Source organism: Lepidochelys kempii, chromosome 12, assembly GCF_965140265.1.
Source record: "Lepidochelys kempii isolate rLepKem1 chromosome 12, rLepKem1.hap2, whole genome shotgun sequence".
Classification (NCBI taxonomy): Eukaryota; Metazoa; Chordata; order Testudines; family Cheloniidae; genus Lepidochelys; species Lepidochelys kempii.
The window spans coordinates 39,242,102-39,309,441 of record NC_133267.1 but is presented as its reverse complement, the minus strand read 5'-3'; the positions used below and the strand labels follow the sequence as shown (position 1 = coordinate 39,309,441).

General features: G+C 56.5%; 1 long non-coding RNA gene across 1 annotated transcript; it reads left to right on the top strand.

Annotated features, from left to right (window-relative positions):
* The first annotated feature begins 19,882 nt into the window (after window positions 1-19,882).
* Window positions 19,883-38,830, top strand: LOC140896424 (uncharacterized). The gene is made up of 3 exons (XR_012154549.1): window positions 19,883-20,723; window positions 31,092-31,525; window positions 32,999-38,830. It is a non-coding gene; the product is annotated as an uncharacterized lncRNA (long non-coding RNA).
* The last annotated feature ends 28,510 nt before the right edge of the window (window positions 38,831-67,340 follow it).

Below are 67,340 nucleotides of genomic sequence, written 5' to 3'. Positions count from 1 at the left end.
CGCCGGCGTCCGATGGTAAAATGCACCAGTCACAATGGCAGCATTTTGCACCCATTTGGCACTGGCCCAAACGGTCCGAGTGACAGAGCATCGCTGAGCCCATTTCATCCGGAACCAGCAGAGGTGAAGAACCGCTGCGCTGACCCAGAGCGTCACCAGTGCCCCCCACCCTGCACTGCCCCTGAGCCTTCCGCTGAGCCCGGGGAGCACCTGCAACCTGGGCTCTGGAGGGGTGGGGCTGGTGGAGGGCTGGTGAGAGGGACCCTTAGGCTGCAGGGTCCAGCTGTGGCCCTCGCTTGCCATGCAGCCCCTGTCCGCAGCCTCCACCGCTTTGCCCTGATTCAGTGGGACAGCCCTGGCGATCGGTGCCGACAGACATGGCCTCCGAGGCGGCGTCCCCCTGCCGGAGCCATGCCTTTGTTCCTCTTCTCTGGGCTGGCTGGGAAGGAAGCTGCCTCTCCAGATGGTGCGAAGCCGCTTCCACCCAGGAACAGTCATTACCAGCCTGCAAAGTTGCTCGGGGAGAGGGGGGTTTATCATTTATTCAGCAGCCTCAGTGCAGGCTTCTTCTGCGTCAGCATTTCGCTGCTGGGGGGGCTGCCTGGAGCTGGCCTCATGCCAAGACCCCGATCACTGTTTCAGCCTGGGTCAGCTCCCCAGCAGGGGCCGGCGCCCCCCACCCACCGCAAAGCACCAGCCTCCCCGCAGGGGGCCGCGCAGAGAAGGCTGGGAACAAAGTGCTCGGAGGGAGTGAGGCGGGCGCACGACGTATGGTGCCGCTCGCCTGCCCGCCCAGCGCGCTGGAAAAGGCACCTTGAACAGGGAGGTGTTAACCCCGGGGTGTCGGGTCAGGGGCTGCGCGAGCAACGCGCCAGGAAGCCAAGCAGATCACAGCCGTCCCCGGGAGGCCGCAGGCTGCCAGGCAGCAGTGTACAGCTGGGGTGCGTGGAGAGGGCCGGGCCCAGGGGCCAAGCTGTTCTCTACTAGCAGGGCGCAGCTCGGCCAGGAGGCGGAAGGGGGCCCTGGCATGCGGGGGTCGAATGTCTCCCCAAAAGGCGACGGAGCCAGGTTGTGCCGGCAGTCTCAGCGGTGTCCCCGCTGCACGGAACCACGGTCCTGCCGCGCTGCACGGAGACGGGTGTTTTCGGCACAGAGGACGTGTCACGCCAATGCAGTGGGGAATCTCAGCCCCAGTGTCCCCCTGCTGTGCCCCCCAAGGCCCTGTCTAGATGGGGCCATGCCACGTGGGAAGTGCCCAGGAGCTGGTTAAGCCTCGCCCTGCGGAGCTGAGTGTGTGAGGACGCTATCCAGCCGTGCCCGCACTGTCTGGCAGCAGGGCGATGGTGTTGCCACCTTGCATGTCTCTGAGCAGGCCAGCTCCCCAGATCTCCCCTTGGCCCCTGGCTGCGGCTCAGCCCGCGCCCACCCCTTCCCCGTCACCCCAGGCCATCCGGTGCTCGCTCGGGGGCAAAAGCCAGGGGAGGAGAATCTCCCTGCGCCTTGCTCTGGGCCTCGCTCCCGGGGCCGAACCCCTCCTGCTTGGGGGTGTGAGCGGACGCATGGTGGGAGGGGTGGGAGGAAGCTCCCCCCAGGGCAGGTGATGCCACATCTGCCCACTAGGGTGCTCTTGCCCCTTCCTCTGAAACCGCCGGAGCGGGTGGCTGTCGGAGGGCCCATGGCATGGCAACGCCTGTGATCAGGGCGATCCGGAGAGGGAGGGATGGGCACCGCGCAGCCGAAAGCCCAGAACAGCCCCTCCCCGGACGTCATGGTCCAAAGGCCCCCACTCCCCCCGGGTGGCTCCCAGCTAAATCCAAGTCCCCTTCCAAGCTGACACAGGACAGAGCCTCCCGCACCTCCCTCGGATCCCAGCCCCCTGCAGCCGGCGCGTGGGCCGCTCTCTCTCCCGCAGGAAGCAGTTTGCTGATTAATTATAGATTGAGCAAAAAGCTTTTATGACATTAGCGTTTACTCGTGGCAACGTCAGTATTTATTAAAAAACCGTCCTTACTAATGTGGTGTAAATGCTGCTATTTTACAGGGGAGCTTAAAGGTCTGCAGCTTCCAGCTGCGGCTCAGCCCCACAGCACCGTGGGAGGGCCTGGTGCCATCCCCCTGGGCCTCCACAGAGCCCCCCACGCACTGCCCAGGGCCACTGCGAGCACCGGGCAAAGGGGGCACCGTGCTGCACCCCCTGGGCACACCCAGCCTGTCGCATGGGCCCAGGGGCAGAGGCAGGGACGCGGCGTGGAAAAGGAGACTGTCCGGTGGGGTACGCTGGCTGGCAGACAGGACAGGACTGTGCGTGGGGCTGCCCCTTGCCGCTGTGTGTGTGAGCGTGCAGGAGTGCACTGTAGGAAGGTGTGCAGGTGTGTGCGTGCATGAGCGTGCATAGTACGCGGGTGTGTAGGATTGTGCAGGCGCATGCTGGTGAGTGTGTGTCGGAGTGAGTGTATCTATGAGTGTGCATGCGTGTGCAGGTCTGTGTCCGTGCACGTGTGTGTGCAGGCTGGTGGGTGGGTGTGTCTGAGTTTGCGAATGGCTGAGGGTGAGAGTGCATGTGAATGCTGGGGGGGGGTGTGTGTGAATGCAGATTGACCAGTGATTTCTTACCAAGCAGGTGGAAAGAAAAAGGCCTTGCAGCTCACATGGCTTGTTAGCTCTCTCCCGGACCCCCCATCCTGCAACTCCTCTGACCACGTGAGATTCAGGGCCTGGTGGGGGTGGAGCCCACGGCTGTTGGGAATGCCATGGCAGGTGTGGGGGTTTACTGGGAAGGATCCTCCTGTCACGGAGTCCCTGGGCGATGCTCTGGAACTGTTCCCCATGAAGCCAGGCAGGACTCTGGGGAAGTCTCCTTTCTGGGAGCAGCCTGTCTGCAGGACACACAGCTCACACGGCTTCCACCTTCCTGGGTCTGACCTCGGAGCATTCAGCAGCCTCTATCCCTCCGTGCGCTTCCCATAGCAAGTCCGCTCAGGCGGGGCTCCTGGGGAAGCCAGAGGGTCCTGCCCCCCAACTCCGCAGTCAGACGTGACTCTCAGCCAGCCAGTAAAACAGAAGGTTTATTAGACGACAGGAACATGGTCTAAAACGGAGCTTGTAGGTGCAGAGAACAAGACCCCTCAGCTGGGTCTGTTTTGGGGGGCAGTGAGCCAGACAACCACGTTTGCACTTCACTCCATGTCCCAGCCAGCCCCAAACTGACTCCCCCTCCAGCCCCTCCTCCTCTGGGCTTTGTCCCTTTTTCAGGCCAGGAGGTCACCGAATTCCTTTGTTCTCCAACCCTTTACCTCTCACCTTGCAGGGAGGAAGGGCCAGGCCATCAGGTGCCAGGAAACAGGGTGTCAGCCATTCTCTGTGTCCAGACCTCTGCACACACCTGCCCTCTAGGGCTCTGCAATGATCATTCACCCTTATCCCACCACCTACATACTTAAAAAGAAAAGGAGGACTTGTGGCACCTTAGAGACTAACCAATTTATTTGAGCATAAGCTTTCATGTTTTTTCGTGTTGCATCCGATGAAGTGAGCTGTAGCTCACGAAAGCTTATGCTCAAATAAATTGGTTAGTTTCTAAGGTGCCACAAGTCCTCCTTTTCTTTTTGCGGTTATAGACTAACACGGCTGCTACTCTGAAACCTAGATACTTAAGAACTGCATAGGGGAAACTGAGGCACCCCCACAATATTCAGAGGAAACATTAAGAACAGTCCCGCTTCATCACACCTCCAGGAACCACTAACCCCCATCCCCTGCCTTCCCCTGACACCACCTTTCAGCCCCACAATCTGCAGCGTGCTGGAGACGCCGGGGGACGGGGCAGCGGGGACTAGGGGAATTCGCTACATGAACCAGCAACCTAGGAGTGCTGAATTGATTGGGCTGGAGAGCCAGGCCAGCCGTGCCATGGGATGCCAGGCCAGCTGTGCCACAGGATGCCAGGGCCCCAGACGCAGCGGGCAGGCCTGATGTGGGGTCTCGTTCAGAATGTATGTCAATGAGCAGGATCCCCTGGGGGGTCTATACTGGACTCTGCTCCCTCCTCCCCTCCCCTCCCCTCCCTCTTCATCTTGCAGTGATGTCATAAGGCTGCATTTGTGATATCACAATCATTTCCGTGGCAACAGGTGGGCATCATTAGCATGTAATTATGAGTTTACGGCGGCATCAGAATGACAAACGCAACATCGCCCTGCTCTAGACTTGCCAGCTGGGGATCTCAGAGCACCCGACCAACATGGGGAGCAACGGCACAGGGCCCCAGCATTATCCTCCCATTACAGATAAGGAACTGCCCCAGCCAGGGGGGATGGCGCAGGAAGCCCTGGGCAGAGCTGGGATTAGAACCCAGATCTCCTGAGTCCCACGACTCCCTGCGTTAGCGGGGAGACCACACGCTCCCCCACAGTCTGGAGCAGAACTCAGGAGTCCTGACTCCCAGCCTGGCACAGGAGCAGCAAGCCGTGCAGGAAGTCACCATCTCGGGGCACCCCTGTCTGAGCCGTTAAAATCTTGGGGGCACCAAGCCCAAGCTCTGCCCCCCTGTGGCACCTGCTCTCGTGGTTTCCATGCTGTGTGATGGTTTCCTTGGAGCCCAGCTCCTGGAGTCCCGTGAGACTGGGCCAGGCGTTGAAAAGTCATTGTCTGGCCCACCCAGCAGCAGCAGATCGCTGGGAAACCCAACCCAGGAGGCCAGGCAAAGATCCCGATGTTTAGTATTGCATTACAAGTCTCATGACTTTAAGCCACTCTCACAATTTTGCAGGGCCTGCAGCTGAGTGCTTGGCGCTGCCAGGGCTGCCTCTGTGCTATCAGTGGGATGGCCCGCGGGCACCGGACCTTTGCTGTGTTCCACTCTGAGCTGGGCCAAAATGCTCTGAGTCTGGGCCCATACATTCCCCGCCAGCGCCCTTTCCATCCGCATGCCTCCCCCCATCAGCGCTTGCCCTGCCGCAGAGCACCCCATGCCATGGGCAGCCCCGTCTGCAGCGAGGCCCCCGGCTGCGGCTCTCCTCGCCAGTCGCAGCGTCAGGCAGGTGCCTCTCTGTTTCCAACAGATAAGGAGGGGCTCCCCCTCACTGGCGGGGCAGGAAGGCCCGGGGGAAGAGGCTCCCCACACCGTGCAGGGAAAGCCCACGTGCCCTGCTGGGTGCGCCTGGGGGCGAAGGGGAGACAGGGGCTGTGTGACACCAGGCCCAATGAGGAAGAGGCTGGGGCCCCCACAGGAGAAGGCTCGCCTACTTCCGGCTGCCACAGTCCCAGCCTGCCAAGCAGCCTTTCCCGGGAGCTGGGAGGAGGAGGCATGAAACACAGACGTGCTCCGTAGCAGCCAATCCCTCCTCTGGGTTAAGACGCCCGGCACCCAAGGACATGCCAGGGCCGCACTGCCACTCATACCCCCACTCAGCCAGGACACTGTTCGGGGCAGGGCCTGTATCTCTGTTCTGTCCAGCGCCAAGCACACTGGCTAGACTGGGGGCACAGATCTGCCAACAAGCAGGGACGATTTGGGGGGGCACCCCCAGCCCCGATGTTCTGGGGATAACCCGGCCTGCCCTTGTTCCTGCCTCCAAGCCGGCCCAGGGGGGGCAGCTGCACTGGGTGTGAACCGGGGCTCAGGTACAAGCGGGCCCCGACCTGCTCTCCTGGCATCCAGCAATCGCAGCCAGGAGTTAGGGGCCGGTTGGGGGGGCCTCCTGGGATCCTGGCAGGAGCTTGCAGGTGTCGAACGGGAGCAGAGCCCAAGCACCCTCCCAGCCAGCTGAGACAGGGCGTGAGGACCCGCGGGAAAAGCCCCTGGCCCCTCAGGAGGGCTGGGGAAGGTGTAGCTCTGACCTCATCCCCGTTCCACTGGTGGCCAGCCCAGTCACCCTGCCTTTCCTGCAGCCAGCGCGGGGGCACCTGGAACTGACCCGTCACCCAGCCATCACGCTCTGCCCCAGGCTCAGGGGCCTTGTGCAAGGGGAGGGTGCTAGGGGCCAGAGCCCCATGGAGCCGCACCCACAAGACTGGGTGACTCGCCCCCTCTCACACTGCAAACCTCCCGGCCCCAGTCCTCAGCCCTGCTTGCTGGCCCGCATGGCCTGCCTCTGGGTGGCGTGTGGGCAGAGCCCTGCAGCCCCTGGGTGAGCCCTCTGCCGTCCTCTGGGAGGGATATGGGCTGAGGAGGGGGGGCATGCTGCCGGCTAGAGGTGGCTGTGATGGGGAATGTGCTGTCGGGGGAGTGGGGAACCTCCAAAGTGCGACCAGCCCAGCTCCCCGCCCCCCACCATTTCCTACTAGCACCCCGTGACAGCCACTTGCCCGCAAACCTAGCACAAGGGAGCTGCCTGGCAGGGGCAGGGGCACGGCCTGCCCCCACTGCCCGTAGCCCCCAGTGCCGGGCCAGCGGGGAGCAGACCCAACGAGGGGACATTCGCAATAAACAAGGTGAAGCGAAACATTTGATCTTTCTGTCCATCTGCCGGGGGGCTAATCTCTCCCCCTCTGCCCTGAAGCCATGGGTCTTTATCTACCCTCCCCCCAGCCCTAATCGTCTTCCAGTCTGTTCCAGTGAGGGGGCCCGCGCCAGCATATGGGGCTCGGGATGGTGCTCCTGCCTCTCGTGAGCAGCAGTTGCCACGGTGCAGAGGACTGATTTAATCAGAATAAATTGGAGCCCGCGGTCGAGCAGGCGAGGCCAGGAGTAAATGAAATGCGGGAGCTGGCGGGGCCGGCCATATGGTGTGAGTCAGGAGAAACCCCATTAATTGATCACTTCAGGCTGAACGGGCCATCCGCCTGCCTCCCAGCCATGTTTCATATTCCTCTCGCGGGTGGGATTTAACCCGTTAGCCACTGATAGGCCATGCTCCTGGCTCCGTTTGCCAAGGGATGGAGCGGGAAGGGGCTCACCTGTCAGACGCAGGGGCATATTTCGCCAGTGTCTGCCAGGAGGGTCTCTCTCCAGAATGCAGAAGGGTGAAGGAAATCCACACTTCCAGGAGGGAAAACAACCTTTCCTGCCCTGGGAATAAGAGGGTTCCCTGCGTCCCACAGGATGGAGCGCGGATGTATTTGTGCCGGGTACGCAGCAGCCGTGTTACTCTGAATTCCTCGCCTGAGGCAAATGCTGGAGCGCTGGGAGTCGTCCCAGGGGCCACGGTTTCACTGGGGTTTTTAAAGCCGTGTTTGCTGGTGACATTTTGACCTTTGTCTGGTTGTGCTAGGAATCATTCCTTACACGTGGGAGCCAGGACAGCAAAAGCCGATCGGCTCTCCCAGGGCTAGTGTGCACCAGGCGTTGCTGTCACCGTGGGACGGAGGACACGTAGCTGGGTCTCTGGTTCCTTCTGAGAGTCCTTGTTAAAGCAGAGATAACGTGCCTTGTATAGCACCCAACACCCGCCAAGACAGTCCCTGCATCGAAGAGCTTGAACTCTGAACAGCATGCCTGCCAACGTAGGTATCTACATGCACCTAGAGCTGCTGTGTTGACGTAGCAACATGTCTGCTCCGTGCATTGATTCAACACCTGCTGCGGGTGCGTCTGCCTGGCCAAGTCCCGAGCTCCGTACTCGGCCTTGAAACAATCTAATGAGCACGTGGCTGGAGGCCGGGCTCCGGAGGGACTTCAGGAGAGAACCTCCCTCAAGCCCAGCGTTGTGCTGGGGAAGGAACCTGGAGAGCTGGGTTGGGGCCAGGCAGCACGGGGTAATTCAGCCCAGTGATCCCAGCTCCAGCACTTTACCCGGGTTTCCTCCCGTGCCCAGGCGGTGTGTTATTTATTTCTCATTTCGGTCCCGCGATAAAGCTCTGAGGTGCACACAGTGCCTGATTCCTCGGAAAGCAGGTCACGTTAAAACCCATCCAAGTATCGAGACGGGGAATGCAGCCAGTTCTGCTCCGGGCTGGCCTGGTAACGAGGGTGGGTTGGAAACTGAAAGGGTTTTCCATAGAAAATGTTGTCTTTTTTGTCCAAAAAAACCCCCAAACCAAACCGAACCCCAGCGGTTTTGGTTGACATTTTTTGTTTTTGGAGGAAAAACTCAAACCTTTCTGAGGGAAGGAGATGCTGTGTGAGAAAATTTGAGTTTAGTTCAATCCCCTGTTTTCCATCAAAAAAGAAGTTTGGATTGCAAACATTTGACCGGCCCGAATGGAGACAGACAACTCCCGCTGCAGAGGGCGACACATGGAACTGTTTGGCTGGGTCTGTCCCACCCACCTTCCCTCCAAATACCATGAGGGGGGTCTGCTGTACCCAAAGGGTCAGCCGTGACCGCAGGGAAGGCTGATTGACCATGTTGTGACATCGCTCCTTCTGCCCTACTCCCACCCAGCATGCAGCATGCTGGGGATCATTCCTGGGGGCTCGGGTGGATCAATGCCTTCCATCCCCAGTAATTCCATCCCCAAGGTGTTTCAGGGAGAGCAGACCGCCAGCCGAGAGAACACCCACTAGATGGGCAAGGGTCTCCCGCGTGGTCATCCTGCACTGACGCCTGTGGGTAGCTGTGGAGGCGGGGAGCCTGGCCCTGCAGATGTCTCGCCCTCCCGGGGACTGGAAACCCAGGGATGTTAACAAGACTCCCCAGGGACCAGAGCAAACGTAGAGACACTTGGTTTGAAGTGTCGTGGCAAGTGCCTCCTGCATCACATGAAGAGGGATAAGTGCAAAATGGCCCTATTATGATAATTGTGTAAAATTATGATTGATGGAGATTGCTGCTTATTCAAGTAAATGACACACACATCTGAAATGCCCAGCTCCTGGCAGCGGAGCCGTGCCAGATAGGAGAAACCAGGGGGCCAGAGGCTAGGCTCTATGGCTCTAAGGCCATTGGAGAGGGAGGATGTTGGGGAGGGGGCTGCTTTGGGTTCTGCCCCCCGATGTGCTGCTGAGGGTTCCCGGGGAAGCGATCTGCTACCCCGTAGCCCCCAGATGTAAGGTGTTATCAGAATAGCTGCCAGATTAAATGCCTGGAGGAGTGTGCGTGCTGGTGAAGCAGAGAATAATGACACAGGACCAAATATATCCCAAGTGTGAGCCCATCACAATCCAGGAAGTTACACCAGGGAGGAATTTGGCCATCTGGTGCTGTAGGAATCCAATACGACTCCCTGAGCCTGAGCCTGGCATTTGCTTTGGAACCGGATATTTTTAACTTGACAAAGGCCCTGTAAAATGACGAGCGAAGGTTCCTTGAAGTGACTGGGTCAGGTTGACGGTCATAGCGAGGGACCTGCTTTTACCCGTCCCACAAACACCAGCTGCCATCATTAAGACGGCGCGGCTCTGGGCTCCAGTTCCCCTCTCCCTGTGGGGGGGCCGCTGAATGGCTTTTTGCACATCTCTCACCTCAGTTGGGGAGAGCTGTGGACCGTACGCAATGCTGCACCACTGGCTGCAAACACGGCATGGGGGGTGCGGGGGGGCGGTCTTATGTTGGGTTAAAACTGGTGTCACTCACCTTTTTTTTGAGATGGAGACGAGGTTTTCAAAAAGCTGTTTTTTAACAACACCTACAATTTTTGGCCATTAACTCTCTGTGCCCCAGTTTCCCCATCCACAAAGCTATGCAGGGCAGGGAGTGTGATTTCACGTGGGTGTGTACAGCACCTAGCACCGTGGAGGCCCTGCTCCGGATGGGGCCCTTTGAGCAGCACGGATGATACCTATCAATGAGACTGAGGATGAATGCCAGAGCGGGATCTCAGGGCATGGCCGTCCAGGGAGCGGAGACACTTGTAAGGCACTTTGAGATTCTCACTGGCAAGGTCAGTTTTGGTGACTATTCTCTGCCTCCCTCCTGCCTGCATGGGGCCTGTGTTTAGCAAGAACTCCACAAAATGAAAACCCGATTAAGGGGTAAACCTATTAGAAGGCTGTGTCGGCTGGTGCCCCAGCACACAGGGGCTGGAACGGGGAGGGCTGCCGCGCCCCCGGCTTGAAGTGGTTTCCATCCTATCCAGGACTGACAGTTTGGTTCAACGGCTCTCAGCACCCCCACTGTACAAATTGTTCGAGCACCCCTGGGGCGCTTTAAGACAATCCGTCTGCAGCTGGAAGCCCGGGTTTCCTACAGCCTGCACTGCTTCCTCCCTTCCGCAGGGGAGGTATTGGCAGTTCAGAGCCAGCCCCCCCGAAGGTATGTGCCGGTGGGGCTCTGGGGGAGCAGCTGGCCGACTTTGTCTCGGGGCCCTGCAGTGATGTACGAGGCATGCATCCCCCTAAGGTAGCAGGGAGGTGACCCAGGGCAGGTTTTCCCTTGGCTCAGTCTATTTGTCAGTCATGGCAGGGGATGCTGGAGCAGGGCTGGGGGGGAACAGAGATGCCCCAGAGATACTCAGATTAGCCCCAGCTGCTCTCTATTTTCTCCTGTTTCATTGGAATTGTTCTAAAGTGATGGCCAAACACCAAGCACACATTTGAAGCGGGCAGCGAGAGCCTCTTGCCCATTCTCACTGGCCCCAACCCACACAGGGATCAGGCCACTGAGGGGCTGGGCGTATGGACCTGAAGCGAGCATAGTTGGCTGACTTCAATGAGTCCACTCACTTCTACCCCACACTTTGTAGGGGTGGTGCCAGCAATATTGCCTCCCTGCACCCGGGAGCCCTGGGGCCAGTCCATGGGGAGATACTGACACTTGTTTCAGGGACAAGGACATCACAGGAAGGTACCCAGCTCAACCAAGGAAGTTCCTGTCTGAACAGAAGCCAGCCCGGGGACCCAGGAAGAGAACTGGCGCGGGAGGGGTATGCTCGTGACCTTTCCAGAAATGCCCCTGGTGTCAGACCTGAGTGGAGATTGATCCCAGAGGATCTCTCTACACTCAGAGGAAACAAGCCCGAGGCACTCATCCAGGTGTGCTGATGATGCAGAGAGAAGGGTCTGGGGTTGGTGGATTATTGGAATAGCTCCTGCAAGTAGGGCTCTCCATGTAAGCAGAACGGGGTCCCAGTCTCATTATCTAAATCTGCCAGGGTTTGTAAGGCAGGAATGGGAGAGAACGGGAGCTTTTGCTTAACTTAGATAGTGAGGCAGGCCCAGTTACTCCAGCATCCTAAGCATGACAGCAGGCGGAGGTGCTTGGGAAGACAAGGGGATGAATAAGAAGAGCATTGCCATGCTGAGATGTCTGTAAGGCGGCAGGTAGCATGGGGACCCAGCAAGGAGAAAGAAGACAGTGAAGAACAATTAGACAATGACAAGGGAGGTGATGAAATACTTGAGGCATGAAGAACAAAGGAGAAATGACAGTGGGCATCTGCTAAAAGCCACCCTGCCTGGAGAGGAGGGGAGGGAGAACATCCTCCAACCCACAGGAGTCCATATTCATGGAAGAGCTTAGCTGCCCGGACACATGTCTGGTAGCAAACACAGCCATCCTCTCCTGATCAAAGAGCTCCCCAACTTCCAGAGAACACGCCTTGGTGAGCTAGAGGGTGGGGGCTTCCCACAGAGCACAACCACCCTGGATCTGCTTTTACTGAGCAGGAGGTGATTGAGAATAACAGGGAAGGTTGAATTTAGCAGTGTAAGGAATGGGATCTCAGCAGCCCAGGGGCATGGGGAATTTAAAACATCTAGTGAATAACATCTGATTAGAGGAAATGTTGAAATCCAACAGTGTAGAAGGCAACTGGGAAATTCTAAGAGACAATATATTTTAGGCACAAAAGACTGTAAGGAACAGGAACAGCATAAGGAGCTAGAAGTGGCAAATATGGCTTGATGAGAGAGAAGAGGATAAAAAAACCGCACTCTTTTGCAATAAGTGGAAAATGTGCAGGAGATAACCCAGCAGGAATGCACAGTCAGGGACAGCTTGCAGGGGACAGGGAAGGCCAGCAGAAAAGCTGCAGGAGTGAATGTGCCTGAAGGGACTGTGGTGAGTATGAAGGTATTTATTATAAATATGTCAATAGAAAGGAACCACCAGGGAGACAGTAGGTCTCTTAATGAAATGACAAGGGGATGGAATTAATATGCACTCCGAAAGGGCTGGGATGCCGAGCTTCTTTTCAGATCTGTTCCCACACAGAAAATGAAACAAAAGACATCTGGAAAAAGGGAGAAAACTTTATACAAATGTCTGTTGATAAACAGCAGGTTAGGGAATACCCGGAAAAACGGAAATGTGTGCAAATCAGCTGGTCTGGCCAAGATGCATGCTAGGCAATAAGGGAATTAGTGAAAAAACTTACTGTATGTCACGGAGTGTGGGGGAGTCCAGGCCCTGCACCCCTCTTCCTGGGATTCACTGAGACTCTCAGCCAGCCAGTAAAACAGAAGGTTTATTGGACAACAGGGACACAGTCCAAAACAGAGCTTGTGGGTACAACCAGGACCACTCAGTCAAGTCCTTCTGGGGGAGCAGGGAGCTTAGACCCCAGCCCTGGGGTTCCCTGTGTTCCTCCACCCAGCCCCAAACTGAAACTAAACCCCCCCAGCAGGCTCTCTCCTGCAGCCTGTCTTCACATTCCTGGGCAGAGGTGTTACCTCCCCCTCCTCCTCCTGGCTCAGGTGACAGGCTCTCAGGTCTCCCATCCCTAGGGCACATTCCCAGGTCAACACTCCCCCCTCCCTGCTGCGTCACATCGTCACACTGTACCAATGACAATTTTTGAAAAGACATGGAAACCGGGGGACGTATCAAGAGATCAGAGACAAGCAAATCTAGCTTTGATCTTCAAAAACACAAAGAGGGGTGATTCTGGCAATGACCACAATAATCGGCGATGCGAGCAACTGTTCTTTGTAGAGCAACAGAACAAATATTAATAGGGGAAAAACCTCCTGTTAAACTTGGAGAAGACAATGGACCCACGAGCAATTAGCAGTATGAGCTGATAAAGGACAGAACTTGCCAGAAAAAGCTGGCTCTCTTTTTGTGAGCACAGCAGAGCTCCCGGATGAAGGGAATGAGGTGAATGTAATTGACACAGCAGCGCTGGGTCTGGAGCAGCTCTGTACAATGGGATGAATACTGAACAGCGATCTGGTTTTTGGGATGTTACTGGATGAATATCCGGGGTGGGGGGTTGTCAGGAGAAACGAGCAGGAAGGGAAAAGAATGGCAAAAGATATGCCACTTCTCAGCAAACGTTAGAGTGGCTAAGAGAGGATGCCAGGGCTGGAAAAGGCCCACAAACAGAGGATATTAGAAGAACTCTGTCTGGTCTAAACATGGAGCACTGTCCAAAGAGAGGGGAGCGAGGCTGAGACACTGGGACCTGCTGGGGTGTCTGAAGAACTAGGCCTGCCTCAGTCACCATCCAGGGATGTCAGCAGTCAGGGCCTACAGACTGACATGGAGACAGTCTGTTGTTTTAAAATCCTCTCTCTAAATGCTTTGTTCCTACTGTTAAAATCAGCCATGCTTTGGTTTCAGCATCCTGGCTGGTGACTGATATACCACTGGCCACAGACTCCCCAAGTCCTGAACCTAATCAGACCTGCTGGGTAAGCATGGGAGATATGCAGGGGGCTGCACCCTAGGGCCCCTCTAAGGGTGGGAGGGTGTCAGCACCATGGGACAGGTAGAGGCACAAGGCCTGGCACTTGACAGGGTGCGCGCAGAGACCAGGATGGGGACACGCCACTACCCCTGTGACTGCGACTGCAGGGTCTTACCAAAGCTTTCAGTGCTGGTTCAGGGTGGCAAGGGCCTGACTCCTGTTCTGTGAACTGAACTAGCCGACAGAGTGTAAATAAAGGGTATTAGTCTGGGTCCATCCCTAGTCATAGATTCACAGACTACAAAGCCAGACAGGACCATTGTGATCATCTAGTCTGAACTCCTGTATAGCAGAGGCCAGAGACCTGCCCCACGATAATTCCCAGAGCAGAGCTTTCAGAAAAACAGCCCATCTTGATTGTAAAAATTGTCAGTGATGGGGAATCCACCGTGACCCTAGGTAAGTTGTTCCAGTGGTTAATTACCCTCATGGTTAAAAATGTACCCCTTATTTCCAATCTGAATTGGTCTGGCTTCAACTTCCAGCCATTGGATCATGTTAGACCTTTCTCTGCTAGACTGAAGAGCCCATTGTTAAATATTTGTTCCGCAAGTAGGTGCTTACAGACTGTTATCAAGTCACCCCTTCACCTTCTCTGTCATGTGAAATAGGTAGAGCTTCCTGAGTTCATCACTCGAAGGCAGGTTTTCTAACCCTTTAATCATTCTCAAGGCTCTTCTCTGACCCCTCTCCAATTTATCAACATCCTTCTTGAATTGTGGGCCCCAGAACTGGACACAGGGTTCCAGCAGCGCTTGCACCAGTGCCAAATACAGAGGGAAAATAACCTCTCCACCCCTACCTGAGATTCCCCTGTTTGTACATCCCAGGATCCCATTAGCTCTTCTGCCCACACTGTTGATTTGAGAGCTCATGTTCAGCTGATTATCCACCACGACCCCTAAGTCTTTTTCACAGACACTGCTTACCCAGAGTAGAGGTCCCTCCCCGCCACATGGTGTAAGTATGGCCGACGTTCTTTGTTCCTAGATGTGTACCTTTCCATTTATCGGTATTAAACGCATGCGGTTTGCTTTGTCCCAGTTTACCAAGCGATCCAAATTACACTGAAGCAGTGACCTTTATCATTTATCATGTGTCATTATCCACCATTCCCCAATGCTGGTGTAATTTGCAGACTGCATCAGTGGTGATTTTATGTTTTATTCAAATATGAATAGTTTGCAAATAATGGATTTTCCAGTTTGCTGGCAATTCTGAAAAGGGAATGGGTTCCGGGCACCCTGAAACAGGTTTTGTTTCAAAATTTTCAGTGAATCAAACTGTCCAAAAATATTGTTTGGGATTGAAGGAAATGTTTCATTTTGATTCTAAGCAAGTTTTTTAAATAAAATTGATGGAAACTTAGAAACAAAATAGTTTTGAGCTGCAAAATCTAAACGGTTCAGAATTTTGTTTCTTTTTCAACTGAAACAATTCGGTGAATTCAATACAAATTTGCCAAACATTTTAGTGTCGCCAAATCTACATTTTTTGTTTCAGCTGAAAAATGTCACCCAGCCCTATCGCTTAGTTACAGGTGGCAAAGCATGCGGGCCCAGACGGAGCCTTCGGGAAGCGCTAAGCCATATTACAATTCCAATCGCTCTGTATTTACAGCTCGCGTCCAGGCCATTGCTCTGCCATATGGAACATCTGCAGTGCACTAAAGAGCAAGGCGAGGTCCCCCAGCGGGTCTGCTGCGCCATCTCTCCCCCTTTGGTAACAGGTTCTGAATGCACTGTGCTGGCTTGTTCTCTGGCTGTACTGGTTTCTGCTTGCCCTGCACTGGGGACGGGGCTGCTGGAGAGGAGCCTGGAGGCCTGAGCAACTCCACTGTGGCATTAGTCAGCGTCTCCGTTTCTCCCACTCAGGGGAAGGGCCCTCCAACCGTGAGCACCTGGACTATAGGGATGTGCCCCTTGTGGGGTGGGAGCTGGAGGCTGGCTTAGGGGGCTGAACAGGCTGCTCTGTGCTCATGTCTCTGCCCAGCGACAGGCTCAGAAAGCTCAGCTGAGCACAACAGCCTGATGGTGTTTTGGAGCCACCAAGCTTTTTCCTGCCCAACTGGGAGTCCCCAAGAAAGGCTGCCCCTACTCTAGGAGCACCTAGGCCTTGGCCATGTGGAAGGAGAACACAGCAACGGCCATACTGCGCCAGTCTAATGGTCTGCACTTGCTGAGCCCCTCAAAGGATTCTAATTGATTGGCGAGGCGTGATTTCCCTTTACAAAAGCCATGTTGTCTCTTCCCCAACATGATGTGTTCGTCTCTGTTTCTGACACTTCTGTTCTTTACTCTAGTTGCACCCAGTTTTCCGGGTACTGAAGTTAGGCGCGCCAGCCTGTAATTGCCGGGATCACCTCTGGAGCCTTTCATGAGGGAGGGAAACCCTCAGGGTGGCGGGGCCTGGCTGAAGGAGCGTGGATAAAGTCTCTCCTGGGTGGCACTGTGTTTTTCTGAGTGGGGTGGGCACTGGAATTCGGGAGGCTCCTGGTCTCATTTACTCTTAGCCCACCCTGCTGCCCACCCTCATACCCCACCAGCATGCACACAGCTACGAGACCCACGCTGTCCCTGGGCCCGGCCCGCCTCACACCCCTCAGCTAGCTCCAGCGCCTAGATGAGCTAAATCTGTCTAGCTTAGAGGTGGAACGTGCCTTGGGCCTTGAGCTGGCTGATAGGTGTGAACTCCAAGGAGGGGAGGGGGCTGTGTGGGGAGAGCCCTGGTGGGGTGACGGGGTGACCCGAAAAAAGGGACACTTGAGAATGAATGTGAGGAACACCTTCCTGTTAGTGAGACGTGTGAGGCTGTGGGACCAGAGAGTGGGTGGGACCCTACTCTAAACTAGACCAGACAAAACACTTGACAGGTTGCACCATGAACCACTCCTGCCCCGGGCCCCGGGGACAGGGGGAGGAGCTAAGAGGGCTTGTCCGTCTGCACCTTCACTGAGAACGGCCGCCAGCAGCAGAGCAGCAAAATGTCTGAAGAACCAAGCGATAGTGGGCCAGATGCCCCTCAGTTACACCAGTGTCACCCCAAAGGAGCTGTGTGCACAGAGGCTCGCGGGAGTGGGCATTACAACTGTAACAGTCACTGCGGCTTCAGAGGGAACTCAGGGGTGAGAATCTAAACGAGGAGGATTAGATAGACGGATGGATGCAGCCCAGAGGACACTTAACTTCAAGTTGTCTGCCTACAATGTGAGTGAATAAGACCCACTGTAAATAATAAAATGCGTGAGGAGTGCCTATCATTTATTATTATTATTTATTTGCATTACTGTAGCACTAGGAACCCGCAGTCATGGGCCCGAGGGTGCTAGGTTCTGTGTTTGAACAGCGCAAGAAGGTGGTCCCTGCCCCAAGGATCTGACAGTCCACGAGAAGGGACAACAGCGGAACAGAGACAGACCAATGGGGGAACACCGCATGACAGGCTGTGGTCTCCGCACTCCAGCAGCCTAACGCTTGTCAAGTTTTTCACAGGCATCACAGCAGAGGAGAGATTTGAGGAGAGATCTGAACATAAGAACGGCCAAATTGGGTCAGACCAAAGGTCCATCTAGCCCAGTGTCCTGTCTTCTGACAATGGCCAATGTTAGGTGCCCCCGAGGGAAGCCAGAGAAGTTAGATTTGTGGATGTTTAGCGGAGCTCCTCCCAAGTCTGCAGGGCGGCGCAGAAGAAAACAAGAAGGGGTTGGTTTGAAAATGTAACAAGTGGGTGATGTAGGCTGGTATCATGGGCCAATCGGAGGTAGGGGATCAACGTTTTGAAACCGAATGAGAAATGATTGGTAGGATGGGGATAGGTCATGAAGGGCCTTGACAAGGAAGACCAGCAGCTTAGGTTTGATATGATCGAGCAGAGGGAGCCGGTAAAGGGGTGCAAAGCAAGGAGTGACATGGTCAAAATAACGGGCTAAGACTATAACCTTTGCAAGCAGCATTGTGAAAGGATACAATGGGGGAGGCCTGCATTTGTCAAGGCCAGAGAGAAGAATGTTTGCCATAATAAGATGTAAGATGGTGAGAGCCTGGACAAGAATTTTAGCTGTGTGGCTGGATAGGAAAGGCCACAGTTTAGAGATGTTATGCAAGACTTAGACCCAGCCTGGATGTAAGGTCCTAGTTGAAGATGATGCCCAGGCTTGAGTGACAGGTAGGATGGTGGTTTTGTCCACAGTGATCACGACAGGAGCTAGAGGGGAAGACGTGGAAGAGGAGGTGACTGGAAGCTCTGTTTTAGCCATGTGAAATGTGAGCTGATGCTAGACATCCATGAGGAGATATCAGAGAGACAGGATGAGATTCTCTTTGGGATGGAAGGAGACGGGTCTGGAGTAGAGAGGTATAGCTGTGTCAGCAAAGGGGTGGTAGTTGAATTTGTATTTGCAGATGAGATTATCCAGAGATAAGGTGCAGAGGGAGAAGAGAAGAGGACCAAAGACAGAGCCTTGTGGAAATTTGGAAGAGGGATGAGGTGGATCTTCTGAAGGATACACTGCAGGAGCAATTAGAGAGGCAGGCGGAGAACCAGGAGAGGACAGAGTTGCAGAAGCCAAGGGAGGACAGGATTTCCAGAAGAAGCACCTGCCTAACTGTGTTGAAGGCCACTGACAGGTGAAGAAGGATGAGGATGGAGTACGGGTTCTGAGCTTTGGCTATGAAGAGGTCCTTAGAGACTTTGGCAAGAGCAGTTTCAAGTGGTGTGTCAGGGGTGGAAGCTGGATTGGAGAGGGGCTAGGATGGAGTTGGAGGAGAGGAACCCCAAACAGCAATTGTGAACAGCGTGTTCAATGGGTGTAGAGATAAAAGGAAGATGGGGCAGCAGCTGGAGAGGCCAATGGCGTCGTCCCATGCGATAACTGCCCAGGAACTCAGCAGTGGGATTTCACTCTGATTCACAATTCAGCTTGTCAGGGTCTCTCGGCCTGCAAGGCCCCAACTCAGGTTTGCCTTGCCCAGGTGGAGACAACCTCTACTGACTTGGGGCCCTGCTTGCTAGCCTTGCTGTGAAGCATTCACTCGTGCACTTCACGGAAAGCCTGATGAAAAGGCTGGATTTGTCCTCAGATAATCACCGGAACATGGGAACTGTCACACTGGGTCAAGTCTTCAGTATCCTGCCCCCATGGCAGCCACAGCTCAATGCCTTAGGAGAGCAAACCCATCCCTATGCAGAGTGCACCCCTCGTTAAGTGCACTCCCACAGAAATGGGGCCCAGGCTCTGCCACCAGCACCTAGATACCACGGTGATGGGCACTGTGGGTAAAATGGCCAAGTGCACCTAGTGACTTAGGAGGCTAAGCTCCATTTCCAAAAGTGACTTAGATGCTCAGAGGCCTACAAATGTTACCCTGTGTAAATACAGCACAGTAGTGGATGTGGAGGCAGGATGCCCGGCCAGAACGCTGGTCTGCCTTAGACAGTCAGAACCCCTGGATAGATGGGACATAAGCAAAGAGAATTCTGCAGTTTGGACCTTCTTCTCTGCCTTCTCCAACCTCTTCCCACGGACCCCTCAGTGCCCTTCTCCACAGCCCTCCTGGCTCCCTCCTATCATTTCACTGGCTATTTCCTTTTGGGGCATGAACCCTGCCTAGCTCTCGGTGCGTACCCTGATCGTACTCTGGGTACTGCTGTGGCAGAAATGCTACACCATGACAGTGGCAAAGAGTAGTCCGTGATCTCTTCCTGCCGGGACCCTGCTGCCAGGGGCGAAACTCCTTCAGTCCAACCAGCCAGCCACCTCTGGAGCACTCGAGACCTGATGTCACACACCTCGATGTTCCCCTAGGGTGCCTTTGCTGAGTTCTGAGCAGTTCCTCTGGATTTATGAGATTGGAGTCAGGGGTTTCGGTTCAGAGCTGGGGGATGTGTTTGCACCAAGTGTAGAAGAGATTTTGGCAGATGGACGAGCGCTCATTAGACCTCTCGGGACATCCCCTCTCATACTGTTCACCACTTTCAACTCCTCCCCCAGGGCTCGGCGACATTACGAGCTAAACCTCACGCCTCCGGTAGCAAGCTGACCCCTCCTCCAAGGGCTAAGGGGAGAATCTCCATCCCAGGGGCAGCGCCACACAACTGACAGGTGCATAACGGGTGCTTTTCATTTTTCTTTGAAGCAACAGTTATTGGCCTGAGGGCACAAAGGTCTGTTCCAGCAGGACTCATCCCGTGTTCCCAGAGGCCCTTCGAGGGCTGGGCTGGTGAAACAATTGTGAGCCACCCAAACCCTTCAATGGGATGTCCCTCCTCCTTCCCAATTTGCCAAGGTCCTTCTAAACCTGAGGCAGAGGGGGATGCTGGGTAAGGGGGTGGGTCTTGGAGAGTTCCTGTTGAAATGCATCAAGACCGAGGCTTGTTTGTGCAAAGAGCCTGGGATCAGGCTGTGATTCCTGGAGCATTTTTTTCCTTGCGGAGGTGGGGGGGACGAGAGTGAAGAGCAAACTCTGTGACATCTCGGGGATGCAGCAGGTTCCCGTGGCCCCTGTGCCGGGGGGAAGGACCGAGAGGCAGCGGGGCAAGGATGTGAGGCAGGACCTGGCGAAGAAAGGGGGGGCCCTACCGATCTCCCCACTCAGGAGGCTCAGATGTGTGAAACAAATCCCAAACCCTCGCTTATGAATTTTTTTTTTTTTTGGCATGCGCAGGAGGAAGTGATGGAGTTGCTCCTTTCTGGAGAGCGGCTGCCAACCCCGACGCAGCCCCCTGCGGCCCCCCAGCCCCTTTGCCAGCGTTTGTTCCTAGCAGAAGGGCTGTTTGTGTGTTGTTCGGGCTCCTTTTTTTTGTTTTAAGTGTGGCTACAATCAGCTGCTGAGAGGCTCACTACTCCGGTTCATTCCCTGCCAATTTCACTGAGAGCTGGCACGACGGGCAGCTCCGGAGGCAACGAAGAGAGGCTGGGGAGGGTAGATTGGGAAGGGGAAAAATGGACACATGCCATCGACGGAGCGGCGAGGCTGCCAGAATGCCAGCAGGCAGCATGGGGCCAAAAAAAAAAAAAACCAACAAAAAAACAAACCCCACACTGAGCGGAAAAGAAGCTGGCAGCCCATCTTGAAGCAGGCGGTGGCTGAGTTGGCAGAGGTGCCATGGAGGACGGGCTGCAGAGAGCAGGGAATGCGGGAGAGAGAGAGAAAAACAGACAGACAAATTGGCAGAGGCAGGACAGGTAGCAGACGGCGAATCGGGAGAGGAAAAAGGTACTTGTCTTCATTTTAAAGCAACGAAATCTCCGGGTGTGTCTGTGTGCTGCATGAATATTTGTGTCCGGGCACACATGAGTTGGTGTAGCGTGTCTCTGAGCGTGCAACGGTGCGGCAGCCTGCCTCTGTGTGCACGTGTGGGGGGGAGCATGTCGGGGTGTGTGCTCACGCAGCTGTGTGTCTCATCTCACTAGATTGGTCTCTAGCCCCGGGGTGCCCCTCACCCCACACTGGCATTTGCTGCCCTGCTTTGGCAAGCTTTGCTGAAGCCTGGGTAGGGGGATGAGTCCTCGGATAACTCACTGGTTTGGGGCCTGCTTCTCCGGCAGGGGTTTCTCGGGGAGATGCATTTCACAGCCGCTTTGCGCTGAGCGGGCGGGGGGTCTAGAAAGAGGCAGCGTCTGTGTGAGGGGCTGGCAAGCCCGGTGCCTCACTCCAGAGGCCTGCCCGGTACTGGGGGGCCGAGGGGTTTGTTTTAAACTACAGCATGGGGTGGAGTTCTCGCCTGGCTTTGCAGCAGGTCGGGGGGGGGGGGCGGTTACAGATACAGTGGTGCCCCTATTCACGCTAAGGAGAGCTGTTCCCTATGCAGCACCACACGCTGGCCTGGAAGTGCCAGCTCAGCTGATCACTGTGCGAACAGCTCCAACCGGGGTTTTCTTCCTCTGCTTTTTGTGCAGCTCGGAAAAACTCCCAAGTTTTTGTGGGGAGGAGAGTTTCTTTTTCCTTTCCTCAGCACGTGACGGCTCTAACTGGCGGGGCAGGCAGAGTGCGGGGTGCTAGGGAGCAAGAGGAAAACCGCCCCCTCTTGGTTATGAGACCTTCCCTGCATTCTTCAGATCAGAACCGCAGCCAAGTGCAGTGGGCATGGAAACAGGACTCTTGTCACTAAAATTCCTGGACCTATTTAACAGAGGTCGGCTTTACACACCGCGTGAGACTGAGGCAAGAGCCAGGTGCCAAATCCCACACAGCTAACGCTGGATGTAGGGAGGGCATGCAGCCCACGGCCTGGCCTGGGTTTGCTGTAGTGATTCCGCTCCGCAGGAAGAGCGCAGTGTCCCAAAAGTTGGCAGGGGACTGGGCTCTGTGCTGTTCACAAGTGCGGAGTCGGACAGAAGAGAAACCCATTCGGCCCATCTGAGCACTTGGGTTTTCAGATGACAGGGAAAAATTGGAGCTGAATTTCAGGGAAATCTGTTAAACCAGGGGAGGCTCCGAGCCAAGTTCTGCTGCTAGCAGTGTCCCTGTATGTCCAGAGCCACATCACCGGACGTACTCCAGATTTACACCTGCCCATCCACTCTGCTCCCTTGAGCCTTCGACCCAGCGACAGCACATGACTTCTCTGGCCAAAGACGCATTTCTGGTGTTGCTGAGCAGGGCCTAAAACCGCTCCCCAGTGGGTTGCTGACTTGTTTTTTGTAAAGGAAATTGGTTCACATGCCAGGTGATTAGTTTCGACCAATTCTCTAGCTCTGCTCTGGCCAATCGGACTCGCAGGAAGCAGAGAGGGGATTACGGAGGCATTGAAAACAACTAACCAGGGTGTCCAATTGATGTTCTCCCCACCACTGAACGTACCAGGAGTGGGTTTATTTCTTGACGTGGAATCTGAGTGTGGGGTGGGGGCAACCAGTCGTCCTAGGAGCTCCCATTGTTCTCAGTGGGAGGAGAGTCCCCGGGATCCTTAATGGTGCACATTGTTTAGTGGGTTTGCAGCAGTGCTGGGACTCTCCTTCAGACTCTCCTTGCGGGCCAGTAACAAGCCAAAGGATACTGTAGAATCAAATGGCGGATACAGAAATAGCCCTCTGTCCAAAGCTCAGTCATGGCAATGGAAAAGACGCAGTTTGACTTACAGGGACTTGGGATCTGGTCCTGTAAGAATAAGCTTCAAGGGCAACTAACGGGAGAACCGAAGAGAGAACGGGAGACCTGCTCACCGAAGAGATTTCAAGGACTCTGTTCCCCCCGGTGCCTCAGCAAACGCCTGTCTGGTGTGGCACGCACTGGAGACCTGCTAGGAGAGCAGTGATCGTGTCCTGCCGGGGTGTGCATGGCCCACACTTTTGTCTTTCTTTGTGTCTCAGGATTCATTCACGTTTCCTACACGACCAGTCTCCAGAGCCAACCGTCTTCGGGCTCCACCCCCAACAGCCAGAATGGTCCAGGACCAGCCAGGGACTCTGAGCTTTGCAGAGAGACCAGTTTGAAACACAGACCCAGGATGCTAAGTGCTTATTCTGGGGGAAGAGAGATGCAGCCCCAGTGGGCATCGCCAGCTCTGCAGGAAAGGGAGAGGGACACACTGCTAAGCACAGCCTCTCCCCAGGCCCAGCGAGTGTTGATACATCATACAACTCTATTCCTCTTATTTAATCCTGGGGTTGTGGTAGCATCTAAGGCCCAGCTCCTTAACCTCCCATTGCTTTCAAGCAGCAGGCCAGGTCCCATTGATTTCTATGGGTGGTTGGTGCCTAAACACGGTGGCTTAAATGCCCCCCATCAGATGCGAGGCCTCGTTGTGCCGGACGTTGTACGTCTGGTAGGAGAAAGCTGCATGGCAGTTGCTGCCCTCCCCGCGCTGCCCTGGGCAGAGTTCAGTGCTCGGGCGAGCTCCGGAGGGAGGCAGCGGAGCGGGAAGAGGTTCCCTGGGGTGCACCCAGGGGGCTCTCCCAGCCAGGCTGTGGGGAGACAGGCACGTCGGCATCCCCCGCATGCAGCGGGGACAGAGCCTTCCAGTGCTCAGGGCCGGAGGTGACACAGCTCCTACCCTCAGCCACTGGGTCATCCCAGCGCAAAGAGCCAGGTAACCACGCTCCAACCTGCGCTCAGATCCAGGCGGGGCCACTTACAGAGCGCGCCCGGCACGCTGCAGAGCAGGAATGCATCCCCTCCCTCTTCTCTGCCCTACCCGGTCCCCCAGCAATCTCCCAGAGACGAGTCTCCGGTGCGGGCCAGTCCCATCAGACTCTGTCCCCCTGGCCAGCCAGGATCCCATTATACTCCCCCCGACACACACTTTTCCTCTCCTCACTTGCCCCCCCAAACACTGCTGGCCCCCAGGACTCCCATAAGTGTCGGCTGTCCCACCCAGGGCAGTGCCTGACCCTCATGCACACACACGGCTGGTGTCTCTCCAGTGCCCCCATTCAGGCACTTCTTAGATGAGCAATGAGCCCCTCAGAGCAGGGACCCCTGCCCTGGACCCAGTCCCCTGCAGCTGGCTGAGAAAAGTCTTCACTCAAGCCTACGACACCTCAAACACAGAGAGCTTCCACCTCTCCCTCCTGCCCTCTCCTTGCCCCCCCCCCCCCGCACTGGACTAATGACCTGATCCCTTGGGGGAGGCCGCACCCCACACAGTCTGAGCCCCGCTGCAGAGGTGTCGGACACCCGTTGGCCTGATGCAGATATCACCTGGGTGGCTTCCAGTCATCCATTTTTCAGGGAAAACCACAACAAGCAGCAGATCTCCATGGGAAATACCTGGGAAGCAGAGCCCCACTAGGTAAAAGGGAACGGAAGGGGATCCCGGCAGCAGTGCCGAGGGTGCTCCAGGGTCTTTCCCCCTCCTCCCTCTCGCTCCTTTTTCCTTCCATATTTCACAGTTCCTGCTTCCTGCACAAAGCGGGAGGTCTCCAGAGACTCCAGCCAGATGTTCTCTGCAGCACACCACATTGCTCTGCTAATGGAATATTCAGAGCGTCTCTCTGCCTTTTGACATGAAAACCTTCTGCAGCTTCCCACCCCGTGGGCATCGCATTCCCACAAAGCCACCAGCCCCACGGTGCGAGTCGGCCCCCAAACCAGCAGGGAGCTGTCGCCTTTCTCCTGGGCTCAGGCAAACTGGCAGCATGCTGCTGCCCTTTGCCAATGCTCCCGCCCCCTGTGCTGTGGCGCAGAGGGTCATCCCCGACAGCCCTCCTCTTCCTTTTCTGCCACCCGAGTGAGCATTCGAACCAACACACCAGACATCCAATGGCCTCCTTAGCAGAGACGGGCCAGAGGGAAAGTGGCCGCTCACTGAGTGTGGCAGGGAATGTCTGTGCCAGCCTGCCAGGCAGCTTGCCAAGGCTGGCAATACGTGGTACTTGCCTCATGGCCCCGGACACGCTGTAGCTATGCAGGATCTGCCAGGGGTCATCACACCATTGGTCCATGTGGTGCGGTTTCTGTCTCCAGCAACGGCAGCACCCGTACCGAATGCTTCGGAGGCAGGGAGAGGCTGTTCCTGGGCCCAGCGCTTCGCAGTTGGGGGGGCGCCGAATGAGTGTAGCTGGCGCTCAGTGTGGGTACTACACGGCAAGGTTCCTGCAGCAGTGCCCCCGTTACCTCAGCCCCTGCTGTCGCAAGCATCGGATGCACCTACAAGGCCTGGGAGGACCAAGGTTCCCAGCTGGAAGCTGGGTTTTGAGGGAAGACGCCTGTTTCTGTCTGTATCCAATGTTTGGACAATCTGAAACTAAACTGGAATATCGGTGTCCGCATGTAACCGTGGCACCTGGGCAAGGCCTGACGGTCAGACTCGGGCTGTTACACCCCCCTTCCCGTCTGCTCAAGAGCTGCAGCTTTTCCTCTGCAACCTGGGGATGCTACAACATCTGTCCGTGGACACTGACCATCCAAAATTAGCAGGAAGGAGGGCTGGGAAGCTCTGCCCTCCTCCCACGAGCTGGTCAAGCAAATGTCAGAGCTACCTCCATCAGCAACTCCACTTGCAGGGTAACCAAGGCTTTCACCCCGGTCAGCAGGGGACCTGGTCAGAACCACCCACTGGGTCAGACAAAACGGCAGCCAGAACTGGGGCAGCGGGGAAGATCGTTCCTTGTGGCCCATCTCTTTCACTGGAGGAGAGCAACAACTTGGCCCACCACATGGTCAGAACCTGCCGCACTTCACTGGCCTGAGCTGATTTGAAGGACATTGGAGAAAAGTTCTCCTAAAGCGAAATTCTGCCTACTCTCCTGGTTCCCCCCTTTCTCTGGGAGTACCAGCCCCAACTCCCTCTTCCCAGGGCGTGGCTGCCCTGTCCCACCGCAGCAGCCCCAGCCGTTGCCAGCTCCCTGGCTTTATTGGCCCTGCCTGTTCCTGCCCAGCTGAACCTGCTTGCAGTCAATTCCCTGCTCCCTGACTCTCCCTCCAGGTGCAGCCTGTGGCGTTAATGGGCCTAGCTGCCACCTCAATCCCTTCCAGTCCTGGGTGGGGTAGACACCCCAGCGCAGTCTCAGTTGGGCACCTCAGAAATGTAGGTTCCAGCATCACAAGTTGCTTTGGAGCATCGTGGCTTTTCTGTGGCCCAGGGCGGCAGGCAGAGCAGGGCGCCGCGGGCCCCTTGTGCTGCGGCCGGCCTGCTCTGTGCTCCTGACTGAGTAGCAGGCCGGCCGGCCAAGGCTTGGTGCCTCTCCCGCTCTCCTTGCTTGGAGATAGTTAACTTCAATTCAGAAGGCATTAATCAGCCCCTGATCAGGAGACGGCAGCACCGGGGCTCAGCTCTGAAGCTCTCTCTCATACCTGTCACCATGGAGAGATGGCTGTTAATGGCCCTGTAATTGCTGCGCCAATCTCCCAGTTTTATAGGCCAGGAATAATAATTAGATCAGGGGAAGGAAAGGACTTGGGGGCAGCGAGGGAGTCAGGCATGGCAGAGGCGGTAGGGAGCTGGGCTTCCCGTGTGCCCAGCTGATCTAGAGCTCCTCACCCACTAGAGCTCCACCCTGCCCACAATGGGCCTGAGCCCGAGGTGCTGAGCACCCTCCTCTCCCACTGCAGCCAACTGCAGCCGAGGGCATACAGCACGTCGCAGGATCAGGCCCCCGGGGAGCGATCTGGAGAGGAAGTAGCCCCCAACTTGGTGCTTTGGCAGGTGCAGGAGCGAGGGGGAGCGAGAAGCCTAAATGGGGGCTAGATACTATGGTGATGGGCACATTAAAAACACATGCAATTACATCGATTAGCTAGATAATGACTGGGCACTCATTATGCTGCAGCCACTGCAGCACCATGCAGGGCCGCTTCGTTAGTGACCCCTTTGAGACAAGACCCTTTGTCTCCCCAGGCTCTTCATTCCAGTCCAGCTATGTCCTTCCCACACCCCTGAGCCCTGCTTCCGCCCATCCCCCCCCATCCCCCCCACACCGGGGAGTCAGCCCCCATCACTGGGGCTTATCTTCCCACCACAGAGGTAGGGCAGTGGGCGGTCTCCTCTGCCAATCCCAGCGGGCACAAGGCAGTTCTGTGGTGGAGCCCCAGCATCCTGCCCCCGCCCCACCAGGAACACTGTGCTTAGTTCTGGACACCTGCCTTCCCCTGGAAAGATACTGGCATCCAGGAGGGGCAAGGAGAACGGGCTGGCTGAAGAGTGAGCTCTGTCCCTCTCCCTGCGTGCTGGCCAAGCGGGCAATGGGATCAGAATCTACACAGAGATGCATCACCAACCCAATCCAATGGGGTGGGGAGTGCCCAGGAGTCATGGGATGAAACTGGGAGCAACAGTTGGGGCTGATTATCAGCAAAATCCACCTGGCAAATCTCCCATGGGGGCAGGCAGCTGTCACACGACACAGTTAAAACACCAAAGAATGGGCAGTAGGGAGCAAGCCTGCCCAGGCAGGTCCAACAGGGCTTAGACACGCTGCTGAGCTAAGGTCTTTGGATCAATAGTTTATTCACCCAAAAATGCCATTTTGAATAGACTAAAATGATCTGTGAAGTCAACGTAAAATTGCTAAATAGTTTCAGGCAAAAACCCTGTTTTTTCAGGCTCGATTGGCAAGAAGAGTCACTAAAACCAGAGGGCCAGGAGGGGGCTTTTGGTTCCTCTGAGAATACCAGTTTTTTGTGTGTTTTGGGTTGATCTGAAGCAATTTTTCCCCAATAGTTTGGTTTGGCCAGTGAACCGAAATATCTATTATTCATGCAGCTCTGCGTAGATGCAGATCAGATCCCCTAATCCTGTGGTCTTTGCCATACCCCTGATTTGTATCTCACCAGCCCTGGGATCCTCCTCTGATCCCAGCGGGGTTACTCCAGATTTACACCTGTGTCAGATCAGGATCAGGCCCCAGGACTCTATTTGGAAAGCTAAAATCCCATTCCTTTTGCAATGCTCCTGAATTCCCCACAGACTCTCCCCACGCTGCAGAGCACTGCGCTGAGGTCCGGCCACAGGATTAACTCTGCCCAGCGCTGACTGGCCAGCTGGCTGGCTAGGAACACTGGGGTAGCTAGAGCCAGGCAGAGCACTCTGCGCTGAGCCATGTCGGTAACCATGCCCAGGCATCCCTCTGCCTGACAGTCCTTAGCATCGCGGTGTGGACTGCAGACACCAGCTGGCGAGGCAGGACATGGGCCACAGCCTATGGAGCAGACAAGAGCGGAGAGGCCAAAGTAAGAAACTGGGTCATGCTCTCACGGATATAGAGCCGGATGCCACGGTCCTTACTCAGGCAGGACTGCGAACAGAACAATCCAGCTCTCCTGATTCCCAGGCCGCTGCTGTAGCCACTCGACCCTTCCCCTCTGCAAGCTGCAGCTGAGCCCATTCAGGATGATCGGGTCTCCAGTGAAGGGGTGCACGGTCCCCCTCAGGACCAGAGACGTGTTTTATACACATGGGGAGAGGGCAGGACAGAAGGGAAGGGGGCTTCCTCTGCCCCTGGACTGGGCCCCTGCCAGTTCTGGTTCTTTGTGGCCCATCGTTTCTCTCCAGTCCCACTTGTTCCACCCCCTGCTTCAGGTTCCATAGCTCCCAGCCCATACCTGCCCCATTCCATGTAACCCAGCCCCCTCCTGCCCCAGTTCAGAGCCACAGCCCCCTCCTGCGGGAGACTGTCCTGAGCTCCCTGGTTCTTCCCCTCGCAGAGAACTTGGTTTTCATTCTTCTCATCTAGGTCAGTGGCAACAGCGCTGGCTCCCATCAGATTCCTAAGGCCCCCCCAAAGCGGACGGCAGGGGCTGGAATCCACCCCCCGCAGCTGAGTCCCAGAAGAGGCCGGTGCTGGGCTCTGTTGGGGAGGCAGAAACCTGTAGTGCTCTGCGGGACAGCAGCTGTGTGGAATCCCACCCTGTAAATCGATAAATAACCGTGCCTGGCTGGGGCCGTGGTGGATTGTGAGGAGATGCGGAACGGCCGACTAATCAAAACATATGCCACAGAGCGGGGATTTTTTTTTTTTCAATCCACTGGTAGCATGAAAAGGAAATTAGATGCCAGCAGGTCTGCAAAACAGCACACCCCAAAACCTGCCCGATTGCTGCGAGCAAGGCAGGAAGTCAAGGGCTCATTTAACTTCATCTGCCTCTTCTTGCTCTGTTCAGGCAGTTGCTGTCATAGGCTTTCCTCTCAGCCCAGGTCTACGCCAGGGTCAAGAGCAGCTGGGCCCCAAATCTGGTCCAGTCCAAACAACAGGGGGCTAGTCATCTCCTTCACACCATCCTGTCTTCTGCACTGATCCCCCAGCCTTGCCTCAGATAGCATCTGGATCACACCCAGCCTCCTCTGCTTGCATTACTGTCCGGGGCTGTACCGACAGCAAAGGAGCGTCCCAGTGCACAGAGAAATACCTGCAGCTTCCAGCTTTGAAGAGGTATGCAAATGAGAGTCAGCCCAATGAGGACCATGCCTGCGCATCTCACTCATTTCCTCTCGCCTACTCCAGACTGGGGGGCAGAGGGATGGAGTAGGGGAGGGAGGTTATGTCCCAGGCCTAGGAATTGCCTCGAAGGGCGGCAGCCGCCATGGTGCTGCTGCCCCCGGTGCCCTCCCCGAGTTGCTCGTGGAGTACTAAGCGATGCATGTAGCGTCGAAATGAAACGTGTTCTGCAGAACAAATGATGTTAATTTGCTGAGAGGCTCTGAAGCTGAGTATTAGCGAAATGCCTTGAGGGAGAGAGCAGCAGCTGTGCTGGAATTAATGGCAGCATGCCAAATTAGCACTGCCATGCATCACAGTCAGAGGAGGAAACACCCGCGAGGGGGGAAACGAACCACCGCCTCCAACCCTGACATTCGGGCGGGTCAGGGCAAGGCAGAGCAGACTGCCCTTCTGGGGCTGGATCCCGCAGTGGGCTTGTGTCCGCATGCCATGTTTCTGTCCGTAGCCCCACAGGTATCCAAGTGCCTGTCTGTCTGTCTGATCCAGCTCTTCCCAGATCTGCTTATTCACCAACCAGGCTCCAGCGAGCCACTGGCTGCTCTGATCCTGCTGGGGGTGAGCACCTCCTGGGAGGCATTCCCGCTGCTCCCGCTACGTCCCAGGAGAAGTGAGACTGCTCAGTGCGTTAATGGCGCACACCTAATCACCGTGCCCCACTCTGATTGCCCACTGTCTGACCGAGCAACGCTCTTCCTGGGTCCATTTCTCCCTCCTCTAGGGGCTTGCATCCTCGCTGGTCACCTCCCTCCTCTCGCTGGCTCTCTGTTTTGGGGGGCTATTAATCTACCTGTCTATTTATTCCTCTATTTATTACTGACTGTTGAGCTGCCTAAAGTCTGTAGATCCTCACTGATTACTAACAATGCAGCCGGCTTATGGATCTCCAGCCTCTTCTAGGCCATCCATCTTCCACCCTTGGCTTCCGCCTGTCTGTCTGACACCACCAGGCCCTGGGTGCTAGGAGCATGCTGCAAATTGTACATTACATCTTAATGGACGATTCCAGTAAAAGCCTCGCGTCTGATGAATATTTAACGCAACCCATCAGTCTCTGCTGGCGGATGTGTGTTTTCAGCTTGGTTTCCCCTTCCTTCTTTCACCCTTTCTTACATCCTGCCCTGCACTGACGCTCAGGTCGTGATCAGCTGTCATTTCCAATGAGCTACCAGATTCTTCTTTGCTTCCTGTCCCAGGGTGTTAAGTAACATTGTCACGAGCGGTGGAGCAGCTGATGTGTCCCACCCCAGAGGCTGCTGCATTGTGGTGGTGTTGGATTATTCCTGTGTCTCTATATTTTGTAAAGCACTCTGGGGGTGAAAATGGAAGGTAACAGGCCAAAGTCAAAGTCCATCAATGCCTGTGTTATTTAAGACCAAAGAAGCTCACTGAGTCATCAATTATACGGCCAAGAAAGGACCATTGTGATCACCTTCTAGGCTGACTTCTCACGTAACTCAGGCCAGGGGACATCCCTGAATTCATTCCTGTTTGAATAAGAGCAGATCTTTTAGAAAAAAATCCAATCTTGCTTTAGACCTTTCCCGTGGTGGGGAACCCCCCGCAGCCCTGCGTAAGTTGTCGGATGGTTAATTACCCTCACCGGTAACAACTTGTGTCTTATGTCTAGCGTGAATTTGTCTTGCGTCGCTCTCGGCCCCTGGCTCTCATTACTGATCGTTCTCTATGGTTTCGGTATCCCCTGCAGATGCAGCCGTGGCCCGGCCCCGAAGGGATCCCTGTTCATCGCTGGCTCGCACTGGGTCCATCACACGGACGATGCCATTTCTCCCACCGACAGAGTACAGCGCTTTGCTGCAGGGTAGCTACACAGCAGTCCAGTGGGAGCCTCCGCTGTCCTCCCCGTGAGCCCACTCCCACTCCGCACACTCAACTGCATCAGTGTCCACTGGCATCGGGACCTCGCAAACGCTGCCCCTGAGAGGCCAGGCCGGGCGCCTTCCCCTCCTCGTGGGAGTATTCCCGGAGCTTGGCTTTGCCATGGGGAGGTGTGGAGGAACCTTCGAGGACCCAGCAGAGGGTGTCTTACAACAGCCAGGCGGCAGTGCCCAGTGTCTCTCTCCACTATCACCAGCTGGGTGTAACGGTGCACACACGGTGTGCCAGGATGGTCACTCCAGGGTGGGTGTGAGCACACGGCACCGGGCCACGGAGTTAGCAGTGTGCTGGGAGGAGGGCGGTTATGTGCTTGCAGGGATACACCCATCGCTGCACGTCGGACAACCCGCTGGGATGTGGGAATGAGCACGAAGGCCTCCTGGAATCTCACCAGTGGCTGCTTTGGCAGCGGGTCACGGCTCAGGCCGGTGAGAACAAGTCGGGGCGCCCCCAGGGAAGGGGAAAGCAGTGGTGATTCTTTCTTTATATGGCACCATAAGTGCACACGGAGCTTTACACAACCCCGACACCACAAGGTCCCCCCAAGGAACTAACAGTCTGACAGATAGGATACCAGGCGGGGATGGCCAGCCGCAGAGGAGAAGTGGGTTCACAGCTGGGATCTTAAAGGAGGGTCACAGAACCCGGGACGATCATCATCTTTTGTTATTTGCATCTCAGTAGAGTCTAGGGAGACCCCAAACGGAGATTAGGGCCCTGTCATGCTAGGGGTTGCACAGCGAGTCTCACTTCTGGTCCCGGTCTCCAAGAGCTTACATAAGACAGATAAAGGAGAGTGGAAACTGAAGCATAGAGCACTCTAGGTGACACAGCAGGTCAGTGGCAGAGAACCCAGACCAGAGCCCTATCCACTAGACCACACTGCCTCCCACGGACTCAACTCTGATTCCTGAGCCACATATTCAAAGAGCTGCTCCCACCTCCACCCCATGTTGCCAGATCGAACTCCACTGTCCACAGCACTGGGGTGGCCCTGCAAACACCCCCTGTACTTTCAGTGCACAGCCCTCTGCTGCACCCCCCGAACTGAGAAACGTTGGACAAAGCAGGGCTCCTCCAAACAAAGCAGTAGCCATGACAGACAGACACCCCAAATCTATGTCCAAATCAAGTGACCTCCTGGGCTTTCGTTCGATATCGCATCCATTTCCATGGAAACGCTTTCCATGGGCTTAAGGCGTCCTGCCAACCAGAAAGGCTTGGCTAATCTTCCAAAGCCCAAACATGGGGTTAGGGGCTTTTTTTAATGATGTGTTTTTATTTTTGGAGGAGTAGGTGAGAGAGAGCGAAATAGAGAGTGTGTGTAGCGGGGGTCAGGAGGAGCGAGGGATTTACTTTCCTTCCCTCTAAACTCCACGGAGCAAAGGTGTGTATGCAGGAGCTGGCGGTCACTGTCAGGTTACATCTGCTGGGGTATGCAAGAGCGATTCCAGATGCACTAGAAGTGCCATGCTCGAATTTCAATTTCATCGTCTCACAATCATTTTCAGCCGCCTCTTAGTGCCACATTAACGAAGCCTGCTCGTTTGAATGCATAATTAGTCCAAGCATTCTACCTCGCTAATTTCGAAGCAGGGGAAGAGAGAGTGAGGGGGGGGAGGGTTGGAATTTGCATATTAATTTAGCAGAGGGAGAGGAAAATTGTTTACCACTTGCTTCTTGCTGTTGATCACAGCGGACTTAACTCTTTCGCAGGTGCCATCTGGAGCGGTGGGTGAGGCGCTCCGAACGGCACGAGGGACAGGATGCAAAGGTGACATGGTATCAATTAAATCCACCCTGCAGCCCAACATGGTACCTGCAATAACCCAGCATGCGGTGACTCCTTTATGGCCAAGGCATGGTCAAGGTGGTGTCGGCTACATGCCACACTGCAAGCAAACTCGTGTGACTTGAGGGGCACAGAGGGCAGCAGAGTCAGTCCCTACGAGGCTGTATCTGGGGGCGGGCAGGAATGGGGTGCAGGAACTGAAGGCCTCAGCTGCCCCCTGACCAGTCCCAACAGAGAGGCATTTGTAGGAGAGACTGCAGCTCCAGTGGACCAAAGTCTAGCTTCATTGGAGATTCCTGGGCTGAGCACAGCTGTTCTGCTCATTTCCTGGCACAAGGACAGTCAATCAGCACGAAGGGAGGAAAGTCCAACTGGAGCAAAACAAGTCTTTTCGCCCCATGTTTAATTAGCTTGTGGAACTCACTGCCACTGGATGTCGGTGAAGCCAAGAACTTCACGAGAATCAAAGTGGACTGGACATTTATACAAATAACAAGACTCTCCAGAGCTATTATTGTACATACATCAACCAAAAGAGGTTGAGAAGGAATATAAAATCTCCTGCTTCAGGGCTTAAGGTAACCTCCAGCTACGAGGGATCTTGCTACCTATTTGTGTTCAGTACTCAAGGAAGCCAGCAGATGAAGACGCAGACCTATCTATCTAGCCATCCCTCCATTCATCCCATGCTCATCACTGTGATAAACCTGACGGAGTGACCCCAGGGTGAATGCATGGCTATGAAGTGCGGGTGCAGCACAGGGCCTGGGACCAGAGAGCAGGAGTTAAGGGGGAGCAGCAGAGAAAACGAGTGAATTTTAGTTCTCCTAAAAGTGGGACACTGAGAGCTCTGGCTAGAGCCAGGCCAGGTGTGAGAAGTGCTGTGCAATCCTCTTAATTCCCAGCCTGGACTGCGAAAGCCTCTCACTATTCCCATCGTGGTGGCAGAGTCAGCCAGGAGCCTGGGAGTGCCAGGCTGGGAGAGCCCAAGCTCACAAAAAGCAAGATCTCCGGAGGGTGGGGTTGGGCGAACTGCCCCCCGAGCCCTCGGGTGTCTCTGCAGCTCCTGTGCTATTCTCTTCCCAGGTTCATTAGAAGGGGCTCAGCTCCTGGCTTCCTCCAGAGAATGCCGGGGAAATACAAATGACAAAGACACAGTACAAAGGAGACGGTGGGTGAGAAATGGGCTCCTCCTGGCAGTGCCAGCTACTGTGCAAATAAGGGGCCAGATTGTGTTGTGGAGGCCAAAAGTATAACTGGGTTCAGAAAAGAACTAGCTAAGTGCATGGAGGATAGGTCCATCTATGGCTGTTGGCCAAGACGGTAAGGGATGCAACCCCATGGTCTGGGTGTCCCTAAAACTCTACCTGCCAGAAGCTGGGACTGGACTAAAGGAGTTGGATCACTCAATAATTACCCTGTTCTGGTCATTCCCTCTGAAGTGTCTGGCACCGGCTGCTGTTGGAAGACAGGACACTGGGCTGGGAGGGCCATTGCTCTGACCCACTGTGGCTGTTCTGATGGTCAGATCCACAGACCCTGCTCTGGCTGCTTGGCAGCGGTCTCCTCGCTCGGGAGCTGGAGAACAGCCATGAAGGAAAAGATGCCCCCGTTCCAGAACGGCCAGCATGGACGGTGTCCAAACTGGCAGTCTGGGCAGAATAGGCTCTGTACCCTGTGCCAAGCCCTAGGCCCCCCTCTCTGCCCCTTCTCCTTAGCGTTTCCCCTACAGGAGTGGGGACAGACCCTGACGATGTCAGGGTGGATGTTGTTTTAACAGGTTCCAAGTGTCTCCACATTTACATTTGTTTCCATTTAGCACATTTAAAAGGCAGAAAGGCTGCTGTGAATAGGCACGAGAAGGATGGGCTCTGTCACCTCTGCTCTGCCAACCGTGCCCGTCCTCCCCCTGGCCCTAAGAGGACGGGCTCTCTCTGTTCCATGTTCGGGGCTGGTGCTCTCCCGAGCCAGTGGCAAGGAGTCCCGGGCGTGCAGCTCATGTGCAGGTGGAAGGGCGCTGGTGCAGGGTGTGAGGAAGCTGGGGGGCGCATGCCCCTGACCCTGCAGGAGGCAGGGTGCATTGACAAGCAGCTCCAGGGCTGTGCTCGCCAGGGGGCAGGTTAGACCACTCAGTGTTCCTGGAGGGCTAATAGGACAGGCTGGAAGGTCTGTTGAAGGAGGGTCTGCAAGATGAGGTCCTCCCATCCACTCTCATGTCTCCTCTCACTCTCGCTCAGGGCCTGATCCTGAACAGCTCCACATCTTGGTGCAGGTCGGATCCAGACCCAGTGCCAGACCCTGGGACCAGGGCTCATCCCTGGCAGATTCAGATGAGAAACCTCAATTCTCCTTCTCTCCCCAGCATGCCATTGGGGGAGGTCTCTCTGCCGGGGAGGTGCAGTCAGAGGGACTGGCAGGGCACCCTGGGGCTTGGCCATAGCAGCCTGCAGGAGGTGGGTGTTTGCCTCGTAGGGCAGTGGGCCAAACGCCTCGGAGAGGCTCTTGCCAGCAACGCTGGAGGCAGAGCTGCCTGCACAGCGTGTGGCTGGTTTGAGGGAGCAGCGTCTCGGCAGCACTCAGGGAAGGGGGAGCGGATCCGCTTGATGCGAAGCCCCCCACTGGCTCCTGCCCGTCAGAGTGAACCAAGATGACTCCCTTTGTTTGGAATCTGTGGGTGTCTTGAACCAGTTGGGGGGTAATTTGTCTGTCTCCTGCAGCTGGCTGTCATTTCATATCTGCGCACCGGTTTCATTTTCACTATCATTAAAAAATCCCAGGTCTGACAGGTAGTTAAAAAAACCCCAGCCAGTAACCCATGAACCACTCATCTTGAGCAGAGCAAGTGGCTGGGTGCCTGGGGGGGCTCTCCAGTGCTGGGGCGGGGAGAGGAGACGCTGGCTGAGATGCTGTTTGGGGGGAGGGGCACAGAGCTCAGGATCACTGCCGGTCCGTATGACTGTATTTCGCAGGGTTGTGCTGGGCCTGTGAGCAGCCCGATGCTGTCTGGAGAGAGCAGAGGGATGCGCACAAGCCTCACACCCAACCCAACACTTCTTGGACAGCTGAGTGCTGGGCTGGGTGGAAAGCTCAGGCCTAGAATGACAGCAGGGCAACGGACGGGGCAATGGTGGTGGGAAAACTTTTGAAATTTTGTTGTGAAAATGTTGGATTTGTGAGCAGCGCGGAGCCACTCTAGAGAGAAAAGAGGGGAACGACCCTTCTCTAGCAGGTGCCGGGCCTGCTCCGAGAGCTAGAAATGCCCTGCCGGGCACGAGTGATTTATTTTGGGGTCTCAAACCGGAAAACATGAGACGTCTTGTCCCAGGTGCACAGAAAGAGGGACCGGGAGGTGTTCCCCCCTTGCCATGGAAGTGGCTGGGTGAAGTCAAGGGAACATGAAACCAGAGACCCTGGAGCATGTGGTTAGGATGTCAGACTATGCAGAGAACACGGTGACAGCGGATATTGTGACTACACAGTCACTGCACTATCCGTGCCACGTAGAGTCGCGTAGGCCCAGGACTCCACAAGTCTTAAAACTACTATTCGAAACTGAATTCTCCTCTGTTTTATGACATACTGTCCTCCCATACTGAAGGGAGGCAAGAGATGGTTTGGACCAGTGGTTCTCATCCCGCGGCCCTGACAGGCCACAGCTGCAGCCCATGTGTCATCCTCAGGGCCATGCAGCTAGTATCTCTATTATGCGGATGCTGCCCACATAACACCCAGAGAGCTGCATATGCGGCCCACAATGGTAATAGGTTGAGAACCGTTGATTTGGACATTAGCTGTACGTTTGATATAATTACACAGTTAAGTGTATGTGATTTCAAAACACATGGTGGCAAACTAAATATCTTTAAAAAACCACTGAAACTGCTCTGTTGTCATGCCGTTCAAAAGCCATTGTAACACGAGCATCCTGTTAGATTCTATGGAACAAGCCTTTTTTTAATATTGTAATATTATCAAACAGATGTGACATCTTGCTCCATTGATATGAAGTACCAGGCCACATCCTGCTCTCACTGACCCCAAGGCAGCCCCATTGCCATAGCTGTGGGGATGCCCAAGTGAGGTTTGCACGCACCCCCGCAGGAATGCATAAGAACGGCCATATTGGGTCAGACCTACGGTCCATCTACCCAGTATCCTGTCTTCTGACAGTGGCCAATGCCAGGTGCCCCAGAGGGAATGAACAGAACAGGTCATCATCAAGTGATCCATCCCCTGTTGCCCATTCCCCACTTCTGGCAGACAGAGGCTAGGGACACCCATCCCTGCCCCTCCTGGCTAATAGCCATTGATGGACCTATCGTCCATGAACTTATCTAGTTCTTTTTTGAACCCTGTTATAGTCTTGGCCTTCACAACATACTCTGGCAAGGAGTTCCACAGGTTGACTGTGCCTTGTGTGAAGAAAGACTTCCTTTTGTTTCTTTTAAACCTGCTGCCTGTTAATTTCATTGGGTGACCCCTGGTTCTTGTGTTATGGGAAGGAGTAAATAACACTTCCTGACTGACTTTCTCCACACCAGTCATGATTTTATAGATCTCTGTCAGATCCCCCCTTAGTCGTCTCTTTTCCAAGCTGAACAGTCCCAGTCTTATTAATCTCTCCTCCTACGGAAGCCGTTCCAGACCCCCAATCATTTTTGTTGCCCTTTTCTGAACCTTTTCCAAGTCCAATAGATCTTTTTTTGAGATGGGGCGACCACACCTGCACGCAGAATTCAAGGTGTGGGCGTACCATGGATTTATACGGAGGCAATATGATATTTTCTGTCTTATTATCTATCCCTTTCTTAATGATTCCCAACATTCTGTTTGCTTTTTTGATGGCCGCTGCACACTGGGTGGATGTTTTCAGAGAACTCTCCACAGTGACTCCAAGATCTCTTTGTTGAGTGGTAACAGCTAATTTAGACCCCATCATTTTATATGCATAGTTGGGATGATGTTTTCCAATGTGCATCACTTTGCATTTATCAATGTTAAATTTCATGGGCCATTTTGTTGCCCAGTCACACTGTTTTGAGAGGTCCTTTTGTAGCTCTTCGGAGTCTTTCTGGGACGTAACTATCTTGAGTAGTTTTGTATCATCTGCAAATTTTGCCACCTCACTGTTTACCCCTTTTTCCAGATCGTTTATGAATCTGTTAAGTAGCACTGGGCCCAGAACAGGCCCCTGGGGGACCCTACTATTTACGTCTCTCCATTCTGAAAACTGACCATTTATTCCTACCTTTCTAAGTAGGCTGGCAGATGCATGTGAACAGAGGAAGCCCTAGATGTGTAATATAATGCACAGTGCATGCTCCAGGGACGTCCCCTTCGGTCTCATTTGCACTGCTGAAACTCCGTCTGGGCACTTGTGACTTGCAAGGACGGACCGGGTGGCCAGACTGCAGTAGCAGGGAGCTGAAAATAACTCCCATCATGCAGAAGTACAAATGAAAGTGTTGGGCAAACGAAGCGCCCGCGCGGCAGTCTTGCCCGCTTGTGGCCACGCCTTTTGCTGCCCTGGCCGTGGCCAGCACCGCTGACGCCTGAGAAACCGAACAGCGGCCGCCAGAGAACATGGGTACCTCTGCTAGCAGCAGGCCTGTGCTCCTTGCTGCACTGCATGGAGGGGCCCAGCCCGCCGAGGGTTAACAGCTGATTACAGCCTTTGTCTCTGCATCAGTGTACATAATGCGCTCCTCATTTGCATACTGCAGTGTGCGCTCAATTAAAATGAACTTTTAATTTCTTCTAAGTAAATTACTTCTTCCCGGTACGTGACGCGCACACATGTCAGAATAATGGGAGAACCTTAATGAGCTGGGAACTGGGGGGGGGGGAGGGGGGGAATGTTGCTGGGGGAAAAATACCCCCCTCCCAAATCCCACCGTGTAAAGGAATGGAAACAAATGGAATAAAAAGCCCAGGAACTCAGGGAGCAGGAGGGCAGAGTCTCCATCCCCTTCCTAGCCAGTTGAGGGGCCTGAGGCCCTGCGTGCTGTCACCTGTACCTGGGACGGGATGACACCCAGGGCCCAGCGTTCGGCCTCGCCTAGCGCAAGAGGAAAGGAAGCTCCCTGTTAACCCGCAGGCCAGCTGCCTTTCCACCCCCACTAGTGTGGTATTTCTCCTGGCCGAGGGACACCCCAGCTGCCTCTCTCCCTGGGTCTCCTGGGCTGCCAGCCCCTGCAGCAGAGCCGTGGCAGGAGCCTACTGCCAGTTCCCCACCTACAGCATCAGCCTCTGCCATTTAGGTGAACATTCGAGAGACTTACAAGCCCAGATACCAGGGAACAAAGGACAAACCGGGGTGGGGGAGGAGGGAGACAGTAAAATGCCGCAGGAAGGGTGAGGCAAGGGCACTGGGACACACAGAATGGCACAAGAGGGCCAGGACAGATGCTGCTCCCTGCCCCCTTCTTCTCCAATGACCCTCCCTCTAATACACAAGACTATGTAGGTTTCAAAGTAACAGCCGTGTTCATCTGCATCCACAAAAAGAAAAGGAGGACTTGTGGCACCTTAGAGACTGACAAATTTATTTGAGCATGAGCTTTCGTGTTTTTTCGTGTTGCATCCGATGAAGTGAGCTGTAGCTCACGAAAGCTCATGCTCAAATAAATTTGTCAGTCTCTAAGGTGCCACAAGTGCTCCTTTTCTTTTTACAAGACTATGTAGTAATTGGCCAGTCGTTCCACTACTCTGCTGCCCGGCCTTGGACTGTGACTAATGCTGAATGCATCGGGGAAACCCCTGTCCCCAGGCCCTAATGCAGCTAATTGTGCATGGTGGGAAATACTCTTCCTGACCCCTTACGCCCTGAAGCATGAAGATTGAGAATGCTCATAACTTTCCTCCCTGTTGGTGTCACTGTGATTGCTATTCTTATGCCTATTTTGAATCTGCCCCAGCTACTTACCTCCCTTAATATGCTGTAGCAGAGAGTTCCACAGGGGAACCTGATGTTGCTCAGCAGAGCCAGAGGATGGGTGGGAGGAGCACACTGCAGAAACAGATATGCCACATGAAGGAATGAGTATCCTGGACTTCCAGAACCATCCCTGTGGGCACCCCCAGAACGTACTGCACCCTGGGGGAGGAGCAAGGCTGGGAAGGAAGCGGGAGTCAGGTGGGGATGAGAGGGAGCTGTCACCAACTCACCAGTGGCCTGCTGGGTGCTTCCAAGAGAGCAGTGAAACAAGGAACAACCCTAACGAGACCCACTTCCAGTGGGTCGGTCCATCTGAATTAGCCTCTGGGCTGCCTGACCAGGGTCCTCCCAGGGCGGGTCACCAGTGGCCTGCCCCGGACAGGCAGGGAACACCAGCTTCTCCTGCACAGCCAGCAGGCATCAGATGCTCAGGGTGCATCACGACAAAGCCCGATCACATCCCTCGTCTTTTCCCTGCTGTTTGCTTTTCAATTTTTCTTCCTATTTGAGAGGGGGCCTCTCCACAGTGCTAGGTGCCGTGGCAGACCCCAAATCTCCATCCCCTTCCCAAACGTGCAGGCAAGCCGGACACCAGGGCTCCAGCACCTTCGTGGTCTGCACTGACCCTCTGCTGTGGAAATGCTCAATCCCGAGAGCAATGGAAAAAGGGCAAAGAAAGAGAAACAGGCCCCACCTGTCAAGAGAGCCCCATTACCAGAGTATCTGGGCGCCGTAATGGATTGATTCTCACACCCGCTGCGTGGTAGGGCAGTGCTAAGATTCCCCCTTGTCCGGATGGGAAACTGAGGCACAGAGCGGCTAAGTCACTTACCCAAGGTCCCACAGAGCAAGGGTTTGAAGGCTTTGCCTTTGGAATCTCTCTGCTTCTCCCTCCGCTCTTCCCCGGACCGACAGCTTCCCGCTTCCCCTCAGCCTCACCTCTGGACGCTTCCTAGCCCTCCTGCCTGTTCTGCAAGGCGGTGCCCACGTCACACTCCACAGCCATCCCATTCAAGGCCCAACGGGCGGGGCGGGGATGTCATTCGCCAGTCAGCTCTCCTGCCTCCACCCCAGTGTGGGCTGTCATGGGAAGAGACGGGGAGAGAGAACAGCCCCCCCACCCCAGGTGTGCAGGGAAGCAGCACCTCCTGCGGCAGCTTTGGGGGGCCACGGGGCAGGGGTAGGATGCTGAGGAACGGGCCGATGGTGCCCACACCTTGCTGCCGCGTGGCTGATGTCTGCCCCCCACGTCCGCGGGCGCTGGGTCTGCGATGGCGGCAGCCCGTCTGACGGCTGGAGACGCAGGGCCAGATGGCAAGCGAGATTACTGGAATTTGATTTTCAGATAACTCACAAACCTGGATGAGCGAATGGTGTTCCAGATGCATTAGCCATAATCCCCTGGAAGGGAACCCTTCCAAGAAGACAGCCCCTATGCCAGCTCTGATAGCAGCCGGGTAATCCTGTCCTGTGGCGAGGCACAGGGCAGCCAGTCTGCAGCCATGGGGGGAGGATCAGAGGCTGCCCAGATACACCACGGCTGTGACGCTGGTGTTAACTGTGACCCATATTTAAACAGGGGACGGCGAGGGGACGAGGCCCCGCTGCTGACCCGGTGCGGCTGGACTCAGTTACATGGCATGCTGAGAGATCGGTCTGATGCCTCGGCGAGATCTCTCGGTCCCAGGGCGGCCCGAGGATGGCTATGCTGTCTCCGCAGATTTGCTTTTGCACAGTTCATCCAGGAAATTACCGGAAATCTCTGCCACCTGGATTTCGAACCGACGGGTGTTTGTCGCTGCTGTTCTTTCTGCATGGCTTGTGCCGTGTCACAGAGCCAGGCCTGCCAGCATGGCAGCAGGGGAAGCCAAGGCCCAGCCCGCAGGAGGTTCCAAAGCAGACTGAAAGAGAACGTCTCAAACGTGATCGCTGAGGTGGTGGCGAGGGCCCCGGGATGGCACCAGAGCAGGAGCAGTCTCCCTGGCTCCTTGCCCATGCACCAGAGCCAGGTGTTCGTCCCCTTCGAGACTCCCAAGGCCATTCCAGAGACCGGCTGGAATCATCCACGTCAATTATTAACCCAGCTACCCCAGAAGCTGATACGCTTTGGAGTCACCGGCCGGGCAAGTCTGTGCACAGACCAACATCTTCTAACTCGGGAGCCAGACATCAGACACTCAATCCACATGGAGGCAGCTGAATGGAAGGTGCCGAGCGCTCCCCACACAGCTACGTTCCTCAGTCCCTGCCTTGTGCTCAGCTATAAAAATGGCAAGGCCAGTGGCCACCCACTCCACATGCCCCTCGCTGCTCCCTGCCCCACGGGCTCCTGCGGCTCCTCCGCGGTGAGTGACAATCACGGCATCCACGTCACTGCCACCACCTTGAGCAGCAGAAAAAGATGGTGCAAACTCCCCCAAGCGAGCCACCACCATGATCCCTAGGACCGTGCTGAACCTCAGCGGCTCAGAGGGCGGGGCGGGCAGGAACGGCAGAGCTTGCGCCTGGGTGCAGGGGTTTTGCTCTGCAATCGGCCGCAGCCCTCACCATGTGGGTGTTAACGGTGAGGAGTTGACAGCCAGGGTGCCACCAGCCCCAGGGCCAGGGAGAAAGGTTTCAATTACACAAACCACAGTGCCTTTAAATATTGACGATGTTGATCCATCAAGTAATAAAACTGTGTCTCCGCGCATTTGGCTTGTTAATGAGGACGTGATAATTACTCCTGGATTGCACAGCCAGGTCTGGAACGAGAGGCACTTGGCAAGGTGGTTCGGCGAGGAACGTCTTGAACACTCCCTCCTGCCGGAGGTTTGGCATCAGTGCGTAGTCCCACCTTGCGGGGAGGCCAAGGGTCAGAACTCGCTGGATACGGGTCCTGAGCACGGTGCTTTCCTGATCCTCTGACTCAGCTCTGGAGCAGGCTGAAGGATTTTCAGTTCGACCGTTCTCTGTAGAAAAACGCCACTGCCGTGAAACCAGAACGTTAGCTGGAAATGGACTGGGTCAATTCTGGGCTTGTCGGGAAGGTTTCTCAGGTGCAGGAGGGAATTTCAGATCAATGTCAGAGAGGAAGCCCACCCCAGAATGGCCAATAGCTGAGTGGTCAGCAGGGCCTAGAGAGCCGGTCTTTCCCCATAGCTCATGGAATATCAACTTATTTATACAGGAAGGAGCTCCAGCAGGACAGACTGGGGGAGACTGACTCGCTGGCCTGGTGGTTGGGGTGTCAGGCATAGCAGGGACTGGAACCTCGTCTCCCACCTGGCAGGGGAGAGCTCTACTCATCGGGTTATTCAGGGTGGGTCTCAGACCGGGTCTACACTAGGAAATTAGCTCAGTGTAACCACACCACTTCGTGAAAAATCCACCCCCCTGAGCGACGCCGTCAAACCAGCCTAACTCCCAGTGCACACAGCGCTAGGGCAATGGGAGAATTCTCCTGTCAATCTAGCTACCACCTCTCGGGGAGGCGGAGTACCAACTGGGAGAAGCCCGGGTATCTGCCTGGTGGGTCAGGGTCTAACTAATCACCCTATTTGGGGTCAGGAATGAATTTTCCCGTGGGTCAGATTGGCAGAGACCCTGGGGTTTCTTTGCCTTCCTCTGCAGCATGGGGCACGGGTCACTGACTGATTTAAACCAGTGTAAATGGTGGATTCTTTGTGACTTGAAGTCTTTAAATCAACCTTTGAGGACTTCAGTGACTCAGCCGGAGGTTGGGGTCAATTACAGGAGTGGGTGGGGGAGGTTCTGTGGCCTGCGATGTGCAGTAGATCAGACCAGATGATCCCTGCTGGCCTTTCAGTCTAGGTGGCGTCTTCACTGAAGCAATGCAGCTGCAGTGTTTTAAGTGTAGACAAGCCCTGGCTCTCAGGTTTCTTCACAGAGTATTTGGAAGGTCTCCAGGCCATTTCACATGGGAACGAAAACCAATTCCCCAACAAAACTGTTGTTTTCCGCCCATCCGCACTCAGCTCTGAAATCATCAGTCGCCCAGCCCAATTCCGCTCTGAAGGCATAGAATCATAGAGCCATAGGTTAGAAGGGACCCCAAGGGTCACCTGGTCTAACCCCCTGCCAGGATGAGGGGTTTGTTGTGTCTAAACCATCCCAGACAGATGTCTCCAGCCTCCTTTGGAAAACCTCCAGCAAAGGAGTTTCCATGACCTCCCGAGGCATCTGCTCCATTGTCCTGCTGGTCTTACCGTGAGGAAGTTTTCCCTGAGATTTAACCTCAATCTGCTCTGCTGGAGTTAGAACCCATCGCCTCTGGCCCTGCCTCTGTGGCAAGAGAGAACGACTTTTCTCCAAGTTTTTTTTATGGGAGCCTTTCAAGTATTTGAAGACTGCTATCGTGTCCCCCTTAATCTCCTCTTTTCTAAACTAAACATTCCCAGTTCCTTCAGCCTTTGCTCGTATGGCTTGTTCCATCCCTTTGATCATCTTCGTCACTTGTTTCTGGATCCTTTCCAGTTTCTCTATGTCCCGCCTGTACAAGGGAGCCAAACGCAGACCAAGCTGGAGTGACACCAGAGCACCAGGCACAGACGGCTGGCCAACGGTGCGCCGGGTCTCCCAGAGGCAGCGTTCCAGCACAGGTTACGTCCTCGCAGTGAGCAGGGGAGCTTGGCTGGGGTCTATGGGTTGGGAATTTCAAAACCACTTTCCCTCTTTTTGTTTTGAGTTGTTATGTTGGCCCAGATTTTCCAAAGAGCTCAGGTCCAGACTCCCCGGGGCTCAGCACCCATCATCAAGACCAGATCCCGCGGGGCTCAGCACCCAGTGCCGGGGCCAGATCCTGCAGAGCTCAGCGCCCAGGCTTCGGATTCCCTGGGGCTCAGCGCCCACAAAGCGCTCTACTCCCAGCAGCTCCCACTGTGACGCTGAAGGCTCAGTTTTCAGAAGAGCCCTGCAGCAACATGCCCCCGACATGCTGAGCGTGCCCCAGGCGCGTCGATCTCTTCTCTGATCTGGGCCTTTCCTTGGAAAGTTTGCAGCAGAAATGACAAACCACAGAAGGTGTCTCACCCACACAGAGCAAACGTAAACATGATACAGCCGATCAATATGTGCATTAACGTGAACTTGTGCTAAACATTCCCAAGAGAGCGAAGGTGAATGCAAAGCTTACAGAAGGTAGCAGTTATTAATTCCTTTCCATCTCCCAGGAATACCAATAAAGAGAGGAGGAGTAAAGAGAAAGAATTAAAAGGAAACAATAGTTAGCCAGGTCCCAGCCCTTGCCACAGAACTTTCAGCTTTCAAAATACCACTAAAATTCCAGGCAATACAGACAAGAGACCCACGTCCAATCTGTTGGATGCAGGTGAATCATAGAATCATAGAATATCAGGGTTGGAAGGGACCTCAGGAGGTCATCTAGTCCAACCCCCTGCTCAAAGCAGGACCAATCCCCAAGTAAATCATCCCAGCCAGGGCTTCGTCAAGCCTGACCTTAAAAACTTCTAAGGAAGGAGATTCTACCACCTCCCTAGGTAATGCATTCCAGTGTTTCACCACCCTCCTAGTGAAAAAGTTTTTCCTAATATCCGACCTAAACCTCCCCCACTGCAACTTGAAGCCGAGTCCTCCCCTGGCTCTTTGCTTCTTCTTCTAGGAACAAAATCGCTTGTCAGCACAAGGCGGGTGACAAGAAATCCTTCACCCAAAGGGTCAGGAAAAAATAACTCTTTGTTGGCATGATGCAATCCAAGCCCAGTGGGGAACAGAGTGGATGTGCAGCCCCCAAATCGGTCTAACCCCAAGGCCTCTCCTTCCTTCCAGACGGAGCTGGTTTCCTGGCATCAGGGCAGACGGTCCCTCTCCAATTGTTTTAAAGGATTGTACTGGCTCTCTGATAGCCCAGCCCCGATTGGCGATTGGTTCTCGCTCGGTTCTAGAACCGCGCCTGTCCAGCCTGAGTGCGTGGAACAAGGACCCAGCGAACGTAAAGAACACTGGGGCCCTGACTCAGCAAGGCACTAAACCACACGCCAAACTTCCAGCATGTGCCGTCAATTCACTGACGTCAGCGAGGCTGCTCATGGCTTTAGGCCCTGCTGAAGTACCTGGCTGAATGCAGGCCTTGGGGGGAATATGAAGAGCCACCGTTTATGACATTATTCTTATTTCTCTTGCAGTAGGGCATCGCGGGGCCTATCTGAGCATGGGGCCCCACCGCGCTAGGTGCTGTACATACCCCTAGTGAGAGGCAAGCCCTGCGTCGAAGAGCTGATGGACAGGACACACAGGCTGGGAGAAGGATTCTGAATGTGAAGCTCTGTAAGTCTCCCCATCCCTTTCTGCCATCCTGCTCTGTCCTCTCAATCCTGTTTGCCACACGACCTCCTGCCCTCCTCCTCACCCACTTCTTCCAACTAGCTCTCCAGCGCTGAACCCCCCACCCCTCCAAGGCAATTAATCCAGAACACCAGCACGTGCAACAAGCGTGATGTGCCCAATGAGAACGTAGTCACCTTCTCTCCCCTCCTGCCCAGAATCTGTCTGGGGCTGGGCCAGGCCATGATCCAACCGGGGACTATAAAAGCCTCGAGGGAGAGACCGAGAACCCTGGCTTGTAAAGCACCACCCACACCCCTGGTCACGAAGTCAGCCCCGCCTGCTTCCTCCGCTGAAGTCATTTGTTAGGGCGCGCTGCTTTTCTTTTTGCTACACACGGATACAAGGGAGGGGGAGACACTGAGCAGGTGAGAATTTCCCTGGGGAACTAGTTGTTTCAATTCAGCCTGCTCTGTGTTGCAGCCCACATTCAATCCCTAGCCAGTCTGAGGAGAAAGCTGCTCAACCCGCCACTTGCTCCAACGCTTGTTCTGCAAGCGAGAGGCGCGGGGCTGGTATCTGTACAGTCAGGGCAGATGGGGAGTCACTCAAGTTCTCTCCAGTGAGAGCAGGTGAGGAATGGAATTGCACTGCATGCATGCACGTGGGCTGGCTACATCCTTAGCTAGAATGATGCGGGGCGGAGTCCATCAATGGCTATTAGCCAAGATGGGCAGGGACGCAACCCCATGCGCTGGGTGTCCCTAACCTCTGACTGCCAGAAGCTGGGACTGGACGACAGAGGGTGGATCACTTGACGATTGCCCTGTTCTGTTCATGCCCTCCGGAGCACCTGGCACTGGCCACCGTCAGAAGACAGGACCCTGGGCTAGATGGACCATTGGTCTGACCCAGTACGGCTGGTCTCAGGTCCTTAGAAAATGCAGACAGCCAAGGACGGTGGTTCAAAGAATATTTTCCAGTCCTGCTTTTCCAGGCTGTGACCTCTTCTGTCATATTGTGCTGCAGAGCAGCTTATGTCACATTAACACCCCCAGTCGGAAAAACTATTATGAATAAATAAAGAAATAGAAAAATCCCCTCAAATTATTCCGCCATTGACAGTGCACTTACTCATGCAGTTTCTACCAATCTGAACTGACAGCAAGCAACAGTAAAACAGAGCACCTCTCACCTAGAAGGATCCCAAAGAGATAGATAGATTAGATAGGTATGCTTTGAAACCTGTTAATAACGGCCAAGGGCCTGCTATTTTTCTGACAGGCAGATGCACAAGACAATGCAATTATTAAGAGCTCTTGCTGCCACTGAGAATTTACTTGTCATTGACTATGGTTACCTGACAAAGGAGGTGCTGTCGTCATCATGAATAGGTCGGAATATGAACAAGAGGCTGCTAGACAACTCTCTGACACCACTTTCTACAGGCCATTATCCTCTGATCCCACTGAGGGTTACCAAAAGAAACAACACCATCTGCTCAAGAAACTCCCTAAAGAAGCACAGGAACAAATCTACACTAAACCCGACCAGGGGTATTCTACCTGCTACCCAAAATCCATAAACCTGGAAATCCTGGAATCCCCATCATCTTTGGCATTGGCACCCTGACAGCAGGATTGTCTGGCTATGTAGACTCCCTCCTCAGGCCCTACGCTACCAGCACTCCCAGCTATCTTTGAGACACCACTGACTTCCTGAGGAAACTTCAATCCATCGGTGATCTTCCTGAAAACACCATCCTGACCACTATGGATGTAGAAGCCCTCTACACCAACATTCCACACAAAGATGGACTACAAGCCATCAGGAACAGTATCCCCGATAATGTCACGGCAAACCTGGTGGCTGAACTTTGTGACTTTGTCCTCACCCATAACTATTTCACATTTGGGGACAATGTATACCTTCAAATCAGCGGCACTGCTATGGGTACCCGCATGGCCCCACAGTATGCCAACATTTTTGTGGCTGACTTAGAACAACGCTTCCTCAGTTCTCGTCCCCTTATGCCCCTACTCTACTTGCGCTACATTGATGACATCTTCACCATCTGGACCCATGGGAAGGAGACCCTTGAGGAATTCCACCAAGATTTCAATGATTTCCACCCTACTATCAACCTCAGCCTGGACCAGTCCACACAAGAGGTCCACTTCGTAGACATTACAGTGCTAATAAGCGGTGGTCACGTAAACACCACCCTATACCGGAAACCTATTGACCACTATAGTTACCTACATGCCTCCAGCTTTCATCCAGACCACACCACACGGTCCATTTTCTACAGCCAAGCTCTGCGATACAACCGCATTTGCTCCAACCTCTCAGACAGAGACAAACACCTACAGAATCTCTATCAAGCGTTCTTAAAATTGCAATACCCACCTGGTGAAGTGAAGAAACAGACTGACAGAGCCAGAAGGGTACCGAGAAGTCACCTACTACAGGACAGGCCCAAGAAAGAAAGTAACAGAAAGCCACTAGCCGTCACCTTCAGCCCCCAACTAAAACTGCTCCAGCGCATCATCAGGGACCTACAACCTATCCTGAAGGACGACCCATCACTCTCACAGATCTTGGGAGACAGGCCAGTCCTCGCTTACAGACAGCCCCCCAACCTGCAGCAAATACTCACCAGCAACTACACACCACACAACAAAAACACCAACCCAAAGACCAAACCCTGCTACAAACCCCGGTGCCAACCCTGTCCACATATCTATTCAAGGGACACCATCATAGGACTTAACCACATCAGCCACACCATCCAGAGCTCGTTCACCTGCACATTTACCAATGTGATATGTGCCATCATCTGCCAGCAATGCCCCTCTGCCATGTACATTGGCCAGACTGGACAGTCTCTACACAAAAGAATAAATGGACACAAATCTGACTTCAGGAATCATAACATTCAAAAACCAGTAGGAGAACACTTCAATCTCTCTGGTCACTCCATAACAGACCTCAAAGTGGCTATTCGTCAACAAAAAAACTTCAAAAACAGACTCCAGTGTGAAGCTGCAGAACTGGAATTAATTTGCAAACTAGATACCATCAGATTAGGCCTGAATAAAGACTGGGAATAGGATGGGTCATCACAAAACCTAAACTTAATTTCCACTATACTAATTTCTCCCTACTGTTACTCACACCTTCTTGTCAACTGCCTGTAATGGGACACTCTCTTACCACTTCAAAAGTTATTTCTCCTCCCTTGGTATCCTGCTGTTAATTGATTTATCTTGTTAGACTGACCTAACACTTGGTAAAGCAACCCCCATCCTTTCATGTATTTATACCTACTCATGTGTCTTTTACTTCATACATCCGATGAAGTGGGCTGTAGCCCACTAAAGCTTATGCTCAAATAAATTTGTTAGTCTCTTAGGTGCCACAAGGACTCCTCATTTTTTTTGCTGATACAGACAAACACGGCTACCACTGAAACCTATGGTTACCTGGTGACTGATAACATGGGTTCCCTTATATATAGATCTTGTCACTTGCCAAAACCAAAATGCAGCCATCTCTGGGCTGAAAAGTGACCACAATTAACTCTGAACAGGGCACTGCCATGCTGCCACTTCCACTGCAGGAAGGAGTCTGGAGCAGGCCCAAGGGAATGACGCGAGCTGGAATTTGGCCATCAAACCAGTCATAGAATCACAGAAGATGAGGGTTGGAAGAGACCTCAGGAGGTATCTAGTCCCACCCCCAGCTCATCCTGCTCTTGTGTAAAGTGCTAGGAGACCTGTAGGGACCGCCAGTGGTCAAGACATGGGCTTTATGGCTTATCTGAGAGACACTTTCCATGGCACAGTGCCCTACTAGTGCCACGCTGGGTATTGGCTTAGCACCAATTCAGAGAGAAACGCGCCAGTCCCTGAATTACCAAATCCACATCTTGCAGCATCCTCGGTTCTTCCTTGGAAGTCTCCCAGCCGTATACTGATCAGGCCCAAATCTACTTCCTCTCTGGGATCTGGCACAGTCACAGAGAGCACTGGGGCCGAGTGGCATCCAAGGATCTGCCAGGCGTCATGCACACTGCCTGAATTGCTTCATTTCAGCACCAGGGCACTTTGGACAGCGACTCCTCTTGTCTGAACTCTTGTAGAGACGCCTGTGCTCTGGGGCTGTATTTCCATTGCGGGAGAGAACCGAGTGAAACCGGCCTGCGGGAGTCACTGGCTATGTGCGGACAGTGCCTAGCAAGCTGCGATTTGGGCTGGGGATGCCAAAGGCACTCGGCGTAACCGCTCCCCTTGAGGCCAAATTCCCATCGGTTCCCATGGCCGCTGAGTCTGGCCATGGTGTGTGCTCTTGAAAACCCCACAGCTTCCTACAGACCCTCTCTCCCTCGGGCAGAGTGCTCTGGCTGTGAGCAACGCTGGCATTTCCCCCCGGCTACATTGCAGGGCAAGCATGGGGGTGTTTGGGATTTGTCCAGGGGGTTGGGATTTCCTTATTTCTTGCCAGCAGTTAAACTCCTTGCCCAGATGGTGAATCCCCATGGAAACCACGGCTTGGCGAGGGGACGGGATGTACTGGAGACAACAGGGCTGTGCAAAGGAGGTCCCCAGAGGGTCTGGAGTGGGCCACAGGCACATCTAACCAGAGAGCAGCCTAGAGCCACTGGTCCATCCATGGGATCGCTGACAGTCCGGGGATGTCCCCTCCAGATTCCTGGCCTGGGCCAAAGCAGAACGACACAAGACCCTGCGATTCCTTCTCAGGATTCACACTGAGCCTGCTGCATGCTGGGAAAGGTCTTTGGGAGCTTAAGGCCTGATCAAAACCCCACATAGCTGTGGAAAGACTTCCTGTGATTTCAATGGGCTTTGGAGCAGGTCAATAGTCAGTGCTGTATGGGTGCCCGTGGCCCATAAAGCTCAGTTCTGCACCTCACTGCTGAGCCGCTGCACCTGGATTTAAAGAGCTCCCTACAACACTGACTGCTCCCAGCAGCGGCTGAGACCTCCCTGTGCCAGAGGACATCTTTCCCCAATGTTTCCCGGCACCCCAGCGCCACGCAGGGCATCTGCGAGGGAGGTGCCAACCTCCTTCTTCAATTCTTGCTGCACTTCGTTTCTGAAACATCATCTCCTGGGAGCCGCTTGGGTCTCGGAGCCAATCCTGGGGACCCCGAGATCCCTTCCTGCCCGCCGGCACTAAGTCGGGGGTTGCAAAACCAAGGGAAGAAAGAGAAGCACAAAAATACAAAGGCCTGTACCTTTAAGATGATGAATTATACATCCCATTTCCTTGTTGTTCATGCCAGTCTCTCCCCCTGGATACCTCCTGACAATTACCACTTCCCTGGCAGCTGGCGTGTGTGTGTGCAGTCCTCGCCGTGCACACGAGGTGATTGGAGCAGCGCTTTCCCCCATCGCTGAAATTTACATTCAACCACAAATTAATTTCATAATTTTTTCCTCTCTAATTATGCCAACATCTGCTGCAAAGCCAAGCTGTGCACATGCATTTTAATATCCTCCACCCACCCCTCGCTCTGTCTATCTCTGCTCTGAACTTTTCAATAATTATCACCAAGAGAAGTGCTTGGCTTCCACTTCTGTTGCCTTTCGGGGGGGTGGGGGGGGGAGAAAAATCTGTTTACGCGGGTGGGTGTGTACATGGAGAGCGGGGTGGGGGGGTTGGGAGGGAAAGGAACGATGGGAATTGTTTTCTTTGTTGCAAGGAGAGAAACTCATTCCCAGCTATCCCGTTCCCCTCCCTGCTCCTGTGTTCTGAGGAGTGATTCCAGGCGGGGGGCGGGGGGGAGATGGAGCCCTGTAGGCCTGTCCGGACGACCTCCTTGCAGTTTCCTAGATTAGCTGCTGCCGTGGCGGCTGGCACCACCTGGCTGGGCTGGAGGATTCAGTTCTTTCTTATTGTGGAGGGTTTAATTTTTTTCAATAAAACCATTCAACGGGAAAGGTGTGCGTTGGCCCAGCCTGCCCCCCCCCCCGGCCTCTGGGCTGCACTTGGGATCTCTCTGTGTTGCAGTAAGGCCTCAGTTCTGGGACTCCGGTGTGCGAGGCGCTGGGCAGACACAGAGCAAAGAGACAGCCCCGGTCCTCCAAAGAGCGAACCAGATGGAAGAAACGAGGCAGGTGGAGACAACAGACAGGGGAGCACGAGACAGCAGTGAGACAATATCAGCATGAGGGATGCCTCCAGACCCCATATGGGCCCCTTTGCAGCTGGTCAATAACGGTCACATCTGACACTTGTCCATCACAGGTCTCAAAGCACTTTACAAAGACAGATCAACACAAGTCACGACCTTTGTTTGGGGACACCAAGGCCTAGAGAGGGGAAAGGCCGGGGGTAAAGTCGGGGATAGAACCCATGTCTCTCAACTCGATGCACTAGATCAGGTCCCTGGCTTTTCCGTGACACAACGGCACCTCCTCCCTCATCGAGCCATAAAGAGCTTGAGGGTCACGCCTCACCGACACCTCATTGTGACCCCCAGGTGAGGACTCCCGCTCTGGGTCACAAATGCCTAGAGGCAAACAGACCTTGCAGGCCTGAGGCAGATATCTGGCTGTCAGCCATGCTTCCCACTCTCCAGGGTGACACCGAATGCCCGTCCCATCACCCGACATGTCCCTAGGACACAAACTCCTTCCCAGTCTGTCTCTGCGCCAGCCAGGGCCCACCCCGCAGCCTCACCACGTCACCAGCCCTCCCCCTACGGCTGTGTCTAGACTCAGCCATGCCCGCCTGGGACCTCCACCCCACTCCAGGTCCCATAGCGGCACAGGGGGCTGCTGCCCTGCTCGGGACCTCTGATTTCAGAGTGAATTTGGTTTGTGCTCACCAAAGCGAGGAACTGATGGATTGGGTTGTATGAGACATGGCGCACTGAGTAGCAAAGCATGCTCCTCCACTGCTCTGCCAACGCCCCTCAGTGCCCACCCGCAGCCCCCCGCTATCCCAAACCACCGCTCCGTCAATGCCCCCAGTCCCGACCCGCAGCCCCCCGCTATCCCAACCCACCACTCCAATGCCCCCAGTCCCGACCCACAGCCCCCCGCTATCCCAACCCACAGCTCCGCCAATGACCCCAGTCCCGACCCGCAGCCCCCCGCTATCCCAACCCACAGCTCCGCCAATGCCCCCAGTCCCGACCCACAGCCCCCCGCTATCCCAACCCACCGCTCTGCCAACGCCCCTCAGTCCTGACCCAGAGCCCCCCGCTATCCCAACCCACAGCTCCGCCAATGCCCCCAGTCCCGACCCGCAGCCCCCCGCTATCCCAACCCACCACTCCAATGCCCCCAGTCCCGACCCACAGCCCCCCGCTATCCCAACCCACCACTCCAATGCCCCCAGTCCTGACCCACAGCCCCCCACTATCCCAACCCACAGCTCCGCCAATGACCCCAGTCCTGACCCACAGCCCCCCACTATCCCAACCCACAGCTCCGCCAATGACCCCAGTCCCGACCCACAGCCCCCCGCTATCCCAACCCACAGCTCCGCCAATGCCCCCAGTCCCGACCCACAGCCCCCCGCTATCCCAACCCACCGCTCTGCCAACGCCCCTCAGTCCTGACCCACAGCCCCCCGCTATCCCAACCCACAGCTCCGCCAATGCCCCCAGTCCCGACCCACAGCCCCCCGCTATCCCAACCCACAGCTCCGCCAATGCCCCCAGTCCCGACCCACAGCCCCCCGCTATCCCCACCCACCGCTCCGCCAATGCCCCCAGTCCCGACCTGCAGCCCCCCGCTATCCCAACCCACAGCTCCGCCAATGCCCCCAGTCCCGACCCACAGCCCCCCGCTATTCCAACCCACAGCTCCGCCAATGCCCCCAGTCCCGACCCACAGCCCCCCGCTATCCCAACCCACAGCTCCGCCAATGCCCCTCAGTGCCCACCCGCAGCCCCCCGCTATCCCAACCCACAGCTCCGCCAACGCCACTCAGTGCCCACCCGCAGCCCCCCGCTATCCCAACCCACAGCTCTGCCAATGCCCCTCAGTGCCCACCCGCAGCCCCCCGCTATCCCAACCCACTGCTCTATCAACACCCCTCAGTCCCGACCCGCAGCCCCCCGCTATCCCAACCCACAGCTCCGCCAATGCCCCTCAGTCCCGACCCACAGCCCCCCGCTATCCCAACCCACAGCTCCGCCAATGCCCCTAGTCCCGACACAAAGCCCCCCGCTATCCCAACCCACTGCTCTGCCAACGCCCCTCAGTGCCCACCCGCAGCCCCCCGCTATCCCAACCCACAGCTCCGCCAATGCCCCCAGTCCCGACCCACAGCCCCCCGCTATCCCAACCCACCGCTCTGCCAACGCCCCTCAGTCCCGACCCACAGCCCCCCGCTATCCCAACCCACAGCTCCGCCAATGCCCCCAGTCCCGACCCACAGCCCCCCGCTATCCCAACCCACCGCTCTGCCAACGCCCCTCAGTCCCGACCCACAGCCCCCCGCTATCCCAACCCACAGCTCCGCCAATGCCCCCAGTCCCGACCCACAGCCCCCCGCTATCCCAACCCACCGCTCTGCCAATGCCCCTCAGTCCCGACCCGCAGCCCCCCGCTATCCCCACCCACCGCTCCGCCAATGCCCCCAGTCCCGACACACAGCCCCCCGCTATCCCAACCCATCGCTCTGCCAACGCCCCATAGTCCCGACCCACAGCCCCCCGCTATCCCAACCCACAGCTCCGCCAACGCCCCTCAGTGCCCACCCGCAGCCCCCCGCTATCCCAACCCACCGCTCTGCCAATGCCCCTCAGTCCCGACACACAGCCCCCCGCTATCCCAACCCACCGCTCTGCCAACACCCCTCAGTCCTGACCCACAGCCCCCCACTATCCCAACCCACAGCTCCGCCAACGCCCCTCAGTCCCGACCCACAGCCCCCCGCTATCCCAACCCACAGCTCCGCCAATGCCCCCAGTCCCGACCCACAGCCCCCCGCTATTCCAACCCACAGCTCCGCCAACGCCCCTCAGTGCCCACCCGCAGCCCCCCGCTATCCCAACCCACCGCTCTGCCAATGCCCCTCAGTCCCGACCCACAGCCCCCCGCTATCCCAACCCACAGCTCCGCCAACGCCCCTCAGTCCCGACCCGCAGCCCCCCGCTATCCCAACCCACCGCTCTGCCAATGCCCCTCAGTCCCGACCCACAGCCCCCCGCTATCCCAACCCACAGCTCCGCCAACGCCCCTCAGTGCCCACCCGCAGCCCCCCGCTATCCCAACCCACCGCTCTGCCAACACCCCTCAGTCCCGACCCGCAGCCCCCCGCTATCCCCACCCACCGCTCCGCCAATGCCCCCAGTCCCGACCCACAGCCCCCCACTATCCCAACCCACAGCTCCGCCAATGCCCCCAGTCGCGACCCACAGCCCCCCCCATCCCAACCCACAGCTCCGCCAATGCCCCCAGTCCCGACCCACAGCCCCCCGCTATTCCAACCCACAGCTCCACCAACGCCCCTCAGTGCCCACCCGCAGCCCCCCGCTATCCCAACCCACCGCTCTGCCAATGCCCCTCAGTCCCGACACACAGCCCCCCGCTATCCCAACCCATCGCTCTGCCAACGCCCCATAGTCCCGACCCACAGCCCCCCGCTATCCCAACCCACAGCTCCGCCAACGCCCCTCAGTGCCCACCCGCAGCCCCCCGCTATCCCAACCCACCGCTCTGCCAATGCCCCTCAGTCCCGACACACAGCCCCCCGCTATCCCAACCCACCGCTCTGCCAACACCCCTCAGTCCCGACCCACAGCCCCCCACTATCCCAACCCACAGCTCCGCCAACGCCCCTCAGTCCCGACCCACAGCCCCCCGCTATCCCAACCCACAGCTCCGCCAATGCCCCCAGTCCCGACCCACAGCCCCCCGCTATTCCAACCCACAGCTCCGCCAACGCCCCTCAGTGCCCACCCGCAGCCCCCCGCTATCCCAACCCACCGCTCTGCCAATGCCCCTCAGTCCCGACACACAGCCCCCCGCTATCCCAACCCATCGCTCTGCCAACGCCCCATAGTCCCGACCCACAGCCCCCCGCTATCCCAACCCACAGCTCCGCCAACGCCCCTCAGTGCCCACCCGCAGCCCCCCGCTATCCCAACCCACCGCTCTGCCAATGCCCCTCAGTCCCGACACACAGCCCCCCGCTATCCCAACCCACCGCTCTGCCAACACCCCTCAGTCCCGACCCACAGCCCCCCACTATCCCAACCCACAGCTCCGCCAACGCCCCTCAGTCCCGACCCACAGCCCCCCGCTATCCCAACCCACAGCTCCGCCAACGCCCCTCAGTCCCGACCCACAGCCCCCCGCTATCCCAACCCACAGCTCCGCCAATGCCCCCAGTCCCGACCCACAGCCCCCCGCTATCCCAACCCACAGCTCCGCCAACGCCCCTCAGTGCCCACCCGCAGCCCCCCGCTATCCCAACCCACAGCTCCGCCAACGCCCCTCAGTCCCGACCCACAGCCCCCCGCTATCCCAACCCACAGCTCCGCCAACGCCCCTCAGTGCCCACCCGCAGCCCCCTGCTGTCCCAATATCCCTTCTGGGGCTCTTCCCCCAGGATCTCTGCTGGGGCTTCTCAATCCCGACCCGCAGCCCCCTGCTATCCCAGTCCTGGGCTCCTCACACCCAGCTCGGCAAGGCACCCCAATCCGCCAGCTCCCCTCGGGGGCAGCCCTGGGCCTCTCGGGCTGGGCTGAGCAGAGGTGATCCTGCCATTTGGTCAAACAGCCGGGGAGTAGGCTGAGCCCACGCTCTACACTGACACCGGCTTCCCCTGGAAGGTGAGGAAAGGGCCCCGCTCCCTGCCGGCTGAACCTGGGTGCTAGCCCTGGGTCAGTGGGACACCTCGGGGGAGCAGGAGCGATGCAATCTGCTCTGGGGAGGGGGACCAGTGGGTGAGGGGTCGGCCCCTCCCCGCTCCCTGCCTGGTTAGTAATAGCTGGGCACAGCCGCCCGGGCACGCACACACATTAACACCTTCTCGGCCCACGTTTGCTGGTGTGTTACTGTTGCTGATTCCTCGCCAGGTGGAACCGCGCACTGTGGGTTTAACTAAGCTCAGCCAGCTCTCGCTGGAGATGGGGGATATTTCACCGAGCCGAGTCCCCAGCAGCACGGGGCGGAGAGCAGTGTCTCTGGCAGGTCACTTCACTCCCAGCGCACCAGGAGCCTGCCTCCTTGATGGACTCAGCGTGCGGGGGGGGGGGGGAGGTAAAACAGCAGCGTGCAAAGGGGCACAAGGCAGCATCCCCTCCCCCCGCTCACCACGGCCGGGCCGGGCCTCCCGATGCTAGCTCGCTGGGCTGCAGTATATCCTGCATTGCAGCAGGCCTACGGGATAGAGATGGGCCGGTGAGTCAGGAGTCCTGGCTCTGCCCCTGACTCACCATGAGACTCTGGGCAAGTTGCCTGTTAATAGCTCCGTGCCTCAGTGTCCCCGCCTGTAACCTGGGGATGCTGATACTTGCCCACGCCAGCCAAGCACTCGGAGGTCCCCAGACTGAGGGGCTAGTCCGGCACGAAGCACTGATAAAGTCACTCCTTCAGAGCCTCGTTCCTTCTCCCGCAGAATCCCATCTTCCACCGCCCCTGCAGCCGCAGCTGTCCTCGAGCCTGCAGGGCCGCTCTGCCATGGGCATGCAAAGGGCACAGCTCCCGGCGGATGCGCTGGCAGATTTCTAGGCCAAGGAGGGCATTGGAAACAGCCCTTACGTGAGAGAAAAGCCAGGCACCTGCAAGTATCATGTGGGTGTGCGGGCGCACACGTGCGTGAGTCCACGACTACACGTGCATATAGAGAAGCAGGTGCTGATGTTTGCCTGTACGTTCGGGACGTGTGCAGGCGTGGACACTGGCATATTTCGGGGGGGTGTCTGGGGAGGGGTCAGAAGGGATCACTGTGATCAGCTAGTCTGGCCCCCCCGCATGACACAGGCCAAAACAGAGGTAGAGGTGCATATTGGTACGCGACTCGACTTGTGGCGGGGGGTCTCTGGGGAGAGGCAGGTGTGTTCTGCGGCTGCTCTGCGGCTGGGTTTGTGGGCTCGTAACAAGATGCAGGCAGATGTCTCTGAAAAGGGTCTGGGGTATTGCCCGGGGTTTGCTCTCTGGGCAGACCGACCCCGGGCCTGGAATTTGTGTTGCTGTCTTTGGCTCAGGCTGGGCTAGGGAGAGGCCCAGAGACACACGCCAGGCATATCTGGCAGCCAGTGGGGTGGGGGCTGTTTTGGAGAGGTCTGTCTGTGGGGGTCGATATGGAGCTGCGGTAGGAGTGTCTCCCTCGCGGCTCTGGTGTTCAGTGGGGGTCTGCCTTGGCTTCACCCGCGTCTCTGTAGCGAGGGGCTGCTGGGCGAATGGTTCTGCGCACAGCTTTGGAGTGGTCCCACTTGGCGCTGGCTTTGCTTGGCTCTGCGCAGGGATCTGGGTAGCGCCGGCTTCCCGGGTGAGGCCGGCTGGCGGGTCAGGAGCTGGGCGGTGCAGGGAGCGGAGGCCTGGAGGCGGACAGCGTGGTCTGACCTCCTGGGGCCTGGCGCCGGGGGAAGCACTTGCTGCGGTGGGTGAGACGGGGCGAAGAAGCTCCATCTCTGCGCACATCGGCAATGCTCGTCCTGCTCCTTCTGCCAGTCAGGAGGAACCGGACAGGGGTGTGTGTGGGTGCGTGGCCTCCCGATTCTTACCTTTTAGCTGCTTCTTCAAAAGAGCCCCCGTGAATAGCAACGTGGTGGGAGTGGCCCCATCCTGCCGCCTGTGAGTGCCGTGTGGTCCGAGCAGGGATGATGCTGACCTTCGGCTGGAGCTGCAGCAGCTCTGGCCCGTTGAGCACTTTTAAACTCAAGTCACGTGTGACCGATCTTCCCCCGTCCCTTATGGCCACAGACCTCAGTCACAGCTGGTCTTCTTGGGGAGGTGACTCTGCATTTCCCCTGCAGGGCAGGGCAGCATTTGAGACCCAGCATTGCCCAGCGGAGCCTGGCTGGGCTTTGCAGTCCAGCTCCATCTCTGATTGAGTCTGCCTGCTTGGGTTCCCCAGGAGATCTTGTTCATCGCCCCTCTGCCAGCTAATTAAAACTCAGGCAATTACCTCGGTTTACTCCACTGAACCCTGCACTACCTGAGCTCAAGGATTCCAGCCTGCGCTCAGCACCCAGGCAGGGGGCTGAACACGGAGCAGGTGCCAGGGCAGGATAGGAGCGAGCTCACCCCGGTCTCTGCTGGAGAATTTCCGCCGAAGCGCAGGGAGCTCACCTCCAGCACAGGTAGCGTGTCGGGAAAGCCTGGGGGGACGCTGCGTTCGCGAGCTGTCGTCCATCAAAGGTTTTAATTAGAACTGCGGGAGTGACGGTGTGGCCAGTGTCAGCCCCACGGTCGTGCAAACTCCTGCTCTGCTGTTGCGCCTCCCTCCCAGCCCGCAGCCCGCAGCCCTGCCTCCCCACGGCTAGTGCAAACCTGGGCCGCTCTCTGCACCGCCTGTCCTGGCACTAGATGGGGCAGGCTTGTGACGTGCCCCAAGCCGCCTGAGAGGCTGAGCTCAGGGTGCAGCTGTGGGGGAGCGGGTGGTGGCAGGGAAAGGTGGCTCAAATCATCTTCCTGTGCCTCTGATCCTGGGGCGGCTGGAGTACAAAACGGCCACTGCTGTAACTTGTAGAGCAGCCTAGGAGCCACTCTAAATTACAACAACCGGGAACCCCCAAGGCAGGTGTTAATGGCCCACTTCATTCTGAGTAACGTGTTAACTCCTGGCCTCCTTCTCTTCCACCAGCTCACCTGCCTTGCCACTCTCACATCCTGGGACCCACGTGGCTGCTGCAGGGCTCACTGCCTCTTTCAGCGGCTCCCCAGCCCATGGCGGGCAGTAGCAGCAGCTGACATCGTCCCCACTGAACCCCAGGTGGGCCCTGCTGGACCAAAGCAAGGGCACCAGGGTGCAAAGCCAGTGAAAGGGGTACCAGGCCTGCCCTTACATGTATGTCGCCGGTCCCGGGGTGCTGGGCTGCCCCTTGCCTGATGGCTACTGCTGCTTGCCAGGTCGATAACCACTGCCCCGGGCTGTTAGCCCCTCTCCACCCTGACCTGTCCCTGGCTGCTTCTGCCTGAGTGCTCATGGTGCAGGGCAGACTTACAGGTGGAATCCCCCTGCCCTTAAGCCTTGCTCCATAATTCTGCCCTCTCTGCCTTTCAAGCGCTAACCATGATGAAGCAACGACCCCCTCTCCCGCCCCCCAATACCTCTTGCTCTTGGCAGAGGTGCTGGACCGTCCATCCCGGGAAGAACTGTAAATACATTTTGCTGCCTAGAAGGGGGTACCGAGCCGAGCTCGGCTCATGGCATTTGTTAGAGCTTCACAAACCGCTGTGGAGGGTCATGTGGGGGGCTCTGACAGCTCCCACATCACCTGAGAGCAAGATGGGGAGGAAAAACAAAGAGGCCAGCTGAAGGGAGATGTTATCCTTTGGGATCCCTGGGAAGGGCCCTCCCTCGATGCTGGATCAGGGACTTGGCCATGCTGCTCACCTTGACAGTTGCCATGGTTAAATCCAGGGATTCACTTCGGGCCCTTGACTGTTGTTGGTCCCTCTTGCACTACAGTGGGGAAAGTGACCTGTGACACCGCAGGGGCCTCTTCCCTGCACCCCAACCGGCGTCTTTGCCGTGATCCCAGGTTTTGGAACTCCGCCCAGAGGAGACAGCACTGGACGTGCTCCCTGCACCGGGGCCTGGCTAGGTATGGTACTGCCTTACCCACCAGAGCATCTGAGCACCTCCTCCCTATTCCTGGATCTACCCCCACATGCCTGGCAGGTAGGGAAGCATTGTTATTCCACCGGGCAGCCGGCAGACGGAGGAACTGAGAGACTGAGGGCAGGTTCACGCTGCAAAAAATGGGGGTTCTCAGCTCAGGTTAGCGAACTCAGGGTTAGCAGGAGATTGCAACAGAGCAGAACTGGACCCACATTCCCAGGTCCCAGGCTGGTGTTGGACCCACAGCCCCGGCCCTGGGAACTGAGCCTGCTGGAGGCTTGTGGGGTCGGGAGCAAACTCGGGTGGTGGCTTATTAGCTGATTCTGCAAGCAAAAGCCTGCCCTAGGCCCGCTCAAGCTGCTGATTAACCAGGGAGTGAAGAACTGGCCTCAGGCCAGGGTAATTTTCATCCCCAGAGCGCAGGGCGGGGAGTGGCGGGGCATGAGAAACCTGGGGGCACACCGCATTAGCCTGGGCTGGCATAAGGCAGCACCTCTGGGAAAATCTTCCTGGTCTAGCACTGGTGCCTGCCTGGGGGTGTGGCCAGAAGGGCTCAAGATCCCGTCAACCCCTGTCTACTCAGTACAACCCAATGCGGCGTTTCATTCCTCTAGCTCCAGCACCCGGGCCAGGGGCAGCTGGGGCAGAACCCGCTGTGCCTTGCTCCCTCTGCCCCCGGCCCCACCCCCCTCGTTTGCAGAACCGCTGAGTGCTCCCAGCTGCTCCCACTGGCTACGCTAAACAGCTGTTGTGAAAAGCGTGGGGGCGCGTAGATGGCTGGTGCTGCTGGAGGAGCTGCTGTGAAGGTTACATGACCAGGAGATGGAATCGCGCGTACGAAGTGATGGCCATGGCAAGCGTGGCATTCTGTGCTCTGCTCCCAGGAGCCTGTGCCGATCCCACTGGGCTCCTGGATTCCAGGCAGCTGCTGGGATGCTGAAGGACATGGCAAGAGAGGAAAAGCCAGCCAAGACTCCCTCCTCAATGGTCAGAGGGATCATGCCCTGCTTTGTCCCCAAAGCGTTGCCTGCCCTTTGCAGCTCCCTGAATGCCCATGCGAACCTCCTGGAGAAGCTGCAGAGGGATGGGGACGCCGGCTCTCCACCTTCAAAGCAAAGGAAGGCAGGAGAGGAACAAGCAGATGTCCCAGCAAAGCATTACATGTTTACGTGTTTGCAGGATCTACTGGAGACCAAGGACATAGGACAGGGGACAAAGCATCCCATGTGGCCATCCTGGGATCGGGCCAGGGAGGAGGGAGAGATTGGGTGTGAGATGCATTTACTGAGATGAATAATTCATTTCAGAAGCAGCTGGTAATTCATAAATGAGGTGTCCTGTCCCCCGAGGTCTGCCCAGTGTGGCTCTCTGCGGGTGGCTGCTTCCTGTTCCGTCTGTGCTAGACCGACCCTGGAATCCCACATGACAAAGTATCTCCAGGCAGCTCCAGAGAACGACCAACTGGCATCTGAGTCCCTGAGCACCAAGTTCCCAGCTAGCAACAGGAGCAGACAGACGCTCACCAGGAGCAAGAATGAGCGGAACAGGACAATCAATTCTCTGGCCTGCCACAGCACTTAGCTCCTTGCTCTTTGGAAAGGAGAGCAATTGGCTCAGGGAAACAGTCTTCTCCTCCCTCAGCCTCTTCTCCATTCCCTTCTTCTTCTCTTCCACGCCCCACTCTGTTTCTCCTGCCTGTGGCATTAACTCCTAAGGATGTAGAGAACTTCACAACTGGGCACCCTCCATCTCTTGTTGCTGTTTTATACCGTGCAGGATCTCTGCCAAAGCTCGAGGGGTCAGATCACGGGGCCGTGCACAGCAGCAGGCAGATGTCGGAGGAGATGGCTTTGCCATGGGTTCGCACACACTGCTGGTGACAGCAGCTCTGCGGAGAATGGCGACCCAGATGGTTTTCCCGGAACCTGGGGGGACAGGCTCAGAGCAAGAGAAAGGAGAAGACGCAGAAGTGCACAAAATGAAGAGCCCGGTGATGCTGCAGCTGGACAGTGCAGGGAACATGATCTAGGCAAAGCATGACGTCTGCAAAGAAGACTTCTGTCATGTCTTTGGTACGCAGGTAAGTCGCCCCAACGTACGTCGACACACAGCCGCCGCAGTAATTACATTGCTTGTGAGCGTCTACACTCTGCTCCTTGTGTCGGCGGCGTGCGTCCTCACCAGCAGCGCCGATATCGACTGTACCGTCAGCGAGGGGCATCGCGGGACAACTCCTGAAAGCCAGCAGGAGTCGACGTACTACACTGGCCCTGTCTACAGTGGCACTGCGCTGACCTCACTACAGGGACTGTGATTTTACGCCGCTCGTGGACCCCGGCAGGCAGCAGGGTGCCATTAAAAATCCTGCCCGCCCTGGCCCCCTCTTCTCCATGCCCCCCTCCCCTCCCCAGGCAGGATGAAGAAGCTTGGTCCTGCCGGCTGCTGCTGCAGGGCAGGCAAGGTTCCCCCCCCACACCTCTTCCCCCAGCATGCTGGGTCCTGCCCCTCCCCCTCTCCCCTCCCCCGCCTCTTCCCCCAGCGTGCTGGGCGCTGCCCCTTCCCCTCTCCCCTCCCCCGCCTCTTCCCCCAGCCTGCTGGGTCCTGCCCCTCCCTCTCCCCCGCCTCTTCCCCCAGTCTGCTGGGACCTGCCCCTCCCCCTCTCCCCTCCCCCACCTCTTCCCCAAGCCTACTGGGTCCTGCCCCTCTCCCTCTCCCCTCCCCCGCCTCTTCCCCCAGCCTGCTGGGTCCTGCCCCTCCCTCTCCCCCGCCTCTTCCCCCAGTCTGCTGGGACCTGCCCCTCCCCCTCCTCCCTCCCCCACCTCTTCCCCCCAGCCTGCTGGGTCCTGCCCCTCCCCCTCCCCCGCCTCTTCCCCCAGTCTGCTGGGACCTGCCCCTCCCCCTCCCCCTCTCCCTGCCCCTGATCTGCTGATGGCCCTTGCACGGGAGGGGGAGAAGCGAAGCCTCAGGGGAGGAGGCGGAGAAGACCCCTGCACCCCCACAGACCCCAGCCCTCTGCCCTGATCCCTGCACCCCTCACACACCCCAGCCCTCTGCACTGACCCCTGCACCCCCTTCACACACCCCCAGCCCTCTGTCCTGACCCCTGCACCCCTCACACACCCCAGCCCTCTGCCCTGACCCCTGCACCCCCTTCACACAGCCCCAGCCCTCTGCCCTGACCCCTGCACCCCCTTCACACAGCCCCAGCCCTCTGCCCTGACCCCTGCACCCCCTTCACACAGCCCCAGCCCTCTGCCCTGACCCCTGCACCCCCCCCACACCCCCAGCCCTCTGCCTTGACCCCTGCACCCCCCTCACACACCCAGCCCTCTGCCTTGATCCCTGCACCTTAATTTAATTTTAAATGAAGCTTCTTAAATATTTTGAAAACCTTGTTTACTTTACATATGACAATAGTTGTATAATATAGAGACTTATGGAGAGAGACCTTCTAAAAACGTTAACATGTATGACTGGCACGCGAAACCTTAAATTAGTGTGAATAAATGAAGACTCAGCACACCACTTGCGAAAGGTTGCCGACCCCGCGCTAGAATCATAGAAGTGAAGGACTGGAAGAGACCTCAGTAGGTCACCTACTCCAGACCCCCGCTCTCAAGGCAGGATGATGTGATAACTAGACTATCCCGGGTAGCTGTCTGTCTAATCTGTTCTTAAAAACCTCCAATGATGGAGATTCCCCAACCTCCCTAGGCAATTTATTCCAGCGCTTAAACACCCTGACAGTTAGGAAGCTTTTCCTAATGTCCAACCTAAACCGCCCTTGCTGCAATTTAAGCCCGTTGCGTTTTGTCCTAGCCTCAGAGGCTAACAAGAACCATGCTGTGGTCTTGGACACAGGACAGTGAAGCCATCGACTCCAAGCCAGGAGGCCCAGAAGGTGGCATGACGGTTAGCAGCACCCCTGCCTTTCCCCTCGCAAGAGCTGGGCATGGCCACAGGTGAACTAAGATGGGTGGATCTCATCACCATCATCATCAGGCCAACTCACCCAAGCCTCTTCCACCGGGCTTGTGGGAGGGTCTCCGCTCTGGAGATGGTGACATTGCTCCAGACAAGCCTCCTCTTCTTCTGCAGCGTTACATGGGCCTTGGCACCGCCAGAGCTTCCTTGTGCCTGGGCCTGAGCTCACCCCAGCGGCACTCGCTGCAGGGAATCGGTGCGCTCGTGTTCCCTTGCTTGCCCCCACAGCCAGAGGGCTGGACGACGGTGGGACGGGCTCCCTTTTACAGCGGGCCTGCAACTGGCTAGAGCAGGCGACAGGATGCCCGCACGGGAAGCAGGGCGCTGGGAAACCAGCCCTACCTCTACCGAGAGCCCCGCACAGGAACTGCAAAGGTGCGCCCGCCCCGTCCCTGCCCCCGATCTCGGTCGCCCTGGGCGAGCGCCCCGCTGCCTGGCTCCCCTCCTGCAGCGAGAGCCCAGGTGGTGCAGCAGAAGCCGGGCGGCGTTAGCCCCGTTACGCCAGTGCTGCCTGCCTGACTCCAGCGAGAGGAACAGATGGTGGGCGACAGAAGCTGCTGCTGAATAATACACTTATAATGAGCACAGTTCATTCAGATCCCCAGCTTATCCGCTCTCGCTCGCTCCATCTGCCTCCGCCCCCTCTCCGGAGCCCCCGTGGAGCCACCGGAGCCTGCGACACCTCTCTGGGTGTCCCCACTGCCCACGCTCGCGGGACACCCTCCCCCAGCCCTCCCGGCTCAGACAAGAGCCCACCAATAAGGCAAAACCCCACGAGCGTCCCGGGCGTCTTCCCTCTCTGGGTCTATTCAGGAGCGAACCCGAGGCCGGCGTCACGTCGGCAGGTGCCACGCACGTTTCCTCCCCCCGTAACGCCGCTGGGCAAATGCGCCTCGATCCCAACCCACAGCCTCCCTCCCCACCCCCAGACACCTCCGTCAGAAGGACCCTCGGCTACTCCGGCCCCGGGTACTGCCACGCCAGCCCCGCCTGCGCCCCTCGATCCTGCCCCCTGACAGCCTGGCAGTCACGTCTAATTTGGGGTTTGGGGAGACCCCCCCCATGCTCATTTCCTCCTATGCTCAGGGGGTCTGGGGCTCAAATCGGGCTCCAATGCTTCCGCCCCGTCTGGCGCGTTATGTTCCTCTGTTGAACCCAGTCCATGCCGGGAAGCTCCAGCTATTAAACTCTTCCCCCGCCGGCCACCCTCTGAGCACAGGCAGCCCCTCCATGGGCCTGCTCACCTTCCAGAGCTAAGCTCTGTGCCCTGGCCTCAAGGCCCTAGAGAGACCATCTCCACCTCCTCTCCTCACCGCTCGCGCCTCCTTCCCTGCACGCCTCACCCCCTCACTCGAGTTCTCCTCATCCTGCCTCGCCACAGCTTCCTCCCACTCTGGGCTGTCCTCCACGCTCCGCCTGGAACCCCCTCCCGACCCTGCTCCGGTGTGCAGTCGCCCTCCAGGCCGCCCTCCGCCCCCTGCACAAGGATTTGTCTCTAAACACGACGGAATTACCAGGCCCAGGTGCAGCTACATTCCATCCCCTCGTCCTGCGCAATTACTGAGGCCCTCTGTCCCATGATCCCCCGGCCCCCACACCTCCAGGGGAGCAAAGCTGAGCAGGCCATCCTGCCTTCGAAGCTTGCTGGAGATGGATTTCACAGTCCCTGCAGTGACCGAGGGGAACTGGGACACGTGGCTCCTTGTCTTGCCTGCCAGAGCCGCAGGGAGAATGAATACAGGGGCACAGAGCAGTGCTCCTAGGGAACCTGGCAGCACAGGCCAGCAGGTCTTACAAAGGCAGGAAGAGTGGTTTGGTGTCAGAGCTTTTGTGCCAGAACACCTGGGTTCTATCCCTAGTTCTGCCACTGACTCGCTGTGTGATCATAGGCAAGTCACTTGGCTGCCCCCTGCCTCAGTTTCCCCTTCCATAAACCCATACAGAGGATTGGGAGGTTGTGGAATCTCCATCATTGGAGGTTTATAAGAGCAAGTTGGACAAACATCTGTCAGGGACGGTCTAAATAATACACAGTCCTGCCATGAACGCAGGGGACTGGACTGGATGACCTCTCGAGGTCCCTTCCATTCCCTATGATTCTGTGACTGGAGGTTTAATTCTCCAGCTTTGAGATCAGCAGGAAGATGGTGCTAGGGAAGGACTAGTGGCCCGGTGACAGCAAGGCGCTCACCTGGCACTGGGGACCGCTGGCTCCTGCAGGCCTGCCCTGCTGACCCCAGAGCCTTACGCAGGCTGCGCTGCTCTCCCAGCGCCCCGCTTTAAGG